The following is a 66,837-nucleotide window of genomic DNA, read 5'->3' on the forward strand; positions in this document are numbered from 1 at the left end:
AATATTTCCAGTGGTCAGAGGGAAGTCTCACATGTGCTTGAAGGGGACCAAAATTTTGCCACTCCAAAATGTGCCTTTGGGGTGGGTATTGGTTTTAAGAAACAAAAGACTCAGAAAGAACCTTTGGACCTTCCCTTTCTGCCTAAAGAAATTCAGATAGAAAAACAAGCCCGGGGAGCGGTTATCAGCACACTCACCTCAGCCTATCTGAATGAGGTGTGGACTCCCCTCCGTGTCCCATGGTTTCTGGGGGGCTCAGCAAGAATTTGTTTACCACATTTTACTCACCTACCTGTGAATTGACTGCCTTCCCTTTGAAATCCCAGACGGGGCGCCCCCCCTCCTTTGTCCAAATGGCATATAAACCTCAACCCAATGCGTCTTCAGGCCTCATATCTTATAGCTCCCTTGCATGGGCATCCACAATAAATTTTCTCCTGTTAATCTGTCTCATGTTAATTTGTTAGTCCAGCTAGAAGAACTTAGAAGTGGGAGGAAAGTTATTTTTTGGGGCGCACACACTCATAAACCCAGTCGCCAGGAATACTGTAGCTTGTCTCCATCTCCATCTGACTGCCACCCTGACCTGGAGCCTTTAAGGGACCCACTGGATGGGGTGTCCATGCCCAGTGGGACTGCCTTTCCCTCCTTCGTGTTCTCCCTCAGTGCAGGGTCCCAGGGTCCCTCCTGCCTGGGATGGAGGTCAGAACTGGACCAGGCACGGAGCAAACAATTCACTCCCTGCTCTAGTCAACACATTCCCTGACCCCTTCTGTGTAGCCACAGGAGTGTACGGCCTGACGCGAGACACACACACACAGATATAAGGTCGAGCCTGTCGTCGGGCAGGCTGCCGCTTCTGCTTGGGTGAATTGGGGGTGGAAACCTGCCAGCTCTCAAGCAAAGAGAGGCCGGCAGCCTGCCCCACCGTGAGGGCTGCTCCTGAACCCTCCGTGGGTCTCCCGCCGCCTGCTGTGGGACATTAACCCTGGCGGGGCTAGCAGGCTGTGACTTCTTTCATACTCAGTGACAAAGGAAAACACAAGTGGTGTCTCCGGAAGAGCTTTCTTCTTCCCCCTCCCCCACTCCCTGCAGCTGGAGTGGGGGGTGAAGACAGGCCAGGCGGCGGCCACCTCAGGAATGTAAGTGGAGGCCAAGGGGTTGCCGGTCCTGGAAGGGGGACAGGCTGGTGCGGACTTGGGGAGCTGGATGGCTTTGAGAGAGGGGAAAGGAAGGAGGACTTGTGGAGGGGCAGGTGGGCAGGCAAGGTTGAGGAAGTGTGGGAGGAACTGAGGGAGTCGTGCAGGGGCGCTCTCTGTGGGTCTAGGGGGCCCCAAGCCGAGGTAGCCCAAAGCCCTGGGAAATGGGAGCCTGGCAGGGGTGCCGGGCATCCCTAGAGACTTGCAAACCTTGGGGTTTTCTGTGAGGGTGAGAAGGGCTCAGCTCCTAGATGGTACTGAAGAAGTGTTCTTGCCTCACTCGCTGTAGGTGAGGAGAGGAACTTGTGAAGGACGTTTGGTGAACAAACAGGGGCGCTGAGCCCCGAGCCCGCTTCAGCCTGACCTGGGTCTTCCCAGCACAGCCCCTCCAGCTGCACAGCCCAGACTCCTGGCCGAGGCTCCGGTGCATCTGACGGTCGGCAGGGTGAACACCAGCCAGGAAGTCTAGCTTCCTGTCCAGTAAAAACAGATATAACTTATTTTTTTTACCATTAGAATTTCAGATTTCCTTTTTTATTTGCTTACTTTCTGGTTGGTTCTGCTGTTTAGAATACAAAAACTTTCAGTCCCTCCCTCTGTTAAATGTCTATTGATCCAAAATCATACACTAGGAAACATTAAGAGAAGATGCTACTTAATGGGACCATGTGATTCTTTTATCAAGTGAGAGGTTCTTTCACAATTTGAAAATGTCACCCTGTTTGCAAGCAGAATGTTCCAGAGCTGAAGTTATAAAGTCAGTCCAATAATTTAAAGTCCAATCTCATTATGGGGAGGAGAGATCTGTGCAGAAAAGTTTTCTCCCCCACCTCCCACCCCAACCCCTTCTTCTCAGGCCAGGGTTTGCAGGGGTAGTGGGTCAAGCCTCTCTCACGGCAGGAGCCCTGCTGAGACTGGAGGGTGCCTGCAGGGGACCGGCACACTGCACCTGGCCCTGATCATGGGCCTGTCAAGTTGACAGGCAACTCTGTCAGGGAAGGTGGAGCCCCATTTTGCAGGGACAGCTGACGGTCACATGGCTGTGCAGCCGACTATTTCTTTGTGAATGAGGGACCGTGAGCAGCACCGAGAACGATGTGGGCCCCTTTGTCTGAGTCACCGTGGCCCTCACCAGGGGCCATGGGTTCCCTGGAGTTTAGGAGAGACATGCAGGAGAGGTCCCTCAACACTCTCCCCAGACGACTGTTTGAGAGATGGGGGTGTAATTTATGGGGGTGTAGATGGGGGCACGATGCTTAAAATTAGGCCACTGGGAATCTCAGGTTGTCATCTTTGGTGGTCTGTGCAGAGAGCATAGTGGTGGAATTCAGCATTTGTGTGAGCCTCCTTTGATTAAAACATTATCAGCCCCTCTTACCCCAACCTCTGATCTTTTAGGCCACCCCACCCCAGGTGGCCCCAGGTCTGAGTCCAGTACCGCAAGTCTGCTGTTTATATTGAGGTTCGCTCCACACAGGGGTGAGAGCTGGGAAGTTCATGGGGAAGGTCAAGGCACCCAGCAGGTACGATCTCACCGGTTTTCCACTCGCCTGCCACTTCTGGGTTCCTGGTATGAATTTGAATTAAAATTAGAAGCAGATAAAAAGTAGCCTCATGACTGGCCCCCTGCCCCTAATCTCACTTCCCCTCACACCAGCCGTTACAGCATTATGCAGACCTGATCTGCCAGCCTCAATTTTTAAAAAGGCTTTCCAGAACCTACCGGATAAGATCCAAACCGCTTGGTGTGGCAGGCAAGTTCCTTCAAGTAAGCCTGTCCAAACTCATGAAAACCTTTTATAAAAGACAGTTTTGGTGCTCACAAAACAACCATTCCTACTTCCTTGCTGGGAGAGCTTTTACAAATTCTATTTATTGTCCCAGTGCTGCGGGTTGCAGATCAGAGGAGGAGGGGCCTCACAGCCCCAGGCTGGTCTTAGCCTGCAGGGAGCACAGCTTCTGCTCCTCTCCGGAGATGGATTTGGGACTGTCCTGGGGAAAGGTGAAGGGACTCTTCTGCAAAAGGCTGCCTGCCCCTGACATATGGCTGAGTGTGGTGTGTGCAGCTGCGATGCTGAGGTCTGTGAGCACGAACCCCAGCACACTGAGGAAGGGGGAGCACAGTGATGGGAAAGCTGGGTCCTCGATGACATTGTCAAGTCACCAAATTAATCTGGAACCTTCCAAAGTTTTTGTTTAAATTCTTCTGATACTTGCTCTGGCTACGTGGCTCAGTTGGTTGGAATGTCGTTTTATACACAGAAAGGTTGTGGGTTTGACTCTGGTCAGGGCACCTAAGGGAGGCAACCTATCAATGTTCTCTCTTACATCGATGTTTCTCTCTCTCTTCCACTCTCTCTGAAAAGCAATGGAAAAAATATCCTCGGGTGAAGATTAAAAAAAAAAAATAACCACAACCCATTATCACATCTCAAAATATCAACATTAGTTCCTTCATAATATCATTAAATGTCCAGTCAGGGTTAGAGGGTTAATTTCCTCTGTTCTGATTATTTTACATGCACATATAAACAGTTTCTTGGAAAATCAGGATCCAAATAAGATCCATATTTTGCAATTGGTTGATATGCCTCAAGTTTCTTTTAAAAATTATTTTTTATTTACCCCATGTTCTACTTTACACTATGCTTTTCCAGTTTAGCTAGGAAAGCTTCTTCTCAGCATTCCTCATGGAATGAGAGTTCGAAGGGCAGGACCCCATGCATGCCCAAGCAAGGGCAGAGAGCACAGGCTTCCAATGTGTAGACAGTAATCTGCAGGTTGCAACAAGCAAAGCCTTCCTCTAGGAGAAATGGAAAGGACCTGCGAAGTCTTCTGAACACAAAAGAGAAGATGTTGCCCAGCCGGCATGGCTCAGGGGTTGAGTATCGACTTATGATTCAGGAGATAGAGGTTTGATTCCTGGTCGAGGCACATGCCTGTGTTGGGGGCTTGACCCCTAGTAGGGGACGTGCAGGAGGCAGCCGATCCATGACTCTCTCATCATTGATGTTTCTCTCTCTCTTTCTCTCTCTCTCTCTCTGAAATCAATGAAGACATATTTTTTTTTTTAAAAAAGAGGTGTTTTCTTTAGCTTTTTAAAAAAATCACAGTGCCTCTAACTATACTTCAGTTTCCTCAACTCCCTAATTTTGCCAGTCCATTTATGGGGGAAAGTGTTCCCCATCAAAAGCTAACCTAGATTTGTGGTGTGAGTGTAAACTGGTCAATTTCTATGGAAGGCAACTGGCTAAGTCTATAAAAATCACAAAGTCCCTTTCACTCAGCAAGGATATCTGTTAGGCAAAATAGCTAGCTTCTAGGGCAGGAGGAGGGAAAGGGGGGTGATCTTACCCACTGAACAAAGAAGTCAGCAGTCACGGACTTGCCAAGTAAAATCACCAGATGTTCTCATAATTCAGCTCTTCGTCTAATGATGTTGACACCAAGAAAGTGCCTTCCATTTAGGGTGTCATATGGACTTCATCCTGACAGTGGAGTTGGGCTCATCCTCACTTGCAAGAGTGCAATTGGGAGCATTTGAAGCCGGTTTTGATGAGTCTCCTGGCTCAGCTTGTTAGTGCTCTCTTCGGGGTCTGGCTCACTCTTTGGACCTTGCTGATGGCTGAGGCCTCCGCGTGGAGTGCCTAGAGCCTCTGTAAGCAGTTGGCTTATATGTGAAGTGAAAGCTGGACCGTGGTCACGTTGCAAAGGCCCAGGAAGCCCAAATCTTGGCAAAAGCTCTTTTAGCAATATTTTAGCTCGGTTGCAGGCTCATCCCCGCCCCTGAGCCTTTCTGTCCTAGTGGGGAAGGCGTCAACCCACCCCGTAAAGGAGTCTAGAAAGACCATAGGTATTTGAATCCTTGACGTAAAGGCATCTGAGTGCAGTCCGGCTGCCAGTGCTCCCTGGGTAAGCCCCTCTCCTTTGTATTGATTCAGCGAAGGGAGGGGGCTGTTTTGGCCCTGCACGCAGAGGACAGCCTTGACTCATTCGTCTGACCGCTTTTTGCAGCCCTTTCCCAGTAAATGGATGTGAAGAGAGTTGCATTAGTTTGCCTTTACCCAAGTGGCAGGAGTCACGTGCGCCTTTAACAACTTTCCACTGGATATTTTGGGGAAGGTGTATGGGGCGTGACGCAAGCTCTTTCAGTACTGACATCAAACAACAGCCGAGCTATGCTGGCAGGGAAAGGGCAGGGGGGAGTGTGTCTGTGTGTCTGTGTGTCTTGTGACTCTGCATGTGTGTGAGTAGAAGGGTTGGGGGAACCACGGGTCCCTGCCTCTGGGAAAGGGACAAGGATGGCCTCACTGTAAGCACTTTTAGACCTTTTACATTTGAACTGTGGGAATGTACTACCTATTGAAAACAAATTAAATAATCTAAATATAAAATGAGGGGTTGGAGGGACCCTTTTCAGAACTAGCATGGCATGGCCTCCCTCCACGCGGCCTGCAGGATGCCTCTCTGCCCTGGGCCCTCTGCTGGCCCTCCCACTTCTCCAGCGCAGCCGTTGGGACACGAGGGCCCCTCGGTGCTCAGCTGGGCCTGCTCTTATTCTGACCTGCGGCCGCCTCCCAGTCCTCCCTGTGGGCCCTGTGTTGGCAGCACTTTGCCCTTACTTTGTTTATTTATTTATTCCATCGAGCCCCTCCCCCAAGTCTATTTCCCTCTTCACCCGGCAGCCATTCTAACATGCTCCCGTCTCCCCTTTTGCTGGAATGCATTTGTGTAAACTCTACTGCTGTTTGTGTGCAGTGGACCCTTAAATAAACCATATCAAAACAGTGTCATGTTCGAATTCTCATTCTCTGTTTTTACTCTGACATTCAGTGCTATGTTTTTAAGACCCATCAGTATTGCTGTCTTAGAGGATTGAACCTAACCCTTGCATGATTTATAAGCCCATTCATTCATTTATTTGAGCAACAACCGTTTATTGAGCACTCCCTGTGTGCCAGCGCTACGGACAGAGGCTGAGAGGTGCCAGAGCCCATGGGGCAGCGCAGAGGAGCACTGGCCTGGCCACGCAGCAGATGAGGCTGCAGGGTCCGCAGGCGCTGTGTAGGTCACGGTGGGGAATTTTATCTCCATTCTAGGAGACCAGAGAGAAACATCAAAGAGTTTAATCAGGGAGTAGCGTGATCAGAGGTTCATTTTGAAAAAGTTCCTCTGTCTGCACTGGGAAGGACAAGTCGGAGTGGCCCAGGGGGCCTGGGTTTCCTCAGGCAAGAGAGCATGTGCACTAGGAGGGTGGGCGGAGAGGTGGAAAGACATTTCCATTTTGAGAAATGATTAGGGAATAAAATCCACAGAAACTGGGGATGGGTTGGATGTGGGTACAAAGGAGAGAAAGAGGTGTCAAGGCAGATGCTAAGAAACCGGGCTTGTTTAGTTGCATGGTGATGGGAAATTTTCTGAGAAAGAGCCCCAGAAGAGGTCCAGTTTGGGCAGCAGAGAGAAGAGGTAGGGTTTTGATGTGTAAATTATTTTTAAAACTTCAAGAATAACAAATTATTACTTTGTCTGTGTGTGTGTGTATATATACATATATGAAGAATTGTTTATTGAGTTAAGCTATGAACTTTTGAGGTAATTTGTTACATAGCGATAGCTAACTAATACAGTGGATTTTTACCAAATGTGAAGGTTTTGTTGGATAAAGTAGGACTTAAAATATACATTATGTGGAATACACTGGGTCTCATCTAGTGGGCCTCTGCTGTCACTTCAACAAAATCAGGAGTCACTCACCAAAGCCGATGAAATTTATGTCCGAGAGGCCTGCAAAGACATTCCAGGCCTCCTAAGGTGCTGTGGACAAAGGCCACAAGCAGTAATCGCGAGTAGGAAGGGCACCCAGGGAGCCGTAGCCGTGAGCGCTCAGCTGAGTCCAGGAACTCCGAGGAAGAACCCTGGGCGTGGAGAGGCGGGGACCGATGTCCACGACAACGGGAACCCCCAGGGTCCAGATGGTCTCTGACATAGAAGCACCATCAAGCGGCCTCTGTGAATCACAGGCCTTTGTGACGGTCAGAGGAAATAATGTAGAAGGGGGTTTGGGAGCACAAAAGCACCGTGCAGATGCATCCGCCAGGAAAAGTCAGGTTTTGTGGGCTCAGGGTTTGCTGTGCTTGTGCTGTGGTCCATTCCGGGTGCCTGAGGCTCTGGCCCTGTCCCCTGCCCCCAGGACCCAGTGGAGTCACGCAGGACCACACACTGGCCTTGGGAGCTACTTCCTGGAGGTAACACGGGCACTTCTGCTCACATTTCTCTGGCGAGAGCGGGTCGAGGGGCCAACCTGGCAGGAAGTGTGCAAGCACCATCCACCTGTTTCTGCTCCTTCCTTCCCGAGGTTCCAAGATTCCGGATTTTATCATCTCGTTTTTGTTTTAATGACTCGTTTTAGTCATTCTTTTAGGGTAGGTGCGCTGGTGGCAAGGCTTCTCAATTTCCTTCCTCTAAGAACATCTTGATTTCCTCCTCATTCGGGAAGGATGTCTGCAGCGAATGTGGGAATGCGGTGCGGGCTGACAGCGCCCACGCCCTCTGCTGCCAGGCTCTGTCATTTGAACTGTTCCCCCTACAGGTGCTGTGCCACTTCTGCTGCTTCCAGGTTCCTTGGCTTTGGTTTCAGGGCTGTTGTTCTGACGGGTCTTGATGAGGATTGGTTTGAGTTCATTGTTTCTGGTTTGCTCAGCCTCTTGAATCTGTAGGTTTGTGTCTTTTGCCAAATTTAGGAAATTTTCATCCATTGTTTCTTCAAATTCTTTTTTAGTTCTACTTTGGTTTTCCTCTCCTTCTAAGACCCCAGTGACACAAAAGCTAGATCTTTCATTATAATCAGTCCTCTCCATTTTGCTGTTGAGCCCATCCAGTGGACTTTTAATTTTTTTATATGTTTTTATTGATTTCAGACAGAGGAAAGGCGAAGGAGAGATAGAAACATCAATGATGAGAGAGAGTCATTGATGGGCTGCCTTCTGCACACCCCCCACCAGGGATGGAGCCTGCAACCTGGGCATGTGCCCTGACTGGAAATTGAACCGTGACCTCCGGGTTCATGGGTCAACAACCACTGAGCCATGCCAGCTGGGCTTAATTATTATCTTTTTAATTTAACTATTGGGATTATCTCTTTTAAAAATGTTTTTGACATTTAGAGAGAGAGGGAGAGGGAGAGAGAGAAAAACATTGATGTGAGAGAGAAACATCAATTGGTTACCTCCTGCCCACACTCAACCAGGGATCGAACTCACAAAGTGGGTGTGTGCCCTGACCAGGAATCTAACGGACAACCTTTTGGTGCATGGGACGGCGCTCAGGCAACTGAGCCACACCGGCCAGGGCAGGCACTTTTAATTTTTGTCATGATATTTTTCAGTTCTAAAAAAAGAGCCCTGTGGTGTGAGGCTGTTTACTGATGGGCAGCGATGAGAATCTGGGGTCCTCATTGTCTTCTTGGATCCCACTCCAGGAAGGGACAGGAAGCACTCTGGGGCCTCTATAGGGCCAGGTGTCAGAGGAAGTCCAGGTTCCTCACTCAGTCCTTGCTGATTGGGGTGGGGATGTAGCTGCTTTTTAAAAAAAAAAAAATTTAAAATTTATCCTAGCAACTGCTTTTTCTTTTTCTTGTTCAAAATATTACAGATGTCCCTTATTCTCCCCATTGACCACTTCTACTCCGCCCTGCCCCCTCCCCAGTTCCTCACCACACAATAGTCTGTGTCCTTCAGTTATGCATATATATAGCTGCTTTTTCCCCCATCTCTCAGTTTATTGTCTTGCTAGGTTCAAATGATTTTTTAAAAATATGGTTAAAGCTCATTAAAATTAATATGCAGAAAAGTACAAAGTATAAACTAAAATTTCTTTTCCTTTCTCATTCATAGGCCTTGGTGATTCCCTGCAGGAATTGTTCTGCAGCAATGGCTCCGGGTGTTAGTCCAGTGGAATCAGACTGACCTGGGTTCAGCAACCTTGGCAAGGAAAGAATTCAGAGCCAAGACTCAAAATATAAGAAAACATTTATTTGGTAAAATTACAGAGGTGGAGGAAGTGATTCCTAGGAGAAATGGGCTTAGGAAACAAGTCATAGAGGCAAAGGAAGGGCCCTTGGTGTTTGGGAGTGAGGAAGCTCATGGTAATGTGTCTGAGGGGAGGGGGCGGGAAAAGTGTGGGTGTGCTCTTGGGAGGGAGAGCCCTGAGTCCTCTGTCCTAAGGATTTTAAAAGTGGAGATTTTAGGGGAGGTTCCAGGGGAAGATCTTAATAGAATATTCATCAGCTTTACAGGTGTGTCCTTTTAGCGTTGTGGTGTCCACTGATTGATTGGTCAGCACCAGGGCAGGGGGTCATTATCCAATGCAACTGGCTCTGAGGTTAGCTGTGGGGTCAACTGTCTAGTTTCACTGCTTTTCTGGACCTGGAGCTAAAATACAACTGAGGCCTAGGGAGGACAGTCAGGGGTACAAACCACATGGCTCGCGATATGCTGGGGGAGAAAAGACCACCCTGGGGGCAACGTCCCACCCTACAATTGTCCGTTGCTAGGTACTGAGTCTCAGTACCTGGCCCATCGTTCTTGCTCTGCTCATGTCTGTCTGTCTACCACACAAGGACTATAAAGGAAGGGATAGCATTTATTACAGACCCCGAGAATTGAGAAAATAATGATGGCTGAGACCCTCCAGTCTAGTTTTGGTTTTGGAGTCAAAAGGACTCAGGTTTGAACTCTAGATCTGCTAGTTGCTGTGTATTTACCTGTGGGCAAGTGACTTGACTTCTCTAACCCTCAGTTTCTGCTCCTGTAAAAGTGGGCATAATTCAAAATGCCACCTCACAGACCCCCGGTGAGGAACAAATGGGTGACTCAGGAAAGTGCTAAGGGCAGAGCCTGGCAACTAGCAAGGCCAGTAATCGTCATCAGGAAGAGACCAAAGGCTGCTGAGAATGCCACAGGCACTTGGCAAATAACTATAGAAAAGGGAAAGTGAAGATTCTAAAATTCTGTCTATAAATTACATTTCTGATGTATGGCTGCTAGGATATTTCACCCTAACGAGCCCTGCAGCTACCCTACGGTTCCACGGGCCTTTCTCAGCTCCCGCTGGGCCAGCCTCCTGGGGGCCCTTCACCACCCTTCCACACCGACTTCAACCCCTCCCTCCAGGCCTCGGCCTTGCAGTAGTGCTGTTGGTCACCTGTGCAGCGAGCGCCCCCCAGTGTCTTTCCTGTTCACTGCAGGGACTGTGAGGCCAACAAAAGACTGATGAAAGGTGGGGTTTCCAAAAGGGGGGCAGGACTGAACTCAAGAGGCCCAGGTGAGCATCCAGGCCAGCCCCACAGAGGTCGTTCTGTCCCCACCCCCACCCCCTTTGGAAGAGTAAGGTGAAGGATCTAGGTGAAGTCCTGGGTGGGAAACAGCAACTTGCTATAGATCTAAGGCAAGTTACAGCCTCTCTGGACTTGGTTCCCTTTTTATGAAGAGCTCTGCCCCACCCACCTCAGAGGCCCCCAAAAGATGACACCAGGAAAATACCTAGCATGCGCACCACTTTCCTGCAGGAGCTCACCATTTCTTCATGGCATTCCTGGCTGGGGCTGGGGCTGTGCACGTGGGGTGTGGACAGGACTGAGGTGGACTAAGCCCTCCCACCCCCTCAGCCTTGCTCTGCACTGTGTCCCCGACACTGCTGCCAGAAACCACTTTTAAAATAACACAAGCCTACTCACACACTTTCCCTGCTCAAACCTCAAGCTCTTCCTCCTCACCTTCGAATAAGCTCACCTGGCCGTTTTGGGTTTACTCACCTGGACAGACCCTGTATCCAGTCACATAGCCACGTTCACGCCGCCCTGCTGTTGCTTCCGCAGTCCCTCAGTGCTTACAGCCAGGAATGGCCTTGCCTCATCTCTGCAAATCTCTGTCTGACTTAGGGCCCAGTTCAAGCTCTGACTTTTCCATGACGTCTTCAGCAATCTCGCCTTCCACACTGCTCTGGAGGGCTTGGGTTTCACAGCCCCTTCTAGTTCTGACTTCAGCACGGGTCATGCTGTACTCTGCGATTATAGAAGTATACATACACACATGTGCACACACATACAATAGCGACTGAAAAGTAATGTCAACTAGGTGTTCCATCATCCAAAAGGGTTTATTCAGGGGGAAAAAACAGTTGCCACCTGGTGCATGCAGACTGGGCAGCCATGTGCGCATTTCGGCCTGCGTGCCAAGACCGAGGGGTGTTTATACAAGGGAAAGGATGTTAAGGGAAGGGGAATTTAGAACCATAGAGCTTTATTATAAACATAGAGTTCTTCCTGTAGGGTTCTCTCTTGTAGGGTTCTCATGATTACTTAGCAGAGTGTGAGAACTTCCATAAGCCCTGGCTCCTCCTATAGACCCTCCAGACTGACTGTTTGCTGAAAGTTCCAGTTAGTCTTTATCAACACAGACATATACATATAACACATACATAACACACACACACATAACATGTACACATATACACATAACACGCACACACATATAGGTATGTATACACATACACATATGCATGTACACATACATGCACATGTACACATATACATATACACATACATGCCTGGCTCCCCCAGAGGATGGGGAGTGCATTTTTCATAGCTCTTACTGTCAGACTCCTACCCTGCACAAACCCTTAATAACTGAGGAGTGAATTGGGAGGTGGAACTCCAAGACCCAAATGACATATGAGAAAGCCACAGAGGGAGGTCACTCACGATGATGGGGTTTGGATGACTGCTTCCACCAAAGGCCTGTCTTTTACAGCCACCTCTCACAAGATCATCCAGCAGGCTCCCTGGGTAGGGCAGGGCAGGGCAGGGCAGGGTAGGGCAGGGCAGGGCAGGGCAGGGCAGGGCAGGGCAGGGCAGACATTATTATCTCCAGCCTAAGGGTGAAGGAACAGGGACGTAGATGGTGAATGGCAAGTTCACTCCTGGCGTCTCAGAGGACAGCCATGCTGCCTCTGTCCCACTGATGCCCTGGGCCCTGGGCCCTGGTGCTGTGAGAGGCATCATTACTTCCTTCCTCCCTCTGCACCCTCCAAACCGAATCAGCCACCTTTGGCTTTGGGGGTCATAGTTTCCAAACCTAGAAGTGGAGCACAATGTCGGACAACAGCATTTGTACTTTAGAGGGGACAGGTCAGACTCTTTAAAATTGGATGCCCTGCCAGCTCAGGGGTTGAGCATGGACCTACGATCCAGGAGGCTGCTGGTTAGATTCCTGGTCAGAGGTCAGAGCACCTTGGGGATTGCTGCCCCATCCCCAGCAGGGGGTGTGCAGGAGTTAGTGGATCAATGACTCTCTCACCATTGATGTTTCCAGCTCTCTCCCTCTTCCTTCCTCTCTCTGAGATCCATAAAGATATATATATTTAAAACTGGGGTTGTTCTTGAAGACTAAAGGTTACTTATGGACACTGGTACGATTGGGGCCAACCTACGAAGAAACTGGTACTCTGGTTCTCCCCAGGGTGCAAAAGCTGATAGAAGGCCGGGAATCGTCAGGGACTCCGGAGGCCTCCAAAGGACCACCACCGATCGGTTGGAATCTCCCTTCTCCCACGCCCCGGCTGACAGCCCCTCCGCCCGGGCCCTGCCCCTCCGCGGCCCCGCGCCCGCCGAGCCCTCAGCCCAGCCGGCCGCGGGCCTCCCCCTTTGTCTGGGGGCCCTTTGTCTGCGGTCTCCCCGCGGCTCCCTGTCTCAGCCCCGGCCTCCCCCTCCCTCTCTCGCGGCCGCGGGTCCCTCCCTCCCCGCGGGGGCCGGGGGCGCGGCGAGGGGGCGCGGGGTTGCCATGGTCACGCTGAAGCCGCGGCAGCTGGCCCGGCAGCTGCTCCGCCCCGCGGGGCGCACAAAGCCAGGCAGCGCTGGCAGCTGCAGACCTGGGACCCCGAAGGCCTGGGACTGGGGGGACTGGGACCCAGCACTGAGTTGGAGGTGAGAGGAGGCCGGAGCTGGACTAGGAGCCGGAGTGGGAGCCGAGCTGCCCCCCCCCGAGGGAGGGACCGGGCGTCCAGGCCGCAGGTGCGGCGGCGGGGAGCTGGGCGCGGGCGGGAGGGAAGGACCGAGGCTGGTTTCCGACCGCGGGCTGAGGGCTGGGTGCCCCCGGGGAGGGCTGCGGCCTGGGTCCTGAGTCCAGAGCAGGTTTCACTCCCTCTTTCGCCGCCTCTACCCTGGTCTGCCCACAGTCGCCAGTCCTTTCTTAGCCTTTTACTCTGCTCATCTCTCCCTGTGCCTGTGTTTCAGTCCCTGCGCCCCGGGCTCCCTCCTCTTGTCCCATCTTTCGGTCTCCCTCCAGCCCTTCTCTTTGTCTTGGTTTCCTGCCCCTGCGGGCCCGCGCTCCCGCTTCCCCAGTTCACTCGCTGCGCCCGCACTCTTCTCCCCACCTCTCCCGCGCGTGCCCTGCCCTCTGCCCCCACCCCTTTCCTCTCTCGGACCCCAGCTCCCCTCCTCCTTGGCCCAGTACCTTCCCCGGGCGGAGCTCCATCACCAGCCCTCTTTCCTCCCGCTCCGGGCTACGCGCCGCCGAGCCCGGTGGCATCTCCCTCCCTCCCCTGCCACAGCCCCCCCCCCGGGCCTCCCGGCCGCGCGGGGCCCGACTCACACCCGGGCCTCGGCTACCCCTCCCCCGCCCCCCGCCGCTCTCACTCTCCCCCGCTGCCGACCCAGCCTGCTTGCCCCACAGGCAGCCGCACCTCCCAGGAAGGGTCTGCAGCTAATGTGGGGGCCCCTCCCCGTCGCCCCCCCGCCCGGTGCTCCGCAGTTCTGAAGCTACGCTCTCCTCCGCGCTTCCCCTCGCACCCCGGCCGTGACCCTCCTCCCCCGCCGCTGGAGGCCGCGGGTTGAAGGGGCGGGAAGCAGGGCGGGGGCGTGGCGGGGGCGGGCTCCGGAGGGCCGGGGCCGCGGCGCGGGGAGTGACGCCGAGGCCTGGGGGCGCTCTGCTCAGGTTGGCAGATGCTCCGTCTGGGCTCCGCTCTGGGGCCCCGGATGGCTGGGATTTCCCTCGCTGGCCCCTGGGAATCTCGGCTCCGAGCCCCGCATTCCAGCTGGCTCCAGCCCCCTTTCCGCTGTCACTTGACTCCGCTGGGCCCCAGCCCTGCTTCCCTGCCACTCCTCCAGCCCTGGGCTGGGCCGAGGTGGGCATCACCGGTTAGGAATTTCTCCTGGGGGACAGGGGGTAAGGGTTTCAGAATTTTGTGGTTAACTCTACTCTTCCGAGCGGACCCGTGTCTGGCACCGTCATGCCACCTGGCCCGGGGCAGCATGGGCCTGGGGTGTGGAATGTCCCACTAGAGTGTCAGGGGCTGCTGCTCCTCTCCTGAGGCGGGGGAGGGGGACGTCTCCGCCGGGCCTCGAGCCGGTCTTCCCCAGCACCGCCCTGGAAGGAGAGGCTGAGCGCCCAGGTGAGGTTCTTGGGACACCCTGGCCCCATCCTGGGCCTGACTCCACCCTCGGGCCAGCCTCTCCGGGCCCAGATTCCCCAGCGACTGTCTCCGGAGGGGTAGGTGCTCTGGGGCAGTCTGGGTTTGGTTGGAGGGGATGATGGGGAGAGACGGTTCTCTGAGTGACCCCGGCTGTCGGTTAGTGAGTGGCGTAGCAGGTGAGGCGCTCTTGGGTTTGTGTGTCCACCTGGGCTGCAGGGCCTGCCCAGCTGTGCCTTGGCTCTCCCGAGGGCCAGCCTCTTCCTGGTAGTGCTTTTGTGTACTTGTGGGGTTGGAACTTCGTGTTTCTTCTTGGGCTGGTGTCTGGGACGGCTCATAGGTGAGTGTCTGTCTGCTGTGAGGTACATGGGGTGGGCATCTGCAAGGCAGGGACCTTATGGTGGTGCTGGTGACACTGTGTGGGGTGGCAGGTGGGGGTGTGGAGCACCTCCCTGCCCACCTCGCCCGCAGCTCGCTGTCCCTGGGTTTGTTTGCCAAGGTTCCCTGGGTCTGATTTCTCTCTGCCTCTGTCTTCCTCCTTCCTACCACGCCCCTCCTCCAGGCCTGTCCTTGCCAGTGGTCGGACCCTGCCCTGAGGGGGAGTCTAGGGCCTGGAGTCTGGACCCCAGAGTCGCGGGGGAACTAGAAGGGCCGGGAGAGAGGGGCTGGCGCCAGGCTCTGGGGCAGTGGAGGTTGGGGTGCAGAGTGCGGGAGTCCCAGAAGGTGGCGTGAAGAGTGGGTCTGGGGGGGGGGGCTGGTTGGACAGGTGAGCCCTGCTTGTTTCTGCCAACCAAACTCCTGCTGCTGGGCTGGGGCCTGGGCCTGTGGGAACCTGCTCCTTCCCCTTGCCCTGGGGCTGCCCCCCCCCCCCCCCCCCCCCCCCCGTCACCTCCCTCTTCGGGAACTGAGCCCAGAAAAGGGGGAGTAGGGAGGGGCCTGGATGTGTGGAGGCCCTAAGCGGGGCTAGAGTCGCCGCCGGGGCCTCAGCTCCCGGGTTCTCTCGGGTGGGGAACCTGGGGGTGGGGAGGGTGAAGGGCGCCCGGGACGCCTAGCCGAGGTGGGCGGGGTCCGTGGGGACCGCAGGGGGTTTGCGGGAGAGCGGGCGGGCGGGCTGGGGAGGCGGGGCCGGCGCGGGAGGCGGCGCCTGGCCCGAGCCGCGCGCCCTGGCTCCTCTCCCCGGAACAGGCCCCCGACAGCTGCTCCCGGAGCCGCCGCCGACACCCGAGCCCCGCCGGCGCCACCGAGGCCCCACTCCGGCCGCCGCCGGGCCGCGGGAAGAGCGATGAGAGGTAGGGCGGCGGCGCGGACCCGCGGCGAGGGCGGGGCCGCGCGGCGACGTGCGGGGGGCGCCCCCGAGCAGCCCCTGGAGGCCCGCGCCCCGCCCCCCGCGCGCCCCGCGGCCGCCAGCCTGCGACCCGGGGACGCGTTCCCGCGCCGAGCGAGGACCCCTTACTCAGGAGCGGAGGCAGGTGCCCCGGGTGGCCCCACTGCCTCTTCTCCTCGGCCCGCGAGAAGTGGTCCCGCCCTCTCCCACCTGGCGGCCCCGGGGCCTCCGCCCAGCCAGCTCCCAGTCGGGCGGTCTGGCCACAGCCCAGCAGAGGCGCTGGCACCCTAAGCGGCCTGTGGCAGCCGCCCACCCACGCTGGATGGTCAGTTGGTCCTGCCCTGAGAGAGTGAGCACCATCGGCAGTGTCCCGCCCCCGCCCCCAAGCCTTCACCCCACAGGCCCCCTGCTGGCTGCACCTCCACCCCCAGCCTGGCCGGCGCACCCTGCCCCCCCAGCCCGCGCCGCCCGCCCGCGCCCCGGGCGCCCAGGCTCGGTGTTGCCGAGGGCGCGTGAGTGCAGAAGTGAGTGGCAGTGAGACGGTGACAGCAGGGGCAGGCTCTTCCTTGCCGCCGCCAGCGGTCCGAGTCCCCGCCTTGGCCCCTCCCTGGCCTGGCCCGTGTGTGCTGGGTGGTGGGCCTGTGGGCCCGTTCTCTCGGGATCCTGCCCCTGGGCCTGAGTGTCTCACACTGCCCTCTGACGGCGGGAGCGCGCCCATGGCCTGGGGCCCCGGTCCGGGCACTCCTTGTTCACAGGTGCCCGAAGATGGCTCTTCACTAAGTGATGGGCTTGGACTTACTGAGGGCTGAGGTGTGGATGGAGTCTGTGTGAGAGCCTGGGTTTGCCTGGCTGGGAGCCAGTGTGTAGCGAGTTTCTGCGGCTGTCGCATGTGAGTGCCCCTCACTGAGCCTGGCAGGCCGCCTGCGAGACGAGGGGTGTGTGCACCGTGTTTACAGCAGGCCCTGTAGGCCATGAGTCTGCCCAAGTGTGTCTGGGTGTGAGAGTGTGCCTGTGTCCACAGAGCTGCGTGGGTATCGTTGGGGTGGGGGTGGGGAGAGGAGGGTGAACCACCTGCCACCTGCTTCCTGCCTCCAGGCCCAGCCCCCAGTTTGTAATTGGTTGTAATGGGCCCAGGGAGGGTGGGGTTGGGGTAGGTCTTGTGGGCCCGTCCTCCCTGTGTCCAAGAGGGTGGAGAGAATGGGGGCTGGGGGTGTCGGAGAAGAAGTGCCCCAGGCGGCGCCTGCATTTCTCCGCTGGGCTCGGTGCTCCGCTCCCCAGCCAGCTCTCTTACCTCTTTCTTTGTGCTTCTCGCCCTGCCTCCCCTGCCCCCTGCCTCCCATCCTCTGCCCGTCTCTGTGTCTCTGCCTGGCTCCTCTTGCCCGTCTGGCTCTGATGACTCATCTGGGATTGGCAGGAAGGTTACTCAGGGAACAAGGGCCCCGCTGTTCCCCCAGTGGTGGGGGTGGCGAGCGGCACCCAGGAATTCCAGGCCCCTGGGGGTGGCTCCTGAACCCCCAAGGGACTAGGCATGATGCCTCTGGTTCTAGCTCTGATTGGATACCAGGGTGCCCCCCGCAACTCAGTCAGCCCCTCAGCTGCTGTTTCAGAGCTGTGGGGTCTCAGCTGCCTCTTACATTCCTGCCTAGAGCATTGTGGGAGCAGCTGGAGGACAAAGGGATGGGGGAGTGTCCCCCACTCCTCCTACCTCCTGGGGCGACTGGGCCCTCTCTTAGACCTGTTCTCATCTCCCAGGCAGCTTAGCCTTTTCCTCAGTCTTGGGTCCTTCCCCTTCAGAAAGTGGGAACTGGGGGCACAGGTGGTCTGGGCTCAGGAGGGAAGGCAGAGCAGGAAGAGCTGGGGTATGAAGGGTGGTCCTAGGGGTCCTTCAGGATTCCAGGGCCTGGGGAGCTCATGCAGACCTGTGAATAGGACAGGTCAGGACAGCTGTTCCTGCGCTGGGCTGGAGAGGGTAGTGCCGGGATTCATTAAGAGGGACTATTGGAATGGTTTTAGGTGGGCCGGGCTGCCTGGACCCCAGTGGGGAAGAACAGGGTTCTCAAACTTTCATGGCACAGATCACGGGGGACTGTGTTAAAATGCAGGCCTAGGGTGAGGCCTGAGGTCCTGCATTTCTCCCAAGCTCCCAGGTGTTGTTGAGGTGACTGTTCTAGGGTCACATTGGGCCTAGCAGGCCACAGAGGACCATGAGATTGGAAGGTGCTGGGGTCCCCCACTTGTCTTAGAATTCTGGGCTCCTAGGTGGGGAGGGGACCAGAGTTTCACCCAGTGTCTAGCACATGGGAAGCATTCTAAAAATATAACTGATGCTGTCAAACACCTTGCTCTGTCACCCCCAGAGCAGCCCATTCTCTCTGTCTGTTGTTGGCTGTGGCCCAGTCTCCCTGATTGCCCTTTAACTTACCCCCCCACCCGTTTTGTCCCCTGCAGAGATGCTGCCCCCACCCCCTTAGGCCCAAGGGATCAGGAGCTATGGGGCCAGGGGCCCTCTCACCTCTACTGCTGCTGTTCTCGGTGGCAACTGGAGATGCTGACATGAAGGGACATTTCGACCCTGGTGAGGAGACTGGCTCTTGGGTCCCTGAGGGATGAGGCTTGGGAGACAGAATCGGAGGCGGTGACCCTTGTCTCCCTGTATTCACCCAGCCAAGTGCCGCTATGCCCTGGGCATGCAGGACCGGACCATCCCGGATGGGGACATTTCTGCCTCTAGCTCCTGGTCAGACTCTACGGCTGCTCGCCACAGCAGGTACCTGGCACACTGGGTGGGGCTGCCCTGGAGGTTAACTCCTGGGGTCTCTACTTGCCCCAAACCCTCTGCCCAAGCCAAGAGGCTTCTGAGAGGGCCAGTGCAATGACCCCCCCCCCCCAGTCCTGGGGGACTTTAAATACAAGAGCCAGAGGCAGACCCAGGGCCAGATGTTCCCTGTGACCTCCTGCCCCCTCCCAGGCTGGAGAGCAGCGATGGGGACGGGGCATGGTGCCCCGCAGGGCCGGTCTTTCCCAAGGAGGAGGAGTATCTGCAGGTGGATCTTCGGCGGCTGCACCTGGTGGCTCTGGTGGGCACCCAGGGGCGGCATGCTGGAGGCCTGGGCAAGGAGTTCTCCCCCAGCTACCGGCTGCGTTACTCCCGGGACGGCCACCGCTGGATGGACTGGAGGGACCGCTGGGGTCAGGAGGTGAGGCTGGCAGGGGCAGCAGCCAGGAGGGGTTGCTCTCCTCTCTCCTCCAGCTACACTTTAAATGCCACCTATCCACTGACCATCCTCCATTTCACACCCTCTCCAGCCCAAACCTCTCCACCTGAGCTCCATCTAGCGCTGTTCCACCTGGATGTCTAATGGGTCTCTCAAACTTACCATCAACTTCCCAAGCTGAACTTGAGTCCCATGCCCACCCCAAGCCTGTCTCCTGCCCCCCAGCATTCTCTAGCTCAGGAAATGGTGCCACCATGTGCCCAGTTGTTCAGGCCAAGAGGATATCCCCGACTCCTTGTTCTCCTACCTCCTGCTTCCAACACATCAGTGAGGCCAGTCTGTTTTCTGCCTCTGACCACTTTCCACCACCCCAACTGCCACCTGCCTTAGGCGGAACACATCGTTTCCACCCCATCCCCACCCCCACCGGCATCCCCACCCCCATCCCCACCCCCACCCGCATCCCCACCCCCACCCCCACCCCCACCCGCATCCCCACCCCCACCCCCACCCCCATCCCCATCCCCATCCCAGCTTAGGTGAAGGCTTGATGTCGTCTCCTAACTGTTCTCCCTGCTTCTGCCCTTCCTGCCTGAAGTTCGATCTTGCCCCACAGGCAACAGCTAGTGTACTTCAGACAATGCATGTCAGTCCCCCACAGGCGTGCATCTCCTCAAGTCTAAGGGACCCACGAGTCCTGCAACCAGGGAGCAGTGGGCAGTGGCAGCTCATCCCAGGCTAACCCCCAGACCCTGTCCCCAAGGCCCCTTTTCTCTGACTTTCCAGAGAGCTAGGGCAGCCCAGTCTGGGCTCATTTCCCCACCTAGTCCCTCTCCTGTTGCTTCTTCTATCCTAGGCCTTCCGTGTTTCACTGTCCCCAGCTTTAATAAACATTCTCTCAAAATCAAAAAGAGATAAAAAAGAAGATGCACATCAGGGGACATGGCAGCTGCAGATGTCAGCTGGCTCCCACTTGGCCAGAACAAAGTGAGGCCCCTCCCGAGAGCAAGTGCAGAAGCTGGGCCCGCCTGGCCCTTGCCATACTGTTACTCCTGTCCTTGCCTCTCCTGGCTCCCCAGTTTTCTAGTAGTTCTTGAACAAGTTAGGGCCCCTCCCACAGCTTTAGCACATTTTCACTTGCTGTTCTTTGTGCCTGGAAAGCTCCTCCCCGCCCTCCATGTCTGCAGGCCCTCCTCACTCCATCCAGTTCTTCCCCAGACATCACCTCCTCAGAGATCCTTTTCTGACCACCCCACCTCCCACTGCTCCAGCCCCACTCCCACCTCTTGTTTCTCACACGGGGCTCAGTTCTACAGGGGAGGGACTGGTGCTCACCAGCGAGGACAAGAAGGCTGGCCCATGCTGGGCACTGGGCCAGCACCTGCGGAGTGAACAGGGGCTAGGGAGCTGGAGCAGGGGTGCAGGACTGTGAGGATGGGTGAAATCTGGCACAGCAGGCTGAGTGGCTTTGAGACAGATGCATGGAGCCAAGGGAGGGAGGACTGCAACTGGGCTGGCGGACGTGTCAGGACTGCTGCAGCCCCGCAGCCAGCGGAGTGTACAGCGCCACCTTCACGGGTCTCTGTGTGGCAGGGGCTGGGGTAGGGAGCAGCTGGCAACCCAGGTGTTAAACCTGCCTTTCCCACCCATCTGCCTTGTTTCCTGGCCCACAGGTGATCTTGGGTAATGAGGACCCTGGGGGAGTGGTGCTGAAGGACCTTGGGCCCCCCATGGTGGCCCGACTGGTCCGCTTCTACCCCCGGGCTGACCGGGTCATGAGCGTCTGTCTGCGGGTGGAGCTCTATGGCTGCCTCTGGAAGGGTGAGTTGTTTAGGGGTTCATCCCCCTGAGAACTCGTTTCCTATCCTGGGGACTGGCGGTGGGGTCCTGGGGAGAGGGGCACCCAGGGTCGTCTCTCCTGTGGGGAAGCTGTCACTCTGAGTGAGGAGGGACTGGCTAAAGTGGCCTGCTCTGTGCCAGTGGCCTGTGGAAGGTGGGGCCAGAGGCTAAGCCCTCACAAGCTTCCAGCCCTCACCTCCCGCCCTCCCCTAGATGGACTCCTGTCTTACACAGCCCCTGTGGGGCAGACGATGTACTTGGCCGAGGCCGTGCACCTCAATGACTCTACCTACGATGGACACACCACCCACACCGTTGGCGGGTAAAGAAGCTGGCCCTGCAGGACGGGCCTGAGGAGGGAGGGAGGATAAAGCGTGTGTGGGTGTGCATGTGGGTGAGTGTGCGTACGTGTGCGTGCACATGTGCGTGTGTGGGTGTGCATGTGGGTGGGTGTGCGTGCGCGCGTGCACGTGTGTGGGTGGGTGTGCATGTGGGTGCGTGTGCATGTGTACATGTGCGTGTGTGCGTGCAACACGTGTGTGGGGGTGCATGTGTGTAGGGGTGGTAAGTAGTCTGCATAGTGAGACAGATGAGATAGATGAATGGGGAGGGGATGGGTTAGGTGGGGCCTCAAGGGGCAGGACCAGGATTGAAGGGCAGCAAGGCGACCAGTAGCTCTTGTGACACTGTGTGAATTAGAAAAAGGCATCCCTTTGCTAACACACATCTGTTGGAAATTGTCACAAAAAACACACATCATAGGGTGCTTTGTGCAGCATGGGACTCCCGTCCTAGTCCCCAGGGAGGGGAGAGCTGCGTGAGGCTGGGACGAGGGGCTGGGTAGGCCAGGCGGGGTTGCTGAGCCCTGGGTAGGCAGCACTTTCTTCTCTCCCAACCTGCCCCGGCCCTCCCCAGGCTGCAGTATGGAGGCCTGGGCCAGCTGGCAGATGGTGTGCTGGGGCTGGATGACTTCCGGAAGAGCCAGGAGTTGCGGGTCTGGCCGGGCTACGACTACGTGGGATGGAGCAACCACAGCTTCTCCAGTGGCTACCTGGAGATGGAGTTTGAGTTTGACAGGCTCAGGGCCTTCCAGGTCATGCAGGTGAGTGCACCCAGCTCCCAGGGAGGGCGCTGAGACCAGGGTGCTTCCCTGTGCTCCTGGCCTTGGCCCTATGTCCTTTCCCTCCCCCTAGGTTCACTGTAACAACATGCACACCTTGGGAGCCCGCCTTCCTGGCGGGGTGGAGTGTCGCTTCAAGCGGGGCCCAGCCATGGCCTGGGAGGGGGAGCCTGTGCGGCATGCCCTGGGGGGCAGCCTGGGGGACCCCAGAGCCCGGGCTGTGTCGGTGCCCCTTGGCGGCCGCCTGGCTCGCTTCCTGCAGTGCCGCTTCCTCTTTGCTGGGCCTTGGTTACTCTTCAGTGAGATCTCCTTCATCTCTGGTAAGCCCTGATGCCTGCCAATCCCCAACCTCTGGGACTGCCAGGCCCTCGCTGCCCCAAGCAGGCACCATATCTACCCACCACCCACGAGACTTCCCAAACAGGGGGTCCCCCAAATGATTGGAACTCTCCCCACCTCTTCCCCACCTCTGTCTTTTCTTTATGAGCCATCATGACTAATGTTGAGCCAGGATGACGCTGGCTGTGAAAATACTGAAACACTCTCTGCTGGTTGGGAAATGGCCTCTTCCTAAGCCTCCTGATACTGTGATCCCTGCCCTGGGCTTCCCCTGGGAGCCCTGCACCTCCCCACAGTCCAGCAACTAAGAGGCTAATGTCCACCACAGCCAGGGCCTCCAGACCCCTGGAACTGGTCCCACCACCCGTTCTGATTGGTTGGGATGGGTGTTGAGTGTTAGCCCTGTTCCCTCCCCTCAGTCTTTACTAGTTCTCCTGCAGGCCCCCTCCCTACCTGCCTCCCTGTCTTGTCTTCTCCCCAGATGTTATGAATGACTCTTCTCTGGCTCTGGGGGGCACCTTCCCACCAGCCCCTTGGTGGCCACCTGGCCCACCTCCCACCAACTTCAGCTTGGGTGAGCAGCCCTGGGGCCTCCTGTGGGTGTGGGCCCTGCGCACCGCTCCTCCCTGGGCCCCCCGACTCGGGTGAGAAGCCTTCTGCCATTCTGACCCCCCTGCTCCTGCCAGAGCTGGAGCCCAGGGGCCAGCAGCCCGTGGCCAAGGCGGAGGGGAGCCCGACTGCCATCCTCATTGGCTGCCTGGTGGCCATCATCCTGCTGCTGCTGCTGATCATCGCCCTCATGCTCTGGCGGCTGCACTGGCGCCGGCTCCTCAGCAAGGTGGGCGCGGGGCTCTGCGCCTGAGGCCACCTGTGTCCGCATCAGTCGGTCCAGCAGGGATCGAGCACAGTCTAGTTAGAATAGTTAGGGGAGGCTCAGTAGAGACCACTTACAAAAGTGAGGGTGGGGTACATGGAAATTAAGAGGGGTAGTGGGGTCCGCAGGGCCAGTCACCACAGGGTGGCACCGTCCTGGGCTGCTTGGTGAGAGGAGGCCACACTTACCAGAACCTGGGGGGCAAGCCTTGAGGGGGCAGTGGACTCTGGTTCAGGGATGCAGTAGCCTGAGTCCACCCCTCGGAGGGGCTGGGAGAATAACCAGCCTAATCGCGCTTTCCAGCGTTTTCCATGGGCTCTCCAAACTCCTGCTGGGCTTCTCTCTGGCCAAGCCAGCTGCTGCCTGTTGCAGTCCATGCTGGTCACCTCTTGGGGTAGAAGCCAGTGGGAAAAGGTGGAGTTGGAGGAACAGCTGGAAGAAGTCTGGCATACCTCAAACCCATGTCTTCCAGCGAGAGTCCGGGGTGTGAACATGTTAAAGTTGATAATTATGGACTGGTCAGACCAGGGTGGGATCCCATCCTGGGACTCAGGTGCTCTTGAGCCTGTTTCTTCACCTGTGACGTGGAGTTCACTGTAGGTACCACTCCAGGACTGCTCTGAGGACGGGAGGAGGGAGTGTGGGGGCAGCACTGGACAGAGCTGGATGTGCTGCTTGGCTGCAGCACCGCTCACTTCTTGCCTTCCCTGTGACAAGGCCGAGCGTCGGGTCCTAGAAGAGGAGCTGACAGTTCATCTCTCTGTCCCTGGGGACACCATCCTCATCAACAACCGCCCAGGTCCTCGAGAGCCACCCCCTTACCAGGAGCCCCGGCCTCGCGGGAACCCAGCCCATTCTGCCCCCAGTGTCCCCAACGGCTCAGGTAAGACCTGGCTTATTCTGGTTCTACCTCCATCCTCTCTGCCTGTTTCCTTACTGTGTTCCTTTCCTATTCCTTTCTTTTTTTTGTCACCCCCAGTTTCAACTCATTTTTTTATTTCTGTGCCCCTGGTCACTACCAACTATATCATTCCATGTCCCTACCTTATAATCTCACTCAGGAATTTCCCATGTGTTACTCATAGTCCCCAGTGGTCTTATCCTGTCTCTGTCCCATACACACCTCTCTGTCTTTTCTGTTGTGCCCTTTCATTGTGTCTTCCTGGCCCCTCTCCTTTCTCCTAGACTCACCACATTCCTTTCATCCATCCATTCATCATGTATCTGTTATTCTGTCCATCCATCCATCCTCCACCTACCAATCTATATTCATACGTCATTCATCCATTCATCATGTATCTATTATTCCATCCGTCCATCCATCCATCCATCCATCCATCCATCCATCCATCCATCCATCCATCCATCCTATAGTCATCCATCCTTCATCCATCCATCCGTCATCTATCAATCCATCATCTATCCAACCATTTACCCCTCACCTATCCATCCATCCATACAGTTTTTATTTATCCATCCATCAATCAGCCATTCATCCATTACCCATCCATCCATCATCTATTTGTTCATCCGTCATCCATCCATCCATCCATCCATCCATCCATCCATCCATCATGTTTGTCCATCCATCCATCCGTCATCCATCCGTCCATCCAACCATCCATCCATCATCTGTTTGTCCATCCATCCATCCAGCCAGCCAGCCATCATCTGTTTGTCCATCCATCCATCCATCCATCCATCCATCCATCCATCCATCCATCCATCCATTATTTATCCAGCTCCCCAGCACTCTCCACATCCTTGTTATATCCTGTCTCTCTTAGTATATTTGTTCCCATCAGCCCTGGTCTTGCCTTGTTCCTGGTCTCCCTGTCTGTCTAGCCTTGAGTCTCATCCCTTCCCCGTGTTCTCCCCCCCTCCTTCTCCCGACAGCGTTGCTGCTCTCCAATCCAGCCTACCGCCTCCTTCTGGCCACTTACGCCCGTCCCCCTCGAGGCCCGGGCCCCCCCACACCCGCCTGGGCCAAACCCACCAACACCCAGGGTAAGCCCCTCTTCCCTGGGCTCCACCAGGCTCCCCGGACCTCTATTGGGACAGGGAAAGTCCTCACACCTTGCACTGCCTCCTCTCCTCACTGTGGCCTCTTCTGCTCCCCGAGTTCCCACGGAGGACTCCCCTGTGCCCTTAGCTCTCCTCTGCCGCTGCTCGCTCCTCTTTAAGGCCTCCCCTTGAGCTGAGGAGTAGAAAGCACCCTGGTCCTCAGCTTTGCCCCTCCTCCTCTCCCACCTCATCTCTCCCGCTCTCCAGAGCCAGAGGAGGTTGCGGTGCTGGCCCAGGTTCTCCTGTAACTCCTTTGTTCTCCCCTCTCTCTAGAGCTTCGAGGAGGAGGGCTTCTCACCCTGGGTACTTGCCCTGTCCCCCCATGTGTCCTCTCTCTGCAGTCCCCGAGGTGAAGGCTCACGCCCCCGCCCTTTCTGTCTGCTCCTCTCCTCGGTGTTGCCTTCTCATTGTTGCCCCTTCTCCAGGGCTGAGGGGCAGCTCTGCCTCCTCTCCTCTGTCTGTAGCCTCTTGTCGTGCGGGCCGTGAGGAACCGTTGCCCTCCCCTCTCTGTGTGCCCCCGTCTCTGCTTGTCTTTGAGCTTGGTGTGTTGGGTCAGGGAGGGTTGGGTGTGAGGGCAGGGGGCAGCAGGGCAGGGAGGAGCCAAGGCTGAAAGTGGTTGGGAGGGGAGGAAGTGGGGAACAGTTAAGCGAGAGGGAGGGGCTGCCAGTGAGTGGGGCAAAGGTTCAGAAAGTGGAGGTGACCGATTGGCTGGCACCGTCCTCCTTATGGTGGGTAGAGGATCTCTTCCCAATGAGACATCTCATGGTCTCTTGGGCTAGGCTGGGATGCCTAGAGAATAAGACCTCATGACCATCCCCAGTGCCTTGAAAACTCCAGAGCGGCTAACTCTCACCCACGCTAGCATCCTCTCTGGTTTGAGGAGGTTGATGGAGGGTAGACCCAGTCTCCCACCCAACTGGGAGCCTGTGAAAAGCTGGGGTGTGGAGAACCGTGGCTCTCAGGGGCTGCTCCTGATGCCTCCACCTGTCTTCTTTCCTTTACTCTTCCAGCCTGCAGTGGGGACTATATGGAGCCTGAGAAGCCAGGTGCCCCGCTTCTGCCCCCACCTCCCCAGAACAGCGTCCCCCATTATGCCGAGGCTGACATTGTCACTCTGCAGGGCGTTACCGGGGGCAACACCTATGCCGTGCCCGCGCTGCCCCCAGGGGTGGCCGGGGATGGGCCCCCCAGAGTGGATTTCCCTCGGTCACGGCTCCGTTTCAAGGAGAAGCTTGGCGAGGGCCAGTTTGGGGAGGTAAGGGTCCCTGCCAGCCATCATTAATGTCTGACTGGGGATTTGACACCATGCCCACATGTCCCCGTGAGCAGGAACCTGTTTTCTGTGACTGTGTTGTCCTAGTTGACCTTGTTGACCAAAGGAACTGCCTGGTGACCCTTTAGACCATCTAACAGATGATCTTGTTTCTCCAGGTGCACCTGTGTGAGGTAGAGAGCCCTCAAGATCTGGTCAGTCTTGATTTCCCTCTTAATGTGCGCAAGGGACACCCCTTGCTGGTAGCTGTCAAGATCCTACGGCCAGATGCCACCAAGAATGCCAGGTGAGAACCAGGATTGGCATCTGGGAATGGAGGGGAGGCCATGAAGAGTGGGAAGCATCCTAGAGAGAAACATGGTAGACAACAGAGGGACATCTGGGGGAGGCCCTCATGTTCCTGCGAGTCAGTGTGAGCAGCAGGGTGGGCGTGCTGATCCATGTGAGCAGGGGCAAGGTCGGGTCAGCCCTGCGTGCCCTTGCTACCTTCTCCCTGCCTCTCCAGGAACGATTTCCTGAAGGAGGTGAAGATCATGTCAAGGCTAAAGGACCCAAACATCATCCGGCTGCTGGGCGTGTGCGTGCAAGACGACCCTCTCTGCATGATTACCGATTACATGGAGAACGGTGACCTTAACCAGTTCCTCAGTGCTCACCAACTGGAGGACAAGGCGGCTGAGGGGCCCCCCGAGGATGGGGCAGCCGCCCAGGGGCCCACTATCAGGTCAGCTGTTGCTCAGGCTGGCCTTCTCTGAGAGCTGCAGCCTAGAGGCAGGGGGAGTGTGGGGCAGGGGCAGGTATTGGCTCTAGGAGGGACCTGGGGGGAGGAACATGAGAGGCAGAAAGGCCCAGCATGGCTACAGCGAGGGGGCTGATGGGACTTGTCCTGTCAGGGATTTCCTTGTGCCTCTGTCACCCTCACTGCCCGAGTCCAGATCAGGGGCATAATAACAGTGGTAGCTCTCTGGGTTCGGATGAGCCAAAGAAAGGTTGAGCAGGCACTTACCCACCCCCACCCCACCCCACCCCACCCACCCCACCCCGTACTTCCATGTTGTCACAGTGGCTGCCCTTTCTCTCCTGGGAACCCGTGAGGGGGAATGAGCTGGGGCTGCCCAGTGACCCCCTGTTCGTGACTCCCTTACTCAGCTACTCGATGCTGTTGCATGTGGCAACCCAGATTGCCTCGGGCATGCGCTATTTGGCCACGCTCAACTTTGTGCATCGGGACCTGGCCACAAGGAACTGCCTGGTCGGGGAAAATTTCACCATCAAAATTGCCGACTTCGGCATGAGCCGGAACCTCTACGCTGGGGACTATTACCGCGTGCAGGGCCGGGCGGTGCTGCCCATCCGCTGGATGGCGTGGGAGTGCATCCTCATGGTGAGACGCCAAGAGAGGCGGGCAGGGCAGGGAACTCTGGCTGCCACTTGAAGCTCTGTGTCTCATTTAGTTTCCTCATCTATGAAGTGAGGATTTGAACCAGTGCCCTATAAGGTTCCCTGTGGCTCAGGGACTGGAGAAAGCAGGGAGGTATGGTGTGATGGGGAAGGCCCCAGGAGACAAGAGTGGGTCTGAGAGATGGAGTCAGGGTGGCAAAGAGCAAGAGAGACCAAGTGACAGAGGGGGCTAGAGACAGAGGGGATGAGTTGGGAGCTAGTAGGGACCAGAGTGGGGGGGCAGGAGGGTAGAAAATGGAAGAGCGGAGGGAGAGGACAAGAGCCCGAGAAGCAAGGCAGAGCCCACGGAGGGGGCAGGCTTCTGGGAGAGGCCCCTGTGGGGAATGGAGGAGCCCTGTGCTGCCTGATGCCTTTCCCTCCCTTTTGCCTTGTCCACGCACCAGGGGAAGTTCACTACGGCGAGTGACGTGTGGGCCTTTGGGGTGACCCTGTGGGAGGTGCTGATGCTCTGCCGGGCCCAGCCCTTCGGGCAGCTGACGGACGAACAAGTCATTGAGAACGCAGGGGAGTTCTTCCGGGACCAGGGCCGGCAGGTTAGAGCAGGCGGAGGGGAGGACAGGGCGGGGCTGGGAGGGCAGAGCCTGTCACCTTGGGAGTTGATCATCCTCACTGCTGCCGCAATGTAGGTGTACCTGTCCCGGCCCCCTGCCTGCCCCCTGGGCCTGTATGAGCTGATGCTTCGGTGCTGGAGTCGGGAGCCGGAGCAGCGACCACCTTTCTCCCAGCTGCATCGGTTCCTGGCAGAAGATGCACTTAACACAGTGTGAATCACGACACCCAGCCGGCCCTCCCTTGGGGAGGCTCGGGGGAAGCCAGCGGCACCAAACCAGAGGAGCTAATGGCACCTCCACTCCCTCTGCCCTTCACCTCAAAGAGGCAGTGTGACCCCAGGTGGGCCGAGCCTGCCAGGGCGCTGACGCGCTCCCTGCTCCTCTCCTAGAAGCCCCTGCCACCCACCCAGCTGGCCCTGTGGATGGGATCCTCTCGGACCTCTTCTGGCCATACCTTGGGGGAGCATGGGACAAACAGGGCAGACACTGGACTTGGCCCCCTGGAGCACCTGGGCCTCCTGGACAACACTGGTTCTCAGAGGGAAGGTTGTGGCCACCCAGCCTCTCTCTTTCCGTCACACACTGGACCCCACTGGCTGAGAATTTGGGAAGTGAGGATGGAAAAGGAATTGTCCTCCTTCTGGAATTGTCCTCAGCTTGGCTTTTCTTCCCCAACCCTGTCCTCTGAAACACTGGACCTGGGGGTGACCCCGCCCCGACCCCTATCACGCCCACCTTCCCCTGCTGTGTTGGAGCTAGAACTTCTCTAAGCCTGATGTTTCTGTGGAATAAAGATTGGGATTAGGGGAAAGGAAAAAATGCCCATGGCCTGGGTTTGGGCATCTCTACCGTAGCTGCCACATTGGTTTTTCTATAATCACTTGGGGTTTGTACATTTTTGGCAGAAGAGACACAGATTTTACACTAATATATGGATCGAGCTCAATGTAATTTTAATCCCCTGCATTAGGCAGGTAATAATAAAGGTTGAGTTTTCCACAGCTATGAGTGGGTTTCTTGGGGTTTTAGTAAAATCTGCCTCCTGCTCCCCCCTTCCTTCTTTCTCTTCCCCCTCCCTGTTTCCCTCTTCCACTCCCTACTGTGTACTTTGCCCAGCACAGTGTGCTGTGTGTCCATAAGCCAGGCCCTTGCTGGAGGGGGACCTCAGGTCCCACATGAATTTATGAACCTCGTCAGCTCCAACAAGAGCTCTGCAGGAGGCCTGGGTCTTAAGCTTGTTTGACCCATGGACTCTTCTGGCAGTCGGAGAGGTCTACTGATTTCTCCTCAGAATTATGTTTTAAAACCCATTTAAAGAGATATATACACATACATATGTGCGTGTATATATATTTATGTGATTATGGTTTATCAAAATGTTAAAAATTATGCTATATTAACGTCCTTTTAAATATATTTAATAACACCTAGGAGCAGTGTAGTAGGTACTGATATTTTCAAAAAGTATAACAATAAACGTACGTGAGATTTCTGTGACTAGAGGGATATGAAAGTAGCCGTGGTGTCTCTGTGACAATAGCACGAACTGCTAGTGCTCCTGGGGGTTTTGCTCATACTCATACTTGGAGGAAATGCTAAATTTCAGTTATAGGTTAATAAAAATAGAAGTGTCCTTTTTTCCTTGCCCATATTCTAGGGCCTCCCCCCTGCCCCCACCAAAGGGTCTGGAAGTCCCAGGTGGAGGATACTTGGATTAGGCTGATTAGCATGCAGATCACCCATCGGTGTCTCACCGAGAGCCAGAAACAAGAGCCTAAATTATTTCAGCCTTGGAAGGATGAACCACCAGGAGAACTCTTTAACAAAGAGTTCAAATATAGTTGGAAAGGAAAAAAAATCAGTTGCAAGTATTAGAAAAGGCAGGTCCACCTTGATGGTCGTTCTTGTGAAATGAAGACCCAGGGGTCACGGTTGATATTCACAAAATGAGCCAACTAGATAAAGAGTATAACAGTAGAGAGAATCTAATTTTAGGTGAATTCATTGGCCCTTGGGGTCCAGGACACAGATCTAGGAGTCCTGCTGAAACCTGCAGGTCAGAGCACTGTGAACCACAATTTAAAGTGGGTAATGGCAGGTCAAGGGCTGAGAAGCCAGAACCCAGAATGGCAAGGGGCAGATAGCATGCAGTGAGCGGAGACCTCCCAGTCTATGAGCTCAGAACTCAGATGCTCTAGACCAGTGATTTCCAACTTTTTCATTTCATGGCACATAAACTAATTACTAAAATTCTCAAAAAGGAGGTATAAATTTGATTCATTCACACTGGATGGCTGTGGTTGTGTTGGCTGTTGTCACATTTTTATTTGACGATCTAAGGGAAAAGAGATCAGTGTCCCTGACTAGTCAGGTATGCATGTTTTAAAAATTCTTGTGGCACCCTGTTGAAAATCACTGCTCCAGACGGTAACCACAGGTTCATGTGCATTTCAGTCTCAGCGTGTTCAAACCTGCTCCTTCCCCATTGTTTCCTGACTGAATGGCAGCAGCATCCACTCAGCTGCACAAGCCAGAAACCTGGGGGTCACCTACTCTCCCTCCCAAATCCAGTCAATCATGAAGCTCTGTTGATACTGCTTCCCAAATTTTCCTTAAATTCATCATTTCTCTCTGTCGCCCCATGGCACACACTGCCTCCCTCTTGCCTGGACTATGACAGTGTCTCTCAGGGTCTGTCCCTGCTCCTCTCTCGTTTTCAGACTTGCAGCTGGACTGGTCTTGAAAACATATAAATCTGTTCCTTTGTTTGAAACCCAGTAATGGCTTCCCATTGACTTTAGAATAAGAACAAAATCTTGGCCAACTCTGGCCCCCCACCTCCGGGTTGGATCCTTCCCCATCCTCTCCTTCAGGTACCACTGGCCTTTCAGTTCCACCCATGGGCAGGCCTTAGTCCCTCCTGCCACATGGCCTTTGTAGTATGCTGTTCCCCTATCTGGAACACAGTTCCCTGCTGTCTGCCTTGGTAACACCTGCTTGTCCCTTAGCATTGGCCCCTGACTTGCCCGACCAGGTCAAATTCCCTCTTGATGCTCAGAGCAACAGGACTCTCTTCTTTGCAGCACTTACTACAGGTGCACTTTTACATGTGTGGCTTTTTTTAATTTAAAGAAAATATTTACCTACTGTGTGCCAGGTACCACACTTCTTATATATTACATCTTATTTAATACTCCAACATATGAAATAGCTAAAACTATTGACATTTCACAGAGAAGAAAACTGCCAGGTGAAGCCATGTGAAGCACAGCTGTGGAGGGCGGTGCTGCTAAGCAGCCTGTGGGCTCCAGGATCTCTGCTCTTTCTCCAGAACGCCGTCTGAGGGGAGGCTGCGAACTCTACATCACAGGAGTTCCGAGCACAGGATAGGGAAAGTGCAGAGTCAGGGAGCTTTCTACAAATCAGGTCCTAGGAGCCAGGCTGATTTTCTTCCTGGGGGGTTCCAGGAACAAGGCCTGCTCAGTTCCTGCCACAAACACCGGGGCTCATCCATTGCATCCCTTCCAGCAGGCATCTCCAAGAGAACTCTGCGAGGAGGAGATGGGCTACACCTGCACCGTCCAATAGGCAGCTACTACTGAATACTTCAAATGGCCCCAGTCTGAATTTTAAGTGTTGTCTCAATTGGAATGGAAATAGCTACAGGTGGCTGGCGACTCTGTAGCCTCAGAGCTTTCCTTCCGTGTGGCCTCATCTGCCCAGCTCTTCCTTGTTTGCTCCCATCAAAATGAAGCCAACATCCTATTTGAGTTTTACACACAAGTGAAAGCATTTTACAAAGACGGCGCTGGGCTAGGTATGCCGCTGTGGTCCTCTTTTCCTCCCTCACGGCGGGTTTACCGGGCTCCCGGGCACACAGTGACCTCCGCTCTAAGTGCCGCCCAGTATTTTTCACATTGCAGTGACCCACGTCTTATCTAACCAATTCCCAATGACGGGCACTTGGGCTGGTCCCATTGTTTTCATAATACAGCAAACACTTCATTGAACATCGCTGGCATGTACCCAGGCGGGAGAATTTTAGTATGAAATGCTCCTAAAGGGGGAGCTGCTAGGTCGAACGGCAGTCACATTAAAATCGTTGGTGTAGCCCTCGCCCTTGGGCTCGGTGGTCAGAGGTCGGCCTGAGGACTGGAGGGTCCCGGGTTCCATCCCCCGACTGACTCCATCGCAGGCCGGTCCGGCCCTGGAGGGGCGCGGTGGGCGGCGACCTACCCATGTGGCCAACAACACATTTTGAAGGTTGGCGGGCATGCTTTTTAAAGGGCACTTTGTCATTATATACCAACGATTTTATCTCTCTTTTTTTAATCCTCACCTGGGGACATTTTTTCCATCCATTTTTTTAGACAGTGGAGAGGAGAGAGCGAAGCATGTATGTGACAGACCGGGAGCGCGCTGTTCCGATCTCACAGGCGCATCCGAGCTCTCGGAACCCAGTGCCGGGCGTCTCCACGCCGCAGGCCCACCGCCGAGCAGCCTGCGCAACTCCGTCGGGAAGTCCTCCGGGATCTTCTAATTCCGCGCCCCGCCTCCCGGGCGGGGGGTGAGACCAGCCGCTGGCCCCGCGGCCGGAGAACTCAGCGGAACCAGGCGGCCCGCCGGCGGCGGCCGGGGCCCTGACACGCCAGGGCCAGCCTCCTTCCTCCCGGCTGCCCGCGGGGCCTTTTGGGAGTTGTAGTCAGACGCGCTTCAGCCTGGTAGGCGGGTGGGCGAGGACGAAACTCCGAGTCCCAGTGTGCCCCGCGGCGGGCGAGTGCAGCGCCGGGTCTCATCCTCTCCGCTTTCCCACTCTTCCCTTCTTTTCCTTCTCTCTGAATCCTCTGCTCGGGACTCCAGTCTGTGAAATCCTTCGTCGCTCTCCCTACCTTTTTCTCTCATTTTTAACCATCCTTTCCCCCATTCCCGGGAGCCAATGCGAGACGTTGGCTCCGATTAAGCGACAGCTTGGGACTCGGGGTACACGAGGGAGGATCGACTCCGAGTGGTATGGGGGCCGGGAGAGGGGGCGGCGGAGTGTGGGAGCTGAGTGAGAGGGAGGAGTGGGAGAGAAGGAGGAGGAGGTTAGGGCGGACGGTGTGGGTCAGGTTGAAGGGGGTGAAGTAGTCTCGGGGGGAGGGAGAGGGAAGAGGTAGAATGAGATTTGTGAGGCATGGAGGGGAGAGGTAGTTTATTGCTGTGCCCAGCAAGGTAAGTGGGGCCAAGAGATAGACGGGAAGGTCTGACATGTGGAGCTTATGGGCTCCTCTGACCAGGAGAGGCCACTGCTTATAAAGATGAAACAAATCATTGAAATACAAAATGATTTTGCAAATACGGGACAATTAACAGTTGTGTTACTTGGAAATTGAGACAAGACTGGAATTGATGCCAGAAGTGGGGAGAGGGGGCAGGAAAGGAGGAAGTCAGTTAGGTTTGGGGGAAACGAGATGAATGACATGGAAAGGGAAACCAGAGAAAAGATGGGTCAAGGTGGGGGCCAGTGGATCGGGACTGGAATGGGAAAGGTGAGGGGTGACTCTGGCATGCATTGTGGCATGCATTTGTAACACTTGCGTCTCTCAGGTGATGGAGAGCACCCCCTTGAGGGGTGGACTGAACCGAGCACACCTACAATGCAGGAATCTACAGGAGTTCCTTGGGAGCCTGAGCCCTGGGGTATTGGACCGACTATATGGGCACCCTGCCACCTGTCTAGCTGTCTTCAGGTGAGGGTGCCCTTCATGACAGGGACCATGGTGGGGCAATGTAATGGGGCCTGCAGACTGGGGTAAGTTATCATGGGTAGAAGCTTAGTCCTAAGGGGCTTAGAGATTAAAGTGTGTCAGGCTAAAACAGATTGTGTTTGTGGGGACAGCAAAACTGATAAAGGTGGGGGTTAAGACGACATGTTTGAGAGGCTGAGATGCAGATTGAAGGAAGAGATGCAGATCGAGGGCAGAGATGCAGATAAAAGGCACTTGCAGATATTAACATTTTACCTCTGCCCCCTGCAGGGAGCTCCCATCTTTGGCTAAGAACTGGGTGATGCGGATGCTCTTTCTGGAGCAGCCTTTGCCACAAGCTGCTGTGGCCCTGTGGGTGAAGAAGGAATTCAGCAAGTGAGTCTGCTGCATTCTTAGCCGGATGCAAATTTCTCAACAGCTAGATTTCCCAAACTGCTGTTTGGGAACCTTGGAACATTTTCAGGAAATATTAATGGGTACAGGAAATATTAATGGGTATTTAATTACAAAACTTGTAATTAAATAAGTTTGGGAAACTCCATGCTGGATTTTCCCTCTTAGAGAGTTGTGATGTCTATAATAAGGCTCTGGTAAGCGCTGTAGTAAAGAAATTTTCCTTAAGATACTGTTTTCACTCTGAAACAGTGATCCAAGGATCACCAGTTCAGAAAAGGCAGAAATGGAGGCCTTTATGGGCCTCCAGACACTCCCTCACCTCTCTGCTTCTGTTTCAGAGCTCAGGAGGAAAGTACAGGGCTGTTGAGTGGCCTCCGGATCTGGCACACGCAGCTGCTCCCTGGTGGTCTCCAGGGCCTCATCCTCAACCCCATCTTCCGCCAGAACCTCCGTATTGCCCTTCTGGGTGGGTATGTCCCTTCCATCTCTTCCTAAGTTAGACCGGGGAACTGAACTTCTGGAGGCAGAGCTCCTGAGGGGCCTCCCTGGAACCTTGTGGCTCCACCTTTGGGAGTTCCTTGAGGAATAAAACGCTGCACAGTGCAGGAAAGGCCTCCCACTTGTGGCCCACGGGGACAAGGGCAGAAACAGGGCAGAGGGAGGACAGAGAACACAGGCAGGGCTCCTTACTTTTGGCCCATCCTGGAACAGGGGCAAGGCCTGGTCTGATGACACAAGTCAGCTGGGACCAGATAAGCATGCCCGGGATGTCCCCTCACTTGATAAGTATGCCGAGGAACGATGGGAGGTAAGGACTTTAGACTCTGTGTATGTCTTCGCTTGTGATCCTACTTCCCATGGACCCTAGAGGCATCTCTCTGTTCTCTCCCACTCCTCAGGTGGTCCTGCACTTCATGGTGGGCTCCCCCAGTGCAGCCGTCAGCCAGGATTTGGCTCAGCTCCTCAGCCAGGCTGGGCTCATGAAGAGGTGAGGAAGCCAGAGGCACAAAGCACCCCGCTTCGCCATATCCTTGGGTCCCTGCTAAACTGAGTGGGAGGTTGAGAAGTGTAGGGGGTTGACTGAAAAGGGAGAGTTGAGTGGAGTACAGCCAGAGATAAAACAGAAGATGTGAGAAGACCAGTGGGGATTGTGGCCTTTCTCTGCATGTTTCTCCCGTTGACCCTCTCTCCATCTCCAGTGCTGAGCCTGGAGAGCCACCCTGCATCACCTCTGCTGGCTTCCAGTTCCTGTTGCTGGATACCCCTGCCCAGCTCTGGTACTTTATGCTGCAGTACCTGCAGACAGCCCAGGTGAGGGGGCCAGGGGCCAGGGGCTGCTTGTCCGCACCCTCAGCTCTTCTCAGGGCCCACTTGGAGACTGCTGCCTACACTCTGCTCCCTGATGGTCTCTTCTCTCATTTTTTCCCTCCCGCCCCTCCCTTTGCTCTGCCCATCCCTCCTTAGAGTCGGGGCATGGACCTAGTGGAGATCCTCTCCTTCCTCTTCCAGCTCAGCTTCTCTACTCTGGGCAAGGTAAGCAGGGGCTGGAGCTGGGGGCTTGGGTGGGCGAGCTGAAGTGGGTGAGATGGGAAAGGGAAGTGAGGCTATAAGGCAATAGAGAGGAAGATGAGAGTAAACAGAGTACGGCCAGAGATGGGAGAAGAGAGTGAGTGGGCGGGGTTGGGAGGGGGAATGAGCTGTTTCAGACCCCAGCTGCCTGCCTTTCTTCCCCAGGATTACTCTGTGGAAGGTATGAGTGACTCTCTGTTGAACTTCCTGCAGCATCTGCGTGAGTTTGGGCTTGTTTTCCAGAGGAAGGTATGAGCACTCAAATGCACAGCTCCTTGGGAAGGGGCGGGTGGTATGTTGCCTTGGCCTTTAGAAAGGAGTAGGGTTTTGGGAGGCAGCAGGAAGCAGTTGCCAGGACTGAATACTTGGGTCGCCTGGGGAGAGAAGTTGGGCATTGGCACTACCTGCACTGGGAGGGATCTGGTGTCTCAGGAAGGAAGGTGCAGGTCAATGACACCTGAGAGAGGGCCCTTTGCCTTTGTCTTCTGTCCTTTCCAGAGGAAGTCTCGGCGTTACTACCCTACACGCCTGGCCATCAATCTCTCATCAGGTGTTTCTGGGGCGGGGGGCACTGCACATCAGCCAGGCTTCATTGTCGTGGAGACCAATTACCGACTGTACGCCTACACGGGTGAGGCGACAGAGGGCCCCTGGGAGAGCGGGTTGGGATGGGAGTGGGGAGGGGAAAGAGGCTGGAAGATATGCCAGTTTTCTTTTCTGTTTGCCTGACAGTGTGCAGTGTTTTCTGACATTTCCCATCACACATGAGGGCAGGGCTGAGGGAGTATGGGTGTGGGGCCGCCTCCTCACCCTCTTTTCCCTTCCCTGGTCAGAGTCGGAGCTGCAGATCGCCCTTATTGCCCTCTTCTCTGAGATGCTCTATCGCTTCCCCAACATGGTGGTGGCGCAGGTCACACGGGAGAGTGTGCAGCAGGCCATCGCCAGCGGCATTACAGCCCAGCAGGTAGCCCTGTTTGGGAGGTGTGGTGGGAAGAAAGGCTGCACTTGGGCTGTGAGGTACAGGGCAGTCCCCTTACAGAGGGCTAGCACTAGGCTTACTACGTGCCATGGGTGGTGTGAGTTGTCTGAGCATAGAGCAGGCACACGAGGAGCAGTCGAGGCTCTAGGTGTGGGAAAGACCTAGAGGGACAGGCATAGCTCTGGATTTGTGTCTTGGCACCACTTCCTAGCTGCATAAACAGGCTAGTTGCTTCGTTTCTGAGCCTCAGTTTCCTTATTTGGAAAATGGAAGCCATGAATTTTCACCTCACCAGGTTGTGGGGAGGATTCTGTGAGAGCAGCAGTAAAACATTGAGCTCAGAGCCTGCCATGCAGTAAGTGCTGCTATTTTAAAGGAAAACAAAACAAGACTGTGCAAAGCGCAGATGTGTCAGAGAAGGAAGGGCAGGCGTGATCAGTGGGAACAACTTGGGACAACAGGGAATGGGCTGATGACAGGCATGTGGCTATGAGTTTTTAAGCAGAAGGTGGTGTTCCATGGACATTAGGTGACAGCCTCGGTAGGTTTCCTGTCCTCTTATTTGAGCCCTTGATCCCATTCTTCTCTGTTTTTTCAGATCATCCATTTCCTAAGGACAAGGGCCCACCCAGTGATGCTTAAACAGGTACAAACAGGTACCAAGCTGCTGGAGGCTGACAGCCCCTGGCACCTGGTGACGAAGTGATGGAAAATCTGGGGAATGAGTGGAGGGCTGGTGCTCGGGGCAGTATTCCCGAATCTCACAGCCTCCCCGGCCCTGCAGACACCGGTGCTGCCGCCCACCATCACGGACCAGATTCGGCTGTGGGAGCTGGAAAGGGACAGGCTTCGCTTCACCGAGGGTGAGTGGCTTCTGGTGGTTGATTCTTGGTCATTGGCCAGAGGAAAGACAATTCAGTCTTGATGAGCTGAAAAAGCTATTGGTGCATTTTATTTTTTTGTCTTGCTGACAAGACACTTTTCATTTTGGGGTGAGTCTCAAATCTGCAATTTGGATGTAGTTAGAAGAGAGAAGTGGGGAGGACTGATCCCCAGTACCTCTCCGGTTTTGGTGGGATTTCTCATCGTGCTACACTGCCGCCCTGAACACGGTTGGGAGAGCCACAGAAGAGACCGAAAGGTCACGTCTCCCCTCCTCTCCCCCGCCGCCCCCTCGGCCCCAGGCGTCCTGTATAACCAGTTCCTGTCGCAAGTGGACTTTGAGCTGCTGCTGGCCCACGCGCGGGAGCTGGGCGTGCTGGTGTTCGAGAACTCGGCCAAGCGGCTCATGGTGGTGACGCCCGCCGGGCACGGCGACGTCAAGCGCTTCTGGAAGAGGCAGAAGCACAGCTCCTGAGCGCGTGCACCAGGACCGGAGCCGGGCGCCGTCCCGGGACTCAGGCGTTTTATTTTCACGTGGGGACTCCGCTGGTTTAATAAAGTAAAAGTGAGCGACGCGGCCCCTGCGCCTTCCTCTTCGCGGGTTCCGCTCACCGCGTGCGCCGCCGTTGGGCCGGAGGGCGGGGCGTGGGGCCGGAGGGCGGAGGGTGAGGCCGGGAGGGCGGGGGTGGGGCCGGGAGGGCCTGAGGTGAGGCCTGGAGGGCGGGGGTGGGGCCGGGAGGGCGGGGCGTGGGGCCGGGAGGGCCTGAGGTGAGGCCTGGAGGACTCGGCGTGGGGCCGGGAGGGCGGGGCGTGGGGCCGGAGGGCGGAGGGTGGGGCCGGGAGGGCGGAGGGTGAGGCCGGGAGGGCGGGGCGTGGGGCCGGGAGGGCCTGAGGTGAGGCCTGGAGGGCGGGGCGAGGGGCCGGGAGGGCGGGGGTGGGGCCGGGAGGGCCTGAGGTGAGGCCTGGAGGGCGGAGGGTGAGGCCGGGAGGGCGGGGCGTGGGGCCGGGAGGGCCTGAGGTGAGGCCTGGAGGGCGGGGGTGGGGCAGCCACCGCGCCTGCGCCTGCGCCTGCGCCTGGGCCTGCGGAGCTCTGCGCCTGCGCCGCGCGGTCGCGGGTCGGGTTCCGGGTCGGGTTCCGGTCGCCCGGCCGCGCTGTCGCTGCCGCCGCCGCTGCGGGGCGCCCTGGGGTCGCGGTAGGCTCGCGGGTGAGCGCGCGGGGCGGCGTCGGGGGCACGCGGGGCCGGGGGCCGTGCGCGCAGCATCTGGCCCGGCTCCTTGCTGGCTCTCGGCGCTCAGGTGTCGGCCTTCTCCCGGAATCCCCGAGCCCTTTACCTTCCCGTGTGTCAGCGGTCACCCCCACGCGGCACATGCCTAGGTTGGGGGCCAGGAGCTCTGACCCTTCCCCAGAAGATCCCCTGTTCTCTTGGCTCCTGGGTCCTGTCCTGTCGACAGCGTGCCCTCCAGTCCTCAGGCAGGAAGGGGTGTGGGCTGGGTGAGAATAACAGCAGTGCCAGCAAGAGGCCGGGAATAAGAAGCGGGCTGTGACCTTAGGGGTGTGACCTCCGCACCCCCATATTCTCCTCAGGTGTTTGTCTGGAACAGATCGTGGCCCCTTTCCACGCACTCCTGATGCCTCATTGGCCTCTGGCCTCTTTTCGACCATGGGGGCTGAGGCCCTCAGGGAGCCTCCCCAGGTCCCATCCCCTTTCCACCCAGGCAGAGCCCTATGGATCTCCCATCTCCAGGAGGAACCGGGAAGCCAAACAGAAACGCCTGCGAGAGAAGCAGGCCGCGCTGGAGGCTGGGTTAGCGCAGGAGAACAAGGTTGGGTCTCACAGCTTGTCCTTGGGCCTCTGAGAAGACGGGAGGGGGCTGGAGGAGAGGCTGCTGGATGCCTGGTGTGTACTGGGAACTGCATACCCCTCCTCTGCCCCTCCCCCCAGCCACCTGCAGAATCCAGTAAGGCTTGGACTCCTAAAGAAATAGTGTTGTATGAAATCCCTACGAAGCTTGGTGAAAAGAAAGGTACTAGGAAACTTTCTCTCACATTCATGGCGCCCATTCGTTCTGCTGAAATGCAGCCTGGAAACGAAGTCCGAGAGTTAGTGGAGCTCTGTCTTGCCTCCACAGATGTCTCCGTACGCCTGCCTCCTGCTTACAGCCCCCGATATGTTGAGGCGGCCTGGTACCCTTGGTGGGTACGAGAGGGCTTCTTCAAACCTGAATATCAGGTTTGTACCTGGCAGGGAGGGCACTAAACAGTCCCCAGGATAAATGGCCCGTGAGGTTGGTGGGCACAACTGAGTCTTGGAATCTGGGGCTCACAGCCAACTACATGGTCTCCTGGCCCTGGTGTCCCCAAAACATTATCTTGGCAGGTTTTCCCCTTCCCTGTTATGTGCGGGACCATTTTTTCCTACAGTTCTTTATGCCTTAGAGACACCAGAGGGAACTATACACCAGGTAACATCCAGTCCTCTCTTGCTCTTTGACTTTGCTCCTTCTAGACCAGGCTGCCCCAGAGCACAGGGGAGACCTTTTCCATGTGTATCCCACCTCCCAATGTCACTGGCTCCCTACACATCGGGCATGCACTGACGGTGGCCATCCAGGATGCTCTCGTGCGCTGGTGAGGGGAATGGGGCTGCTTGAGTTTTTGGAGGGGAAGGGAAGGGAAGAGAGGGGAGGATAAACATGTAAGCTCAGGGCTTCATGTGTGGGCTTTCTGTTGCAGGCACCGGATGCGTGGGGATCAGGTGCTGTGGGTCCCTGGCTCAGATCATGCAGGAATTGCCACCCAAGTATGTCTTTTGCCAGTTTCCTTTTCTTGGATGAAAGAGATTTCTTCCCCTGAAGAGACCTGACTCACTTTTTGTCCCATAATGTCATAGGCTGTGGTGGAGAAGCAGCTGTGGAAGGAGCGAGGCGTGAGGAGGCATGAACTGAGCCGGGAAGACTTCCTCCAGGAAGTGTGGAAGTGGAAGGAGGAGTGAGTGTGACAGGCATAAGGAGGTTGAGAGTGTGGGACCTTGCTTCCTAGCTTCTCTTCCAGCTTGTGGTGGCTCTTCCCATCCCCCTCACTTCCCTGGGTCTCTAAGCTATGTGTGTTTGTGTGTGTGTGTCTCTGTGTGTCTCTGTGTGTGTGTGTCTGTATGTGTCTGTGATACAGTAGGATGTGTTTATTGATGTATGTGCACATGTATATACACACGCTTCTCCCCTCGCCCACTTATCCCATTTTTTTCCCTTGCCTCAATTTCATCATCACTCCTGCTCCCCCCTGCCACCCTCCATCTGCTTGGCATCACCCTCATTTCCCAGGTCTGTCATCACGTGCCATCTTCTCTGTAAAGCTTCTTTAGGTTTCACACAAAGTGGCTGCCCGTTTTCTGTTACTAGAGTACTTAATGCATTTTTCAAGGTCACGGAAGGCTCCATACTGGTTGTGAGTCTTCTGCATTAGCCTCCAGAGGCTAGGTCAGCGCCATACTTACCCAGCCCCAGCATTGCTGGTGTCACGGGGCCTGATTGTGAGTGTTCAGGATACGTTTGCTGACAAACTTCTTTGGGCACAGGAAGGGTGGAGAGATCTGTGAGCAGCTCCGAGCTCTGGGGGCCTCCCTGGACTGGGACCGTGAGTGCTTTACTATGGACGCTGTGAGTGTGCCCAGCCTGGTCCGTGTGGGTGTCCGGCAGTTCTAGAGATCCTCAGGGAGGCGGGTTGCGGTGTGTGCTGGGGGTAGCAGGGTGGGGGTGACGGGCTGAGAAGGGCATTGGATGGGGATGCTCTGGTTATTCTAGGGTTCCTCAGTGGCTGTGACCGAAGCTTTCGTGCGACTCCACAAGGCAGGGCTGTTGTACCGCAACCAGCAGCTTGTCAACTGGTCTTGTGCTTTGAGATCAGCCATTTCGGACATTGAGGTGAGGCAGAGGGAGAGAAGCAGGTTTGGAGAGCACCGTGGCAGGTGAAAGCCCAAAGGCTGGAGCCAGGCTGCCTGACTCAGTCCAAGTTGTGCCACTGTCAGTTCTGTGACTTCTGGTGTCTACGAGCCTCAGTTTTCCTGATCTGTGCAGTAGGGCTGATGGGAATGCCTGTGTCTTGGGGTGGTGTGAGAATGAAGTGGGAACTCATGGACGGTGCTCAGCACAGTACCTGTGTGTGGTTTAAGTGTTCAGTGAACATGTACTGCAGCTTTACTGCACAAGAATTAGGTGTGGGCTCAGGGAGGTGGCTCCTTACTCCCTTGAATGGCTTTTCAATAAATAGGCTGCAGGGAGGCTGGGCTGGCGGAGGAGTGGAGGCGCGAAGACTGGGCATGAGCCTCAGAAGGGCTGCTCTCAGACCCACCCCTCTTCCCCTCCTCTAGGTGGAAAGTCGGTCCCTGCCTGGCCCCACAAAGCTGCGGTTACCTGGCTGCCCCACCCCTGTGTCTTTTGGTCTTCTCGTCTCTGTGGCCTTTCCTGTGGATGGAGAGCCTGGTGAGGGCACTCCTTGGAAGGCCTCCCATTTGTCTCTGCTCTCCCTGTTTTCTCTAGCCCAAGTGGGGCTGATTGGAGGGAACCCACCAGCCTGTTTCACACATGGTGTAGTGGGAGGGGCAGAAGGAACCTGAAGTGTTTATGTTCTGTGGGCACTTACCTTGGCTACTGGACCCTGTAGACAGATGTGTGTGGTAACTGCCCTTTGGGAGCTCAGTGTAATTCTGCAGGAGGCTACCGCCCCAAGAGAGACAAAAGGTCAGGTCTGAAGTATGGTGTGAATAGTGGGTGTTCTGAAGAGTGCAGAACAAGGGAGGTAGGTGAGCTGCAGCAGTCAGGATGTTTCTTGTGGGAGGGGCTGGTGCCGGACCCGAACAAGGCACAGCATTTGTGATTAGGGCCTGACCATGTCCTCTGGGCACCAGCAGGGATTCTGGCTGCCCTTATTAACACCATCCCCATTTCTCCCACACAGGCTGTCAAGGAATCCTTAGCAACAGATACCATCCCAGGCTTCTAGAGACACTGGTCCTAATTTTCCCTAGTTATTTCAGCCTGACTGCTCCTGCCCTCTCTTTTTCAGTTCTGGCTTTAGTTGTTTCCAGGGTGATGGGTGAGAGTGACTGCTAGCTAGATGTGCTTGAATTTTGTCCTCAGAAGCAGAGGTTGTGGTAGGAACCACGAGGCCAGAGACGTTGCCTGGAGACGTGGCAGTGGCCGTTCATCCCGACGATGCCCGATACACAGTAATGCCCAGTGCTCCCTGCCCCTGCCTTCCTGCTCATAGCTTTCTCTTCCCTCCCTTTCTGGGTGGTGGCTCCTTCTCTCCTGCTTCCTCTACTTCCTTTTCCTAAGACTGCTCTCAGCTCTGCTCCCAGGGGCTTTGAGTCTATTGGCTGGGCAGGTCCACGGGCCTTTGCCATGCGCGCCACGCTGCCGTCACCTCTGCCTCAGAGGCAGGTGGAGGAGCTCGGCCGGCAGAGCCTGAAGTATTCACGCTCCAGCCCCTTAAGAAGACGTAGGCTGACTCTCGTCTGGCTCTTTACCTTGGTTCTCACCCTCTTATTCTCCCACCCTGCCCACACCTCTCTGCGCACATGTGCCTGTCCTTGACCCCTCTTTCTTCCTTCAGCATCTACATGGGCGACACCTTCGTCACCCCTTGACAGGGCAGCTTCTCCCCCTCATCACAGACTCTGCTATCCAGCCAAACATGGGCACCGGTGAGTGGAGGTCAGGGGAAGGAGAGAAGGCCGGGTGCTGGAGGGTGGGGACCAGTAGGAGGAAAGGAGGAGGGGGGAACTTTGTATGGAGTGGTCTTAGTGGGTGGGGGGAACAAAAAGGAGGCACAAAGAAGCAGGGAGGGGCCGGGAGGTACTGTTGATGAAGATGCCTCTGGAAAAGCAAAAGTCAGGGCCAGGGTTCAGTGCTCACAGCTCTGCTCCCCCAGGGGCAGTGAAGGTGACTCCAGCTCACAGCCCTGCTGACGCCGAGCTGGGGGCCCGACACGGCTTGAGCCCCTTGAGTGTCATCGCGGAGGATGGGACCATGACCTCCCTCTGTGGGGACTGGCTGCAGGTGGTTCTGACTTCTGTGTTACCCCATCCTTTGAGGGCACCCTCTGCACCTCCTCCCCTCTACCACTTTCTTATTTCTCTAGAGGTCTTTAACCTTTACTATTGTCCGTTTCCCAGGGTCTTCACCGATTTGTGGCCCGGGAAAAGATTCTGTCTGCACTGAGGGAGCGGGGCCTGTTCCGGGGTCTCCAGAGCCACCCCATGGTGCTGCCCATTTGCAGGTGACCCATTTTAATTTCTTCACCTTGGACGACACCTAGGAGGGATATGGGACGGGCTCTGCACCCCTCATGCTAAACTATGGGCCCCTGTCAGTTTCATTGGCTGCTATGACTGCAGTACTGAGTTCCTGGCACCTAGGAGGGTCCTAGGTCCCTGGGGGAGAGGCCCAGGGCGGGAGGCGCAAGGGCTCAGCTGTCTCCCTTGCAGCCGTTCCGGGGACGTGGTGGAGTACCTACTGAAGAGCCAGTGGTTCGTCCGCTGCCAGGAGATGGGGGACCAAGCTGCCCAGGTGAGATGGCGCGACGAGGAAGGTCTGGTGCCTGGGAATGCGATGAAGAAACAGGACAGCTGTGGGCAGGGAGGCGAGGTGGCCCAGAGAGGGCTGGCTCATGCCTCACTCAAGTCCAGAATCTGCTCAGGAGGTTTGGGAGGTCCTTTCTGAGCTGGGGAACCAAGCAGGGTGTGGGTGCAGGATGGGGAGGACTACCTGAGGCTGTGTCCCTGCAGGCTGTGGAGTCGGGGGCCCTGGAGCTCCATCCCTCTTTCCACCAGAAGAACTGGCGGCTCTGGTTCTCCCGCATTGGGTAAGAGGGGCTCTCTGGGAGCTGGGAGGGACCACCACTCGTGCTGAGAAGCCACTCTTCTCTGTGGCAGGGACTGGTGTGTTTCTCGGCAGCTGTGGTGGGGCCATCGGATTCCAGCCTACCAGCTTGTAGGGGAGCCTGTGAAGGTTGGTAGGAGGCAGTGCAGGAGAGAAAGGGGGCGGGAGGCTTAGCACGGAGTCCCAGGAGTCCCAGGTCTACTTGCCAGCTCAGCTTCCTGCCTTTCCCATGTCACCTGCCTCGTTCGTGCTGGCTCCGGGGCCCAGCCTTCTTCATCTCACTGCCATAGGGCCCCTGAAGAGACCGAGACACTGAGGTCTCCCACCAGCCAGGTGTTCATCCTCACACCCCTCACTCTGCCCTTGCTCTGCAGGGAGACGGAGAGGCCTGCTGGGTGGTGGGACGGACAGAGGCTGAGGCCAGGGAAGTAGCTGCAGAGCTGACAGGGAGGCCAGGGGCAGAGCTGACCCTGGAGCAAGGTGAGTGCCTGGGTCTCAGAGAGGTGGGGTGGGAAAACTGGTGGGGAGGCTGGGCTGGAAGGGTGGGGCTGAGCAGCAGCAGGCCAAGGTCCTAGAGGCTGAGGTTCCAGTTGTCTCCGTTCCCTGTTCTGTTTCACAGACCCTGATGTCCTGGACACGTGGTTCTCTTCCGCCCTTTTCCCCTTTTCTGCCCTGGGCTGGCCACAGCAGGTGAGGCACCGGGCTGAGCAGGAGAGCGTGAAGGTGGGGATGGTAAAAGACACACTTGGGCCCCTGAAAGCCTGGAGGAGATGGCACCCAGGGCCTCTTCCTGCTTATCTTTTCCCTCCTAGACCACAGACCTCACTCGGTTCTACCCTTTGTCACTTCTGGAGACTGGCAGTGACCTCCTGCTGTTCTGGGTGGGCCGCATGATCATGTTGGGGACCCAGCTCACAGGGCAGCTCCCCTTTAACAAGGTAACAGCCCTTGAGTGCCCTGTCCCTCTCGGTAACTCTCCAGTTTTCCCCAACCTTGTCCTCTTTTCTAGCACCTGCTGTGGTGGTTTCCATGTTCCCGATTCACTGTCCACCCTAAGCCCTAGAGCATGGAGGGCGTAGGTCCCCAGGGGCCCTCCAGGGAAGGGCTCTCCAGGCTACCCTCTGCTGACCCCTTGGTGCCTCCAGGTGCTTCTTCATTCCATGGTGCGGGACGGGCAGGGCCGGAAGATGAGCAAGTCCCTGGGGAATGTGCTGGACCCACGGGACATCATCAGAGGGGCGGAGCTGCAGGTCAGGATGCAGGCTGGGCAGGGCTGGGGGTTGTGGGGGAGAGGAGCGGACAGTGGGTGGGACCCTTGTAGGGGAGGGTTTTGAACTGAGGCCAGTGAATACTTACTTGTCCCAGGTGCTACAGGAGAAGCTGAAGGATGGGAACTTGGAACCTACGGAGCTGGCAATCGCTGCTGCAGCTCAGGTGCATCCCTGGTGTCTGCCCCACTTGGCCTCTATAGCTTATAGCCCCTGGTTTCCTCTGTGGCCCAGGCTCTGGTCCTGCGGCCTCATGGGCATCTGCTACCCTCCTCCTTCTGGTTGCAGAGAAAGGACTTCCCTCACGGTATCCCCGAGTGTGGGACAGATGCTCTGCGGTTTGCCCTGTGCACCCATGGGGCCCTGGGTAAGCCGGGCGAGGAGGTATTGGGGCGCAAAGAGGGGCTGGCAGGACTGAGGACGCCCTGTGCCACCGCTGTCCACCTGCACGCTCTCTCCTTGCTCTCCCAGCAGGTGACTTGCACCTGTCTGTCTCTGAGGTCCTGAGCTCCCGACATTTCTGCAACAAGATCTGGAACGCTCTGCGCTTTACCCTCAATGTTCTAGGGGAGAAATTTGTGCCCCAGCCTGTGGAGGAGGTGAGAGAGAGGAGATGCTTGGGAGTGGGGTTGTCTGATGTCTCAGGCGGAAGGTGGCATCTGGAAGGAAAGGTGGGGAGTGGGAGTCGAGCCATCCCCGTGTCCTGCAGCCCCCTTCTGCCTACAGCTGTCCCCTTCGTCCCCCATGGATGCCTGGATCCTGAGCCGCCTGGCCCGAACTGCCCGAGAGTGTGAACGAGGCTTCCTCACCCGGGAGCTCCCCCTCGCGACCCACGCCCTGCACCACTTTTGGCTGCACAGCCTCTGTGACGTCTACCTGGTGAGTGGGGTGGGGCTGGTGCTCTGCTGTCCTGCAGACCTGCTCCTCATCAGGAGATGGGGGTCCCTGGCAGAGCTCTCAGCTGGGCTCCCGATGGTCCTTTCAGTTAGGACAGGAAGATGGACGAGCCAGAGAATCCCAGTTCCCCTCTTTCTGGGTACTGGCCTAGTCACTCTTCCCTGCCTGTTGCCTGGGGAGAGGGGAGAGGGTGGGGAGACTTCTAGGAAATAGTCTGAGGAAGCTGGGCCAGGAGGTGAATGGGGCCTTTTCCTCAGGCTCTGATTGCTGGGCAGGCCCTGGGCAGGCTGGGAGCCTGGATGGCTGGGAGGAGGCATCAGGTCTTTACATCCAGGGCTCTCACACTTAATCCTGTGTGAGAACTAGTGGGGGGGACAGCTGTTAACCTGTGTCCCCTGTCCCCAGAGTGCTGGCTCTCCAGATGGATGGGTGGTGAAAATTGTCGTTGCTTGTCCCAGGTGATGCTGCTAGCTCAGGGCCACTGCTGACATCAGTTTCTCAATCTTTAAAAAAATCCTTTCTCTTTGATAAACAAAAAACTCAGTACTTTTCTTTCTAAACTACACAGCCTTCCTGACAATTTGATTCCCTACCCACCTCTGAGAATCCCTTCCTGAGATCCCCTTCTTGTGGGACAGCTGATGGCGTCCAAGATGCTGCGTGCTTTTCACACACAGCGTCCTGGCTGGTGGGGCAGCCAGTGTGTGGAGGGGCCATAGCCATGGCCTAGCCCCTTCCCCTGACCCGCAGACTGCTTTCCTAGGAGGCTGTGAAGCCGGGGCTGTCCCACTGCCCCCGCCCCCCTGGGCCTCCTCAAGTGCTGCTCTTCTGTGTGGATGTGGGCCTCCGCCTCCTCGCCCCATTCATGCCCTTCCTGGCAGAGGAACTGTGGCAGAGACTGCCCCCCAGGCCAGGTGGTGCCCCCACCCCCAGCATCTGTGTTGCCCCCTACCCCAGTGCCCAAAGCTTGGTGAGTGGGACTGCGAGGGGAGGGTGGGGAGTGGTCTGAAAGGCTTGGCTGCTGCGGGGTCATTGACAGCAGTGGTTTGTACTTTGCTTTGGAGTCTGTGGGGGGTGGATTGTTTGTGCAGTGCTGTCTTGGGGAGCAGTATTAGCACCGTGGACAAGAGCAGGACTGTGTCCCAAGACTGGTCCTTGCTAGCTATGTGGCTGGGCCTCAGCTTCCCCATCTTTAAATCTGGGACAGTAGTCAATGTCATTCCCTGATGAGGATGGATTTTAGTAATAGGATGTCTCAAAGTCTCAGTGCAGTTTTAAGCTTTAATAACTTGAGAAGGATGAAGGCAGCAGACTTACCCAAAAAATCATTTTAAAGCTTAACTAAATTTTTTTAAAATTATGTGCTTTGTGAGTTATGTGGTTTTGTGAATTTTGCATAAAACGTTTTAAAATTTATTTTTGGTTGTTTACCGTCTTCAATCAGAGCGTCTAAATAGGCACCAGCCACTGACCATCTAAGACCTTCCTAGGTGGCCCCCATTTTCACCAGGTTCCATCCTTGAGGGGTACAGAAGAGCGGGCTGGGCAGGGGGGAGGGGGGAGCCAGGAGAGTTGATAGAGTCTCTCCCAGGAGCCTGCTGCTCAATTCTGGGCCCTGTCTCTAGGAGCGCTGGCACCAGCCTGAGCTGGAGCAGCGCTTTTCCCGGGTCCAGGAGGCCGTGCAGGCGCTGAGGGCTCTCCGAGCCACATACCAGCTCACCAAGGTGCGGCCTCGAGGTGAGGCATGTCCTGGGCTCCGAGTCTGTGCAGAAAGAAGGCTGGCAGGGCGGAGGGGAGGGCCTGGGGCAGGGCCCGGGTTGGGAGGCAGGGTCTCAGGCCTTGCCCTAACAGAGTCCCTTTCCTCCCAGTGCTGCTGCAGTGCTCAGAGCCTGGAGGGCAGAGCATCTTTGAGGCCTTCCTGGAGCCCCTGGGCACCCTGAGCCATTGCGGGGCTGTGGGCCTCTTACCTGCAGGCGCAGCCGCTCCCTCTGGCTGGGCCCAGACCCCACTCAGTGACACCGTCCAGGTCTACATGGAGCTGCAGGTGCCCAGAGGAGATTGGTGCAGGGGAGGGGTCAAAAAGGATGTTGGGAGGAGGGCAAGGCGAGAACTATAAAAGTGAGGAGGAGTCTTAGTATGGGGAGGAGGGAGGTGCTGGGCAGGCTGCAAGATGCCTCTGTTCTCCCACAGGGCCTGGTGGATCCCCAGGCCCACCTGCCTCTGCTGGCTGCCCGAAGACACAAATTGCAGAAGCAGCTCGATGGCCTCATAGCCCGGACCCCATCAGAGGGAGAGGCAGAGACTCACAGACAGCAGAAGGTGAGGCTGGGAGGCCACCCAGGGAACCCACCTTCATGAGGGAATGTAGGAGGGGGTGGGCCTTCTACCTGGATCCTTAACCTGCTTCTCACCCCGTCCAGCTTTCTTCCCTCCAACTGGAATTGTCGAAACTAGACAAGGCGGCCTCTCACCTCCGGCAGCTGATGGATGGGTCTCTAGCCCCAGGGAGCCCTGAGCCCTCACACACTGTCCCTGGCAGTTCTCCGCCCTCCCAGGCCTGCCTTTGAGGACAAGTTGGTCCTGCAGCTGCTGGCAAGATCGGACCTCAGAGACCACCTGGTTCACTTCCCTCATTTATGGGGACAGACTGCCTTGGTCACAGAGATGCTGACATGGCCGCCCTAGCTCCCCTTGGCGCAGCCCCACCGGAAAGTTTAGGCATGAGGAAATTCAGATAAACTTAAAACTCTCAAATGCATCTGTCTGTTCTTTTGTCCCTCTCCCTCAGTGGTGACTTTTTTGCCTTTCAGTTGTTCCCAGAGACTGGCCTGGGAAAGGAGGAGGTCCACCTCTTCCTGGGGCTGTGCCACAGTGGGAGGGTGGGTGTTGGGCGGTGCCCCCCTCACTGGAGGAAAGAGGAGCTGTCTTGTAGGCCTCGCACAGTGACCCACGTTCCACCTACTTCCCGGACTTACAGTGCCCCGACTTCTGCTGGCCCTTCCTTCTCCACTTTCTTGCTCCTTGGCCCCATTCCCAGGGGTGCTGAGAGGAGCAGAGACTTCTTCCAGGCCTGAGGGGCTGCAAGGAGTGCCCCTCCCTACTCTGTGTACCTGAGACTGGAGTGCCAGCACCTGATGGGGTGCACAGAGATGCACAGATGCCGACCTCCCACCCCAAACATCTTTGTAGAATTCAGGGGTTGGCCCTTCCATGCCCAAGTTCCATTCTGTGCAGCAGCTCTGAGTAGCTGCTGTTTATGGCCGGCCTTTTATGGCTGGGGCCTCCCTGGCTATTTAACCCCGAGAACCTCGGAGGTCGGGGTGTTCTCTCCATTTCAGAGAGAAAGAAATGTACTGAGAGTAAAAGTTGCTTGTGTAAAGTATCACTGGGATTCAACCCAATAAATTAGGTGTAAGTTCTGTGTGGTTGCTCTAAGCAAGCTTCATATATAATGGTGGATTCAGTGAGGTAAATGTTCTGTTCACTGGGCTCTGTGGTGATGGGGCTCCCATTTTCCTGCTAACTGGGTCTAAGAACCCCTAGTTCCCACCAGCATACCCACATTCCCACCCAGAGGAAAGGGACAGGAGGGGTGGGCAGCTTCCTTTTTTTCTTCCCCAAGTTCAAGTATTTCTTAAGCACCTGCTATGTACTGGGCCCTGTTCTGGACCCTTGGACTCATCAGTGAGTGAAAGAAACCAAGATCACTTCCCTGGTAGTACTTTGGCTCTAGCAGGGAAAGTCAGAAATAATATGTAAGGACGTAGGATATAGTGTGTCTGAAGGTCGTGAGTGCTATGGAAAAGAAAGGGTAGAACAAGGTAAGGGGACTTGGGTGTGTGTGTGGGGGAAGCAGATTGTAGTATTAAAAGGGGGTCAGGGTAGAATTCATTGTAGGGGTGAGATTTAAGCAAAGTCTTGTAGGAGGTGCAAGAATTAGCCAAGTGGATGTCTGGGAGCAGTGTTCCAGGTGGAGGGAAGAGCCAGAGCAAAGCCAGGATGTGAGCATGTCTGGAGTGTTCAGAGAGTGGCAAGGGGGGTGGGTAAGCGAAGCGCATGAGCGGTAGGGTAGGGGTAGGAAGGCTCAAGGAGGATTATCTAGGGTGGTGCTGTCCAAAATGGTAGCCATTTGGTTATCTAAAGGAACTAAAAGTGCAACATTCAGTTCCTCATTTCAAGTGTTTTATAGCCACATGTGGCTAGTGGCTACCACATTGCTCAGCGCAGGTTCTAAAACATTTCCATCATCACAGAAAGTTCTATTGGGAAGTGCTGCTCTAGGACCTTGTTGGCCATTGTGAAGACTTTGTTTCCTTCCCTCTGAAGCGACAGCTCCTTTCCTTTCAAGGATGTTACCAGGACTTTGCATAGTTCCTTTCTACTTGCATCCTGTTAGACCATGGCCATTTTTAGCTGCAAGGGAGGCTGGGAAATGGAATGAGCCAGGTGCTCAGCTAAAATCCACATGACTATCCAAAAGGAGGAGAATGCTTATTAGGGGACACTTAGCAGTCTCTGCCACCCCCAGGCCTAATGAACCCCAAAGCATTATTTGCGCTGCGCTGCACTGCTCTGTCTTGAGTCTGGGAAGAGGATTCTTTGAGAAAGGAATCTGGAAATCACAGTCCAGTAATCCCAGGCCCTGAGATCTAAGAACCAGGCTTCGAAGCAGTTAGTCTGCCCCTCCAGCCTTTTGGGGATCTGGACATCTAGTTCCCCAGCTTGTTGGGGGCTACACACATGACCCATAGGTGTCACTTGCCCCTCGTGCAGGCAGGCTAGGGGCAAGTCATGAATGATTGGGTTCTTTGGGGCCTTCAGCTACTTCTCTGGGCTAATTGTCTCAGGACAATTACAAAGGAGAGTAGGGGGATTTTGTAAGTTTTGTTTTTACTCTCCTAATTCCTGTGTCCCCTCATCTTCAGGGATGCTCCACACGGAGCTGTTGCCTTCACCTCCCTCTAAAGCAGCCAGGCTCTGCCTTCATGTGGTGGTGGTGGTGGTTGGGTGGCCGTATGGTAGGCAGGGGTGGGTACTGTGGAGAACAGGAAGTCATCATATTAATACCCCCAAACGGTCAAGTCTTGGCTGCATGCTTGCAATTTGAGACGGCTGGTAAGGCAAGACAATCTTGAGTGGACAGTCAGATGAGCCTGCCTCAGGAAAACCAGGAGGACAACCCCGGACCCTGATGGGACTATGTGTGGGGACTGGGTCTCCACTCTAATACCAATCCCTGCTGCTGTGCCCCCTTCTCTGACAGGCACAGTGGCCTGTGCCCTGGGTAGCTTACCCGTGTAACCCTCAATCCTATGAAGCAGGTACTGGCACTATTCCCATTTTGCAGGTGAGAAATGCAGGCTCCATGCAGCTGAGAAACTCAGGACTCAAGTGCGGATCTGTATGGCTACACGTCCTTGTGTTTAGCCAGCACCACCTCTGCTAGCACTGCCCCCCCCCCCCCCGAGCTGACTATCCTCTGTCAGCTGAACCCCCCATCTCTCACCTGAGCTGCCTCCCACTCCGCCTTCTACCCTGATTGACCTGTGTGGGTCCCTGGGTCAGGGAGCTCATGTCCTGGGGGTGTCTTTCCACATCCCTGCCTGGGTTCTGAGCCCCCAGCCCCAAAGTTTAAGCAAAGGGTGAGGAAAGGAAAACCTTGCTGAAGCCCAGGCATTTGGTGCCTGACCTCCCCACTGTTAGTGGACCTCAGGTGACCAGCGTGTCCTCTCCAAGCCTCAAGTTCCTGATCTGTAAAACTGGATACTAATACCTGTCATCCTGCATATGAGATTGCTGCAGGCATGGGCTGGGGAGAGAGTCACTCAACACGCGGTCTTCCCTTCCTGCCAGGTGTTCTGCAGATCTCACCTGAAGTGTATGCTCACGCCCATGTGTGCGTGTGTGCTGTGTGTCCCCAGTTAATCCCCTGATTCCTTCCAGGCCTGACACTGGCGTTGAGGGAGAGCCCGCCCACCCGAACCCTTCTGCTTCTCAAAGGCGTCCGATTCCTTCACAAAGTCATTGGATTCAGCGTATTTACTGCCACTGAGCAGGGAAGGGGCTGCTGGGAGATAGGCCAGCGCCTCGGAGGGCACCGCGCTGGCTTCCACGGCTCTCAGGCTCCGCACGTGATCCGGTGCGGGGGCCCTGCCTGGTGCAGGGCGAGGCTGGTCCCTGGCGGGAGGCGGAAGAGGAGGCAGAGCTGGCGGAGAGAAGGGGTTAAATGGCCCTCATATCTGGAGACGACCAGGTGCCAGCAGAGAGGCCCAAACTGACTCAGAAACACACTCAGAGTCCACACAGCCCACCTTTTCCCTCCCAAAGAACTACCTTCTTGAGCAGCTCCAGGAAGCTGGAATCATAGGAGGGATTTTCCAGAAAGGAATCCTTCAGCTTCAGTTGCAAAGTCATTCCTGGCCCTAGGGATCCAGAAGTTCAGCTTACGACCCAGCCACCAGGGTAACCTCCTGCCCTGCCCCACCCGGTTCTTTCCTCCCAGCAAGGCCTTTCCCAACGGTCTCAAGGCTGCAGTTCACCCCTGAACTCTGGGGAGCTCAGGACTGGGGAGCCTCTGTCTCTCTAGCTCCCCTTCTTGGCCTCTTCTTGCCATGAGGACCCTTGTGTCCTGCCCTCCAGCCCTCCAGCCCTCACCTGTTCCATGTGAGCTGCCAAGGAGGGTCAGGAGGAGGAAGAGGGGCAGTCTGGTCCCCATTGTGGCCACCTCACTTCTCAGATGGATAGAGGAGATGCCTGAAGCCCCTCTGTCTCTCCTCGCTGGCTTGCCTTTCTACAGCTGATCCTTAGCACAAGTGCTTGGGGGCAGCTGGGCAACTGGATTTTCCAGTTCTCCCAATATGGCTTTGAGGACCCGGGAGAGGGCCATTCACTGGGCTGTTGGGGAAAATAGTGGGTGGTCCCTCCTCACCCTACTCCATGGGTGCCTCACCCATGCCTGGGCCTCTCATTGCTCTTCAGGGATTAATTATTAACTACAATTAATTTCCATCATTCATGCCACCGAAGGGCTCAGGAATGTGGCCCCAAAAGGGAGGGGTGGATTAGCCAAGTTTCTTCCCAAACCCAGCTGTCCTGCTCCCCAAGCCACAGTGACTTTCCAGGTGAGGAATCTAGGTAATGGGGACCTTTCATCTTTGAGTGTTTTTAGTTGCTCTAAAACAGCCCAGGTGGAGACATCCACTTGCCCCACCTTTTGTGTTCAGGCAAAAGGGATACCCTCATTTTCCCAGTCACAGGCACTCAGAATGGCAAACACAAGGACAGACTTGGAGAAGGAAGTCTGGAGTCCATCTAGTTTACCCCCTTTCTTTAAAATCTAGGAAATAAGGCCCAGAGAGGGTGAATGACTTACTAAGGTCACAGAGCAAGTCAGAAGCAGAGAGATTAGAACTCATCCCTCGTTATGCCAGACACATGGACAAGATTGACACACCAGTCATGTAAGTCCCTGGACACACAGACACATGCCCTTGGTCTTTCTGTCTGCCTATGTAACATTTCCCCCCCACCTCTGAAAACCAGAGGGCCCAGCACAGGAGAATAGAGGCAGAGATGGAGGGAGACACTGTCCACACCATCGATGGGACTCCCAGACTTGCACTGGAAGAATAAATGGGCAGAAAGAACAGCAGGCCCAGCAGGTAGGAGGCAGGAACATGGAGAGGTGCTTTGGGGCATCTGAGTCTTCTTAGGAGAGGGGAGTAGCCTGTGTCTTTCCGTTCTTGGTAATCGTAGCTGACACTCTGCTAGGCACGTTAGAAACATTTCCTTTAATGTTCATCATGACCCTTTAAACTAGGGACTAGATCACTTCGTATGAGGAGTGAAGATGCACCTTGTGACTTGCCCGAGCCACACAGCCGGGAAGCGTGGTTCGGGGCAGTCAGGCTCCAGAGCTGGGCTCGGGACCCCTGCAGTGCACTCTCCCCGAACACCATGCAGGTTTTCCCTGCTGCTCTTCTTCTCCCCCAAAAGAATGGAAATGGGCTGCAGCTGTCCAGGTGAGAGAGGATTCAGGTGTCCACCCCCTACCTCTCCTGCCCGGGGTCTCCCAAGGGTCAGATGCAGTCCCCAGGTCACAACGTCCTTCACCCCCACCCAGCTCCCAATTCCTGCTTCTTCTAGAGACCCATATATCCTCACCCCAATAGTTGGACTTCTAGCAGCAGGAGGAGGACCTGGGGTTAGAACACCTGGTCCCCTGCCTTTCAGGGGGGTCTGGGTGGGAGACTGACTCTGCCTGAGGGACAGGTCCCTAGTGGGAAGAGGCTGAGGGCCAGGTTGGGGAGTCCTCAGGCTCACTCACTCCACCCCTCGCCCAGTGCTTCCTGGGATCAGACTGGGACAGGCTAATCCTCTGGGGACAGCTTGGTGACCTCTCCCTGGGGATGGAGATCCTGGTGTTGATGGAGGTCCCGGCACACCTGGCTCTCCAGAGGCATGTAATAGGCCTTGGAGACTTTAAAAAGCCCGGCCATGGGCCCGGGAGGACACTTGGCTGGCACCATGGAGGCAGCGCTTGTGCTGCTCCTGGGCCTGCAGGCCTTGGCCGCACTAGGTGAGCACGGGCTCGAAAGGGGTGCTGGGTGTTGGGCGTTGGGGCTAAGACCTAGGGACGTTATCTGCTCTTCTAACCTTATCACATTCTTTTCCAACAGCTCAGCTGAAGCCATTGAGGACCACAACGTCTGGAGGCATCCCCACTGTCTCTGACAGTCTCTCTATCTCTGGGGATGGCCCTGCGCATCTCCCCTCTGTCCCTGGGCGTCTCCCCTTTGTCTCTGAGGGTCTCCCCTCTATCTCTGGGGATCTCCCCACTGGCTCTGGAGGTCTTCCTTCTGTCTCTGGAAGTCTTCCCTCTGTCTCTGCGGGTCTCCCCTCTGTCTCTGGGGGTCTCCCCACTGTCTCTGGAAGTCTCCCCTCTGTCTCTGCAGGTCTCCCCTCTGTCTCTGGAAGTCTCCCTTCTGTCTCTGGGGGTCTCCCCTCTGTCTCTGGGGGTCTCCCCACTGTCTCTGGAGGTCTCCCCTCTGTCTCTGGGGGCCTCCCCACTGTCCCTGGGGGTCTCCCCTCTGTCTCTGGGGGCCTCCCCACTGTCTCTGGGGGCATCCCATCTGTCTCTGGGAGTCTCCCCTCTGTCTCTGGAAGTCTCCCCTCTGTTTCTGGGGGTCTCCCCTCTGTCTCTGGGGGTCTCCCCACTGTCTCTGGAGGTCTCCCCTCTGTCTCTGGAGGTCTCCCCTCTGTCTCTGGGGGTCTCCCTTCTGTCTCTGGAAATCTCCCCTCTGTCTCTGGGGGCCTCCCCACTGTCCCTGGGGGTCTCCCCTCTGTCCCTGGGGGCCTCCCCACTGTCCCTGGGGGTCTCCCCTCTGTCTCTGGGGGCCTCCCCACTGTCCCTGGGGGTCTCCCGTCTGTCTCTGGGGGTCTCCCCTCTGTCTCTGGAAGTCTCCCCTCTGTCTCTGGGGGTCTCCCCTCTGTCTCTGGAAGTCTCCCCACTGTCCCTGGGGGTCTCCCCTCTGTCTCTGGGGGCCTCCCCACTATGCCTGGGGGCCTCCCCACTGTCCCTGGGAGTCTCCCCACTGTCCCTGGGGGCCTCCCCACTGTCCCTGGGGGTCTCCCTACTCTCCCTGGGGGCCTCCCCACTATCCCTGGGGGTCACCCTACTCTCCCTGGGGGCCTCCCCACTGTCCCTGGGGGTCTCCCTACTCTCCCTGGGGGCCTCCCCACTGTCCCTGGGAGTGTCCCCACTGTCCCTGGGGGCCTCCCCACTGTCCCTGGGGGTCTCCCTACTGTCCCTGGGGGTGTTCCTGGGGGTACCCCCACTGTCCCTGGGGGCCTCCCTACTGTCCCTGGGGGTGTCTCTGTGACTGTTCCCACTGTCTCAGAGAGTCGGCCTACCATGTCAGTTTCTTCCACCTCTGGGAATTTTCCCAGTGGTCCTCAGACTTTTGCTCCCCCCACTTCTGGGAGTGTTTCCGGACCAGTCTCAGCCTCACCAGGTGATATTTCTGTTGCTCAGTGCATCTTTGAAATACTCGTCAGCGCGTGGCCCAGAGCTCTGGGCGGGGGTGTCCTGTGCGCAGTAGCGTGAGTGGGCAGTTCCCCAGAGCCTCACAAAGTGGAGCCCCTTCGTGCTTTTCAATTTCTTAGCCTTTTCTCTTGGGGTTAGTTCCTTTTGTATCCTGCCTGAGACATTCTCTTGCCTTTGTCGAGGTCATGAAAATATTCTCGAACATGTTCTTACAGGAGCTTTATTATTTTAGTTTTCAAATTTAAGCCTATGATCCATCTCAGATTAATTCCTGTGTGTGGAGTGAGGCAAAGGTCAAGGCCAAATTTTTCCCTTAGTGGTGACAGTCGCCCCAGAACCACTGATTTCCCAGACCCTCAGTCGCTCCCCGCCATGGCCCTGTGCAAGCGCCTTTATCGAAGGTCAGGTGACCGTAATGTGCCGTCTGTCTGGCTCGGTTCTGCTCTTGCACGTGTCTGCTCCGTCTGTCTCCAGCGCCACAGGGCTGGATGGCTCGGCTCTGGCAGCCTGCAGGGCGCGTACGAGTCCGCTGCTGTTTCTTTCAGAGTCTTGGCTATTCTCAGACTCTTCATTTTTATAGACTCAGCCCATCCATTTCTACCAAAAGCTTGGGTTGGAGCCGTTTAAAACCTCTCCACTGAGATCCTGTTCCCAAGGGGATAGGAGAGAACGCCACAGGGAAGTGTGGTCCTGGGGTCCCACAAACAGGAGAGTCGCCTGCGGGGAAGGTGGGCAGCCATGCAGGGCAGTGGGGAGCGGGCTCGAGGCCCCGTGGCCTGCGTCACTGTCCGGCTCTGTTCCTCAGGCCCCGGCCCTCAGGAGAAGGGCTCCGTTCCAGACTGGGCCATCGTGCTGATCACCGTCACCGTGGTGGCAGCCATCGCCTTCCTGCTCTATGGTATCAAGAAGGTGAGTGCAGCTGTGGTCCCAGTGCAGCGGGGCTGGGACTCTGGCGAGAGCAGGGGCTCCAGCAAGAAGGGTGACACCCATAGGGAGGAGCAAGGGGAAAAAGGAACCCCTGTCTTGGTGGCTGGGAGGAAACACTGACCAGGCAGCGTGGGTGCTTAGGGACACTGACAGAGAGGCTGGGGAGTGCTGGAGGCTGACCAGCTCACGGAGGCTCCGATTCAGCTCTTGGCCGTGAAGAATCAGCCCTGTGGGGCCACAGTTTGAATCCTGTCTCTGACATTAGAGCTGGGTGACCTTGTGCAAGTTACTTAACCTCTCTGTGCTCCAGAGTCTTTGTTACCATTACAAATAAGTAATACTTAAATAGTACCTATTATGTGTCAAGTTCACAGCAACCCTGTGATATAGGTAGTGTTACTCCCCCTTGTCGACCAACAAGGTCACTGAATCCCAGGTGAAGTGCGAATGGCGGTGTCCACCTCAGAGCAATGAGCTTATGCTGCGGAGCTCTGAGGTGCGTGCGTGCGGGCCCTCGGCTAACCCGCCCTATCCCCCTCCTCTCACAGGCCTGCCAGTTCCGGAAGGAGGTGAGCGTGGGGTGTGGCTGTGGCTCTGTGACCCCTTACGGCTGCCACCACGGTGAGGCCACCAGCCAGCGCTACGCCGTCAAGTGAAGCGGCGGGGCAAGGACGGCGAACACCCTCTCCTCAGGCCTTCCTTCCTCCTCCCCTAAACAGACTCATTGAAAAACAGACCCAAACCCACCAACCAAAGCAAAGCAAACTCATCGAGGCAGACCACAGATTGGCAGGGACCCGAGGGGATGGGGGGGAGGGCGGTGAACCGGGTAAAGGGGCAACTCTGGTGATGGGTGGAAACTAGACTTTCGGCGGTGGGCATGATATAGTATGTGCGGACGGGGGGTTGTAATGCTGTATAACTGAAACTATTATAATGTTATAAACCAATGTTACCTCAATTAAAAAAAGACATTTGGGGGCTAATAGAGAAAAACTAAAAATATGTACCCAGCCTTCTACTCACACCAACCGGGCTGTTTCCTGCCGGTGAATGGCTGTGGCCGTGGGCCCCCCAGGCCTCCTGGGGCAGTGGGGTGAGGGGAGGCCGTGGTCTGGGCCGCTCCCTGACACAGCGTTCTCACGCCTGGAAGGAAGGACCAGCACAGATGGTCTCTAGGTCTGCCAGCCTTTGCCCTTTCTCCCCATTCCCACCTTCTTCCCCAACTATCAAAGGCACCCCTTGGCTGAGGTACCTTACTTGGGTCCCCAGGACACAGGAGGGGGTTTCCCCTTCACATCTCCTTCATACGGAGCCTCCTGGCCGTTCCAAGGCCCCAATTCCCTCACCTCTGGGCAGTGAGGAGCCCTGCTCTGGGGTGCCTCCTGGACACCCCGGGTGGATGCTGGGAACATTCTCAGGAAGTGAAACAGTGTCTCCTCCACTGGTCCCAGTTCTGTGCATTTGCCCCAGTGCATGGGCTTTGCCGCCAGGCAGGTACCAGTCACTTCTGGCCTCTGCTGCTCACCAGCTGTGTGGCCTGGGGCAAGTCCTTCCGAGATCAGAGGTTGTTTATTCTCATCTGTAAAATGGGCTGACATTGCTAGCCTCATAGGTTATAGTGAGATAAGGTGCTCGGCACCTTTGGCACACGGCACTGCTCGAAGGCCAGTAGCTGGTAGGGCTGTTTTGTGACCAGTCCTTCAGGCTGTAGCTCAAACACAACAACCTCCCTCTGGGTTCCTCCACCTCAGATGCCTCGGTCCTCTGGGGAGTTGTGGTTAAAAAGAGGGGTGGAAGTTTATTTATACAATGAGTCCCCCTCACCCCCCACCCCCACAGCAGTGCTGACATAGGGGGGCTAGAGAGTTCTTTGTTGTGGAGACTGGTGGGTGCATTATGGGATGTTTAGCAGCATCTCTGGCCTCTACCCACTAGATGCCGGTATCAGCTCTCTCCAGGTTGTAACAACAATGTCTCCAGACATTGCCAAATGTTCCCTGGCGGGGGGTGGGGGCAAAATTGTCCTTCTTGGGTCCTTGGGGAAAGGATGGGGTACAGAGTAGTAGAGTCCAGGTGGCATCCAGGGGGCCTGCGTCTGCCTCAGGTCCCCATCCTGCAGGAGGCATTGCCCAGTTCTGAGTAGTGTCTTGGCCTGACTCCATGGAGCCTCATTAATCTCCCATTAATCACATTAATGAGCAATGGACCTGTTTGCCTCTTCCCACCCATTCCAGCCCTGCCCAGGGCTTAGGAACTAGTCACGCCAAGTAATGGGAGGAATTCACATGGTCAGCCCCCTAGTACCCCCGTGAGCCGCACTGCCCCAGGCCCTGGCCTCTTGCCCTCTAGGTCCTGGCCCTCTCCGTTCCAGGTGCCGTGTCACTTTCCAACAAGGGCGGTGTCCGCCCGGCTTCCACTGCATGGGGCCTACTAAACGCTTACTGATTGTCTGCTGTGAGCCAGGCACTGTGCCAGGCGCTGGGGAGGCAGCTGGGGTGGGGGCAAAATTGTCCTTCTTGGGTCCTTACAAGGCGAAGACCTTGCCTGTGGGCACTGACCTTCCAGGAGAGGAGACCCACAGGGAACACAGGAAGTGAGTGGTAGGGGTGGTGATTGAAACTCCTGGACCCAGGGCTCTGCCTCTCTTCAGAGACCCCCAGTCTGTTCTCCCCCCATCCCAGTCCCAGGCACTGCCACTTGGGGGCCAGTGGATGAGTTTGGACAGTCTCTGAGCTAATGCTTACTTCAGCCAAGGGATCAGGAGGGAGGGAAGGGAAAGACTGGGGGATCCTAGACATGAGGGTTCTGCATTTCTGTGTAGGGTGAATGGGGGCTGTGGTGGGAGAGGGGAAGGGGCCTCCAGTGCCTCTGCGTGGCCTGTCCCTGTCCGGGTGAGGCAGGGGGCCGTGTCTGTCTCTTCCCTCTCACTGCCCCACTATCTCCACACGCCACCTCCACATACGGGCCACCTGCGGGCACCCGTGTCTGCAGTGGTGGGCTGTGTGTCAGCTGCCCCGCCTTTGCTCTTTCACCTGACCCACCACGGCAGCTCCACCCAGGGAAAAAGAGCGGCCCTGTGTGAGCAAGGGGTGTGGGGAGCTGGGCTGGTGCACCAGGCGAAGAGAGAGGACGAAGCTGGGGAAGAACCAGAATTTGAATCTCCTCCTGAACAGGGCATCCAGTCTCCCCTCCCCGTCCTGCCCAACCAGAGCTCAGTCCTTCTAGAACCTGCCATCTGCTCGCCGCCGGAACCCTGCTGGGGCTGAGCCTGCAGTCTCCCCTCCCCGGCCTTTTCCTCTCCCCAGATCCCAGCCTGGGGCGGGCGCCCAGGCTCCTGGCTCCCTGGCGGGCTGCGGTCTCCCGCTATCAGGAGGGCAGCCTGCGGGGCGGGGCGGGCCCTTCCGTTTGTTTAAGGCCCAGGCCTGAGGGCCCCAGCCCCCGTGACGTCAAACCCGGCCCGGTATAAGGCGAGGGGGCGCCAGCCCTTAGCCTCAAGCAGCCGCCCCCGACATGGCCCAGCCTGCGCGCGTCCGCTCCAGCTGCGGCCTTCGCTGCTGCCTCCTCTTCCTCCTAGCTGCTCAGGGCGCCGGTGAGATGCCCTCGGAGGCACGAGGGACGCGGGACAGACGGGCTGTTCCTGAGTGTTCACAGGGCCCAGGGGCAATCACAGACAGGAGCAGCCGATGAGTGTGCGGGGCGGGCTGCGGGGGCGGGCTGCGGGGGCGGGCTGCGGGGGCCGGGCTGCGGGGCCGGGCTGCGGGGGGCGGGCTGCGCGGGGCGGGCTGCGGGGGCCGGGCTGCGGGGGCGGGCTGCGGGGGGCGGGCTGCGGGGGCGGGCTGCGGGACGGGCTGCGGGGACCGGGCTGCGGGGGCGGGCTGCGGGACGGGCTGCGGGGGCGGGCGGCGTGTCCCTGGTCCAGGGTGTGTGCGCTCGCGGCCGGCCTAGGGGCGCGCTGGCCGCACCGCCCGCTGCGCTCTGTGCCCTGCAGCGCCCAGAGGGCCTTCCTCTAGCGGGCATACAGAATATGCGTAGGCTGGCGGTCCTGGGGGGCAGCGGGCACCTGACATGCCCTGAGCTGGGCGAGGAACTCCCAGGCGCTCCGCGAGCTCATCTCATTTCATCCCAGATCCCTGGAGGCGGCCAGTACCGTCCCCCGCGAGGCGGGCAGGGTGACACTCAGGGGTCAGAGGCCTTCCCCAGCCGCAGGCACACGCTGGGTTCGGCCACTCCGCATTCCGGGCGCCTGAGGGTCCTACTCTGTGCGGACCTGGGTGCCGCCCTGACCCAGGCCCACTTAATGAGCCCTGGGTCCATAGCACGGGAAGCAGGCGCCTGGCCCTGCATCAGAGGCGCCGACAGAGCACTTACTCTGTGCCGGGTGTGGTCCCAGGCGCTTCACCTGGGTGCACTCCCGAGTCCTCAGGCAGCTGGAGCAGGGGTGCGGCTTTGTCCCCGCTGCACAGCCGGGAAACGCCCCAGGGCTTCAGTGAGGAAGCCAGCATGGAGAAGGGTGACGAGCTAAGCAGACCCCAGAAGGGAAAGCGCAGCCACCCAGTCATTTCACTCAGTTAAGAAACAGGTCCGGGAGGGCAGCCGGGCACAGGCCGGGCGGCGGGAGGAGGGTCTTCACAAGGCGGCCTGCAGAGGTAACTCCGAGGGCCGCGGAGGCACTGCTGCTCCCAGCCAGGGCGGGCATCGGCGGGGCAGACGCGCCTTCTTCCAAGTGTGTGTGGCAGGGGTGACATCAGGGGACGATTCCCCTTCTCTGAGCTCAGGGTCCTACTGGGGCCGGAGAGGACAGGGTGGGGTGGGGAACGGCCGGCCAGTGTCTGAGCCCTCAGGTCACCTCTGCGAGGTCTCAGCAGTGCCTTCCGCCTGTGTCCTGCTTGACGGCTTCCTCCTACTTTGCGGGTTTGGGACAGAGGCACCGGAGCCACTGTCAGCCCCTCCCCGACTCGGAGCTCCCGCCCCTTTCCCCGCAGGGCACGTGCCACTGCTGCTCTCCGCCTCCCGTGGGGGCCTGTAGGGCAGGAGGGAGGAATCGGGAACCAGCTCCACATGCGGTCACTTCGGAGGGACATTTACTCTGAAGCACGGGAAGCCACAGTGAGGGCTTGAAGTCTGAATTCCACGGGGGGCGGGTCTGGGAGACGGCTGGCAGGGCCAGCAAGGCAAGGGAAACTCAGATCTGCGGGTAAGGGCGAGGGTGGTGGGAAGCGGGGCTCGAGGCTGGGCTGCGGCGGAGCGGCCTGTGAGCAATGACTGTCCGGCAGAGAGGGGGAGTGGCAGCTGGAGTCAGTTATCCCCAGGACGGTGAGCACGCAGACAGGTGAGGACCCCGGGACCCTGAGCCTGCGGGCACAACCACAGGACCTCGGAGGCAGAGTCAGCCGGTGGCGACGCCTGAGGGGGCACACGCGCAGCTGGGTCAGGGGCCCTGGCGAGATTCCGAAAAGGACCGTTTCCTACAGTAAATGCTATTGATTTAATTTCTGGGACAAAAACAATATATGCTTGTTCTAGAAACTGAAAAATAGAAGAAAGAAAAAGAAAAATCTCTCCTAATACTTTTCAGTTGCCCTGGCAACCATTCGAGTGTACTTCCCTTCCGTCTTTTCTCACTATGTCTGCGTTTTCGGCCGTGTACTGAGCTTATATGGGCATTTTAACAAGCGTCCCTCACATTATTGCAAATGGAGTGGCCACGTTGGAGGGGAGGACAGCAAGAACAGCAGATGCTCTTTGGGGCAGCTGCTCTGATGGCAGCCTGTCCACCTTCTTTTCAAACAAGGGAGTGAAGCAGCTTGAACAGGCCTTTGGGACTGAACATGACGGATGTTGGGGGGTTTGTTTCATTCTTACCCAGGTTAAGCACCCACCTTCAGTGTGTTCGGCTAAAGCCAGATTCGCCTCTCTGCCTACACCTCAGCAACCAAAAAGGTCCTCTCAGGCCACTGTTGTAGTCAGGGAAATGACTGTCTCACAGTGAGAACTTCCTAGGGAAATAGTTACCACCAATGGTAGATCTACTGCGGAGGAGAGCTGGTAGCTTGCCCTGGGGGTTTAGTCTCTGATTTGCCTCAGGGCTGGGCCAAGGAACCTGGACTTTGACTCATTGTAAGTGGAGGAGCCATTTTTGAGGGTCCGATTTTACAGGCGATGGTTCCACACTGTGTGATGCGGATCTGGACCCTAAGATGTAGTTGTCTGAGTCTAGTTATTGACTGTGTGGCTTGTGTAGTTCAATGGCAGCCAGCTCGCAGACTGGTGGGCTCGAGGCCTTTCGCCAGCTCTCCGTCCCAGGGGCTCAGCGGAAGTTACCATTGGTCCTCCAAACTTCGGAGGTCACAATTGTAGCTGCCAGGAGAAAAACAGGGCAAAGTGTGAGCCGGTTTCAAAGACTGAAATTCAGATTCAGCAAACACTTTAAAGAGGTGGCTGCGCTCCATGCATCCCTCAGTCCTCACACTGAGCGGCTGCAGCGGCATTGCTGTTATAGACAGTTGGGGACAAGGGCTTCAGAGCATTCCAGTGACCCGGGCCAGGGCGCCGGGCTGGCGCGGGACCAGCAGGGGCCCAGCCCTGTGCTCTGGCTTTCAGGCCGTGGGGCCGCCACGCTGCCCCGCGGCCTGCTGTTCATTCGCGGCATGGGCATTTACTCCCCTTGTCACATTTATTTATTTATTTATTTTAAAGATATCTTTATTGATTTCAGAGAGAGGAAAGGAGAGGGAGAGAGAGAGATAGAAACATCAACGATGAGAGTCATTGATCAGCTGCAGCCCGCAACTCGGGCCTGTGCCCTGACCGGGAATCCAACCCTGATCGCCTGGATCCTAGGTCGACGCTCGACCGCTGAGCCACGCCCGGCCGGGCCCCTTATCACATTTAAAAGCATTTGGGGTGTAGGGAAAAGCCCAACTTTGCCAATTACTTAACCTCTTTGAACCTCTTTTCTTCACCTGTCACTCCAAGGCCGCATACACTTGCCTCACAGGTTTGTGGTGAAGACAGCATCCTTCAGGGGTCCCCCCCAAAGGTCCGCGCTCTTCCTGCCCTGGGACTGGGCTGACCCACAGGCTGCGGGATGGGGCCCAGCCGCCAGGAGCCCGGAATGTGTTCCATTCTGGCTCAGCCTCTTGCTTGCTGAGGATATTTAAGGAGATTACTTAACCCCCAAACCTTCTTTTCTCATATGTAAAAAGGGGAGAAGAGCAAATAACTCTGAACCTCAAAGGGTCGCTGTGAGAAGTAGGTGAGTGAGTGTGTGTCCGCATTTGCAGGACCTGCTTGCCTCTCAGTCGGTGTTAAAGAAAGATTGGTGCCCTGGCCGCTGGCTCAGCTGGCTCAGCTGGCTGGAGCATCGTCCCGGACACCAAAAGGCTGTGGGTTCGATTTCTGGTGAGGGCACATACCTGGCTTTCGGGTTTGATCCCAGGTCGGGGCGAATATGGGGGGCAGCTGATTGATGTTTCTCTCTCACATCGATGTTGCTCTCTGTCTCTCTCCCTGTCCCTTTCTCTCTCTCTAAAATCAATAAAAACATATCCTCAGGTGAGGATTTAAAAAAAGAAGAAAGGTTGGCCTTTGCTGTTGCTGGGGATTGTGTGCAAGCCACCATTTCTCCATGAAACTCAAGTTTCTTGGCTATAAAATTGGGCAGTGGACAGCTTCTGAAGTGCCTTGTGGGGGCTGGGAGTCAATCACTGTAGAGGAGAGTCCAGAAGGAGAATGTGTGTGAGGCAAGCAGTGGGGCGCCAGGCCCAGAGAAGGCACTGGTGACCGGTGGCCAGTGACCGACAGCTACAGCTGCCCAGGGCGTGGGAGAATGAGGCCGGCGCAGGGGAGGGAGGGCCTGACAGTTCAGCCTCCTCTTGCCCCAGCCTCCACTCCCTTCAGGACCTTGGGCTTGTCTACTAGCTCCCCCTTCTCGTCCCACCCACATTTCTTTGAAGGACTTTCCCCAACCCCCAACTGTCCTTGTCAGCGGGGAGCTGGGTGGACTGTGGTTTCCTGTGATTGGGATTGGGTCCAGGTTGTGGTTGCCACCTTGAGCTAACAGAGACTGGAAATCTCAGTTATGTAACAACACTATCTCTCATTCTTCGGCGACCTCCTGGCTCTCACTCAGAGACATCTCCTCTGTCCCCATGGGTTGTTTTTCATGGAATTAAGGCCCATATCTGTTCATTGATAGGGGTGTTTTCCCTCACACCCTGTCCTTAAACAGTTAGTTTCTCCCAGAATCCAGCTGCCTTGTTCACTCTTCTTAAGACCCTCAAGCAGATATCTTTTTCATTTAAGAGGCCACCTTCATCTGTGCCAGATGGCTTTAGCTGTGATCTTCTAAGAGGAGGGTCCAGTGAAGGAACCAGAGGGCTGAGTCACCTCATCCACTTCCCTTCGCCCAGACCAAACTCCATCATCAAAATGAAAATTTCCCCCATTCCTCTTCTTATCCTCCTCTCACTTATCACCTGTGTCCCCTTACTAATCCTCATGGGAAGTTCTGCCAAAGGTCT

General features: G+C 56.6%; 4 protein-coding genes across 27 annotated transcripts; 3 read left to right on the top strand and 1 right to left on the bottom strand.

Annotated features, from left to right (window-relative positions):
• The first annotated feature begins 13,091 nt into the window (after positions 1–13,091).
• Positions 13,092–29,724, top strand: DDR1 (discoidin domain receptor tyrosine kinase 1). 20 transcript variants are annotated; one of them, XM_081141518.1, is made up of 19 exons: positions 14,165–14,378; positions 15,849–15,952; positions 18,436–18,562; positions 18,652–18,754; positions 18,956–19,184; positions 20,876–21,023; positions 21,255–21,363; positions 21,957–22,143; positions 22,235–22,481; positions 22,982–23,074; positions 23,187–23,338; positions 24,092–24,257; positions 25,271–25,381; positions 26,449–26,693; positions 26,870–26,997; positions 27,217–27,435; positions 27,861–28,095; positions 28,556–28,705; positions 28,799–29,724. In XM_081141518.1, the coding sequence occupies exons 3-19, from the start codon at positions 18,478–18,480 to the stop codon at positions 28,937–28,939; spliced, it is 2,748 nt and encodes a 915-aa protein (XP_080997644.1). In that variant the 5' UTR covers positions 14,165–14,378; positions 15,849–15,952; positions 18,436–18,477; the 3' UTR covers positions 28,940–29,724. The 20 variants fall into 20 exon arrangements, with proteins under 20 accessions (XP_080997634.1, XP_080997631.1, XP_080997639.1 ...); XM_081141519.1 differs by lacking the exon at positions 14,165–14,378 and adding an exon at positions 14,690–14,743; XM_081141520.1 differs by lacking the exon at positions 14,165–14,378 and adding an exon at positions 15,585–15,720.
• Positions 29,725–33,484: 3,760 nt separating this feature from the next.
• Positions 33,485–38,874, top strand: GTF2H4 (general transcription factor IIH subunit 4). Of its 2 annotated transcripts, none has more exons than XM_081141529.1 (14): positions 33,485–33,731; positions 34,310–34,452; positions 34,741–34,845; positions 35,205–35,336; positions 35,578–35,674; positions 35,766–35,854; positions 36,066–36,177; positions 36,331–36,399; positions 36,601–36,684; positions 36,934–37,066; positions 37,269–37,399; positions 38,013–38,060; positions 38,199–38,277; positions 38,599–38,874. In XM_081141529.1, exons 2-14 carry the CDS (start codon positions 34,313–34,315, stop codon positions 38,769–38,771), a joined length of 1,392 nt encoding a protein of 463 aa, XP_080997655.1. In that variant the 5' UTR covers positions 33,485–33,731; positions 34,310–34,312; the 3' UTR covers positions 38,772–38,874. The 2 variants fall into 2 exon arrangements, with proteins under 2 accessions (XP_080997655.1, XP_080997656.1); XM_081141530.1 differs by having other exon boundaries at positions 33,621–33,703.
• A 520-nt stretch (positions 38,875–39,394) lies between these two features.
• VARS2 (valyl-tRNA synthetase 2, mitochondrial) lies at positions 39,395–50,773 on the top strand. Of its 4 annotated transcripts, none has more exons than XM_081141525.1 (30): positions 39,395–39,501; positions 39,882–40,120; positions 40,240–40,321; positions 40,427–40,527; positions 40,804–40,925; positions 41,031–41,097; positions 41,188–41,285; positions 41,872–41,953; positions 42,098–42,217; positions 42,664–42,775; positions 43,433–43,521; positions 43,908–43,998; positions 44,226–44,353; positions 44,470–44,573; positions 44,782–44,863; positions 45,082–45,158; positions 45,229–45,304; positions 45,550–45,655; positions 45,795–45,865; positions 45,988–46,113; positions 46,321–46,425; positions 46,541–46,609; positions 46,732–46,810; positions 46,915–47,042; positions 47,170–47,322; positions 48,104–48,310; positions 48,966–49,077; positions 49,209–49,384; positions 49,531–49,659; positions 49,761–50,773. In XM_081141525.1, the coding sequence occupies exons 2-30, from the start codon at positions 39,926–39,928 to the stop codon at positions 49,905–49,907; spliced, it is 3,234 nt and encodes a 1,077-aa protein (XP_080997651.1). In that variant the 5' UTR covers positions 39,395–39,501; positions 39,882–39,925; the 3' UTR covers positions 49,908–50,773. The 4 variants fall into 4 exon arrangements, with proteins under 4 accessions (XP_080997651.1, XP_080997654.1, XP_080997653.1 ...); XM_081141528.1 differs by having other exon boundaries at positions 46,918–47,042; XM_081141527.1 differs by having other exon boundaries at positions 43,436–43,521.
• A 2,577-nt stretch (positions 50,774–53,350) lies between these two features.
• SFTA2 (surfactant associated 2) lies at positions 53,351–54,164 on the bottom strand. The gene is made up of 3 exons (XM_081140213.1): positions 53,995–54,164; positions 53,674–53,762; positions 53,351–53,545 (listed from the first exon to the last, which is right to left on the bottom strand). The coding sequence occupies exons 1-3, from the start codon at positions 54,053–54,055 to the stop codon at positions 53,459–53,461; spliced, it is 237 nt and encodes a 78-aa protein (XP_080996339.1). The 5' UTR covers positions 54,056–54,164; the 3' UTR covers positions 53,351–53,458.
• Between the last annotated feature and the right edge of the window lie 12,673 nt (positions 54,165–66,837).

This window comes from Miniopterus schreibersii, assembly GCF_964146895.1.
Source record: "Miniopterus schreibersii genome assembly, chromosome: 6".
NCBI classification, from domain to species: Eukaryota; Metazoa; Chordata; class Mammalia; order Chiroptera; family Miniopteridae; genus Miniopterus; species Miniopterus schreibersii.

Coding starts and splice junctions, on each gene's coding strand:
- DDR1 (XM_081141505.1), top strand. CDS start 18,478: ATGGGGCCAGGGGCCCTCTCACCTCTACTGCTGCTGTTCTCGGTGGCA. Junction 23,339..24,091: donor GGCGCCGGCTCCTCAGCAAG/GTGGGCGCGGGG, acceptor CCCTGTGACAAG/GCCGAGCGTCGGGTCCTAGA. Junction 26,998..27,216: donor GATGCCACCAAGAATGCCAG/GTGAGAACCAGG, acceptor CTGCCTCTCCAG/GAACGATTTCCTGAAGGAGG.
- GTF2H4 (XM_081141529.1), top strand. CDS start 34,313: ATGGAGAGCACCCCCTTGAGGGGTGGACTGAACCGAGCACACCTACAA. Junction 35,855..36,065: donor CAGGCTGGGCTCATGAAGAG/GTGAGGAAGCCA, acceptor CTCCATCTCCAG/TGCTGAGCCTGGAGAGCCAC. Junction 36,400..36,600: donor GCTTCTCTACTCTGGGCAAG/GTAAGCAGGGGC, acceptor TTTCTTCCCCAG/GATTACTCTGTGGAAGGTAT.
- VARS2 (XM_081141525.1), top strand. CDS start 39,926: ATGCCTCATTGGCCTCTGGCCTCTTTTCGACCATGGGGGCTGAGGCCC. Junction 40,121..40,239: donor GGTTAGCGCAGGAGAACAAG/GTTGGGTCTCAC, acceptor CCCTCCCCCCAG/CCACCTGCAGAATCCAGTAA. Junction 41,098..41,187: donor ATGCAGGAATTGCCACCCAA/GTATGTCTTTTG, acceptor ATAATGTCATAG/GCTGTGGTGGAGAAGCAGCT.
- SFTA2 (XM_081140213.1), bottom strand. CDS start 54,055: ATGGGGACCAGACTGCCCCTCTTCCTCCTCCTGACCCTCCTTGGCAGC. Junction 53,763..53,994: donor TGGCAGCTCACATGGAACAG/GTGAGGGCTGGA, acceptor CTGGATCCCTAG/GGCCAGGAATGACTTTGCAA. Junction 53,546..53,673: donor TCCTGGAGCTGCTCAAGAAG/GTAGTTCTTTGG, acceptor TCTCTCCGCCAG/CTCTGCCTCCTCTTCCGCCT.